We start from the raw sequence: 72,089 nt of genomic DNA, 5'->3' as shown, positions 1-72,089 counted from the left end.
ACCTTGGTGGATATCTATTCTCCTTTCCATCATGAAATAGAGGATACATTGGTCCTCACTAAAGATACTGAGATAGGATTGCCTCATCCTTTCCACATGTGAGTACGGTACGCATGAAGACCAAAGATACCTTGATATCTTAGATCCCAGAGTGAGTGGGGTATGCCCCTATCATACATTGATCTTTTTGGGGGATTTATAGACCGGGGCACATATAGAAGAGCTCTACCCTGCATATCGAATACCATCTGCATTCTTTCTAAGAACTTACAGTGGGGGATTTTCAGACTATATTATTTTATTTACCATATTGATATACACATTGGATGTCATTTTGGTTTTTCCCCTGTATGTTTCTCATCGTGGAGGGACTGTTACAGAAAACTTGAAGAATTGAAGATAAAAAGGACTGCACACCACTTCAGACTTTATAGTGGTATTTGTGTTTCCTTTTTGTGTGTCTATTCCATTTGTTGTACACTTTTAGGCCTGTGTGCAGTGCTCCCCTCCGGGTTCCAATTTTGTTATATTCATTATGAACTGTTGATAGTGACCAAGTCAACATTTATCATGTCTACATGGATCATATGTCGACATAATGAACTGTTGACAAATGGTCCCTGGTGGTCTAGCAGCGAATCCAGCGTCTTCTTCTGGGTCCCGGCGGTGATGACTCAGCAGTGGCAATCTGGTGAGTATTTTGCCCATTATCCCTACCCTTGCTCTTAGTGCCTAACTCTAACCCCTCCCGCAGCCTAACCCTAACCTTCCAGCTAACCCTAACCCTCCTGGCGATGCCTAACCCTAAACGCTAGTATCCTCAGACTGTCAACATGACGACAGTTAAGATGGCGACACTGTAAACATGTCAACATTCCGAGGATGTCGACACTGTGCATGTCGACAGCTTGAACCATGTCAACATGCTAATTGTGGTGCCGACATTATGGATGACAACATGGTTACTGTCAACCTTCTGCCCGGATACCTTTTTTAGCATATTAGATTAAATATCTTTTAGGGGATAGTGTAATGGTACAGTAGGCTTTTTTCCTCTCTTATTTTTTTAACCATGTAAGATGTTTAGGAGCAGGCTCGTAACTAGGGGTGTTCGAGCGGTGCTGCCACTCAGAGCACAGATCCCTGTGGGTGGCAAGGTCGCTGCACCATGGTCCTTGCATCTGGTTAGCAAGGTGCCGTTACCCCAAAAGCCTGATTCTGAGTCACACACAATCTGCACCCATGTTCACGTAATTGAGCAATTTTAAATTGCAAATTGGCATACGTGAACATTTCTGGAAACCCCTGTGATGCATTCACACACTGAGTGGAGATCTTACTTTAGGCGCACTGTCTTTTTCTGGGACACTGGCAGCATTGTCCACCTACATTTTGACCATCCACATGTCCATCACTCCTGGGGCTATCAGCCAAGGATCCCTGGCAGTGGTGGTGGCAGAGCGTGAAAAGAAGGATCGTTGCTGTGGCTGCTGGACGTCCCCTCGTGGCTAGGGAATGTTTATACTACTGCGCATAGGCTACCATACCGACCTGTTACATTATGGGTAATGCAGCTGGAGAGTCACATTTGGATCACTGCTAACAACCTGTGGCACTGATTCGTCTCATTCCATATAATACAGACTGTATTAAAGAGTATAGTAACAGCCTGAGAATGTACAGATACAGGATACATAGGAACACAGTACCTTATTCAGAGGCGGCCGTACGGTCTACGACTGTACGGCCGCCTCGATGTTTGGCCAGTGTGCATGCGCACGAGGGAGCCGGCTCCCTCGTGCGCATGCGTAAGACCCGCTACGACTGACAGCGCTGGTCGTAGCGGGTCTCTTTCCAAAGGGGGCGACCTGTCGATGTTGATTGACAGCTCGCCCCATTTGGAAGGTGGGCCGGGGGGGTGGCAGCCCAAACGGAGGCGTTCCCATGGGAACGCGTTTGGGGGAGGCCCCACTGACATCACTAGTGACAGAGCCAGAAGCTCTCCGGCGCTTACGACAAGTGAGACCCTACCCTAGGGTCCCGTCGTAGGCCCCGATGGTTGCGATGGTCTCTGACCATCGCGACCATCACCCGAGTGGTCGTTAGAGCTGGGGGTGTAAACCCGCAGCCTAACGACCGCAACAGAGGCGGGCAGTCAGGATGCAAGTGGCCGCCCAGTTTCTGAGCGACCGCTTGCATCCTCCGACCGCCTCTGAATGAGGTCCACAGTATCTACTCTGCCAGAGGAGAACAGACTGGGGTGGGAAGACAGTTAAGTATCTAGTCCCAGATCCCTATGATCACCTCCAGCTCAGATCAGCCTCTAAACTTTCCACTTCTATCATAGCTAATTTATGGGCCAATTATTGTAGGGTGTTATTCTTTCTTATTTTCTCATTGCCAACTTGCTATTTAATTAGGCAAATCGTATTTCTCCTCGACTTTTATGCTTACAATGCCCAAATTGTTGTAGACACTATGCATTAGAGTTTGATTATTACTTGAATTTTCCTGATTTAGAAACCCTTGTAAAATAGTTCCCTAGTAGAGTGGTGTCCTTCTTTGTCTAACAGGCAAACAGTTGCATTACCCTCCGAGTACTTTCAGTGAAAGCAACAACTCAGTATCAATTAGTCTCCTATTATGTAATTTTTGCAACTTGTATCTAAATATGGGGTCTATTTACTAAGCAGTGTTAGGAGACAGAGTGAAGAGTGATAAGAAAGTGATAAGGTGCCAGCCAATCAGCGCCCAACTGTCATCTCACAAGCAGTGTTTGAAAAATGACAGTTGGGAGCTGATTGGCTGGCACCTTATCACTTTCTTATCACTTTTCACTTTGTCTCCTAACACTACTTAGTAAATAGACCCCCAAGTATCTGATTGGTCCTCACTACATTACACTTGTGCTGCAGCATTCCCCTATTGTTTTTTAATGAACTTATTCTTTTTCATTTAACAGATATTCAGTAATAATTTTTATATATTATGAGCATAGTGGAGAGTAGCGATTTCAGCACTTTATCACATCTCATAGATGCAGCCATTCTGCTAAGAGAGAACCGATCATTACGTCTCACTACACCGAAGAGTGCAATGCTACTGCTATCGTGCACAGCATACCAGCTCTCTCTCCCCAGTGTATACCAGCTCCCCCAATATATGCCATCTCTTCCCCAATATATACCAACTCTCCCCCCAATGTATACCAGCACCCCCCAATATATGACAGCTCTTCCCCAATATATACCAGCTCTCCCCCAATGTATACCAGTGCCCCAATATATTACAGCTCTTCCCCCCAATGTATATCAGCTCTCCCTCCTCAATGTATACCAGCCCCCCACAATATATACCAGCTCTTCCCCAATATATAGCAGCACCCCCAATATATTACAGCTCTTCCCCCCAATGTATATCAGCTCTCCCTCCTCAATGTATACCAGCCCCCCACAATATATACCAGCTCTTCCCCAATGTATACTAGCACCCCCAATATATTACAGCTCTTCCCCTCAATGTATACCAGCCCTCCACAATATATACCAGCTCTTCCTCCAATGTATATAATCTCTACTTTGCCAATGTATACCAGCTCTCCAAATGTATACCAGCACCCCCAATATATTACAGCTCTTCCCCCCAATGTGTATCAGCTCTCCCCCAATGTGTATCAGCTCTCCCCCAATGTGTATCAGCTCTCCCTCCACAATGTATATCAGCTTTCCCTCCCCAATGTGTATCAGCTTTCCCCCCCAATGTATATCAGCTCTCCCTCCCCAATGTATACCAGCTCCCCCCCGCAATATATACCAGCTCTTCCCCAATGTATATCAACTCTCCATCCCCTGTAATTACCAGCTCTCCTCCCAGTATATATCAGCTCACCCTATTCAATGTATACCAGCTCTTCCCCCCAATGAATATCAGCTCTTCCCCCCAATGTATATCAGCTCTCCCTCCCCAATGTATACCAGCCCCCCACAATATATACTAGCTCTTCCCCAATTTATATCAGCTCTCCCTCCCCAATGTATATCAGCTCTCCCTCCCCAATGTATATCAGCTCTCCCTCCCCAATGTATATCAGCTCTCCCTCCCCAATGTATACCAGCCCCCCCCACAATATATACCAGCTCTTCCCCAATGTATATCAACTCTCCATCCCCTGTAATTACCAGCTCTCCTCCCAGTGTATATCAGCTCACCCTCCTCAATTATTATTATTATTATTAGCATTTATTTATATGGCGCCACAAGTGTTCCGCAGCGCCTTACAAAGTACAAAAACAAATTTTTACAAGTGACTTACAGAACAATACAATACAGGACATGGATAATATATATTGCTACATTAGTGACCATATCACCCAGATAAGCAACAGAGCATAAGCAACCAAGTGTTAGGTGCCCTAGTGGTGAGTAAGAAGTAAATGACACTATAGTAAGGAGAAGCACAAGAGGGTAGATGGCCCTGCTCGTGAGAGCTTACATTCTAAAAAGGTGGGGGAAGACAAACTGGGTTGACACAGATGGGGTTGATGGGGACGAATGAGCATGTAGCAAGGAGTTAGAATGATAGCTGGAAGGCTTTGATGAAGTAGTGGGTCAATGTATACAAGCTCTCTCTTTCCAATTTATACCAGCTCTCCCACCCACAGTTCTCCCTCCTCAGTGTATACCAGCTCTATTCCCCAATGTATACCAGATAAGCTGCCCCTTATGTATAACAGCTCTACCCCCCCCCCCCCCCCACAAGGTCTATTGACCTTTTGTCACTATCAAGCTATTGCATGTCAACCATTTGGTGTCGGCTCATTGACTATTGACCTTTACATTGTCGGTCTTCTATCTGGATATCTCTGAACTTACATGTCCATGGGTATGAAGGCAGCCAAATCTTTTCAGGCAGATTGTACATGTTGCATTACTCCCCAGTGGATTAGCAGAGGTACATGCAGGTAAGATGACCACCTGGGAGGGAATTGTTGCACAGATCTATGTGTGGGAAGTCTTCAAAATCTGAATACAGATGTATGTGTTGTTGTGTGTACTCAAAGTATGGAATTAGGTATTTTACAGACGCATTTTGTCTTGCATATTTTTGTGCTCTGTATGACCAACACAAAAAGCATCCGCAAGTACAGGCAGTACTAAGTCATACCCATTTCCAATTGTGACTACGGAGGTGTACAGATGTGTCCGGCTACATCTTTGCTCATAGCGTGTTATGCAGGCTTCTAAGTCGCGGCATGAGAATAGCACAACAAGGCGCAATACGGTGCAGTGAGACTTGACAACATCCACAGCATGTAATACACAGCTTCACCATTTAATGGCCAGTGCTCCACTGATTAAAACTACAGTTGTGAATAATACAGTAGTGTATGGATACAGGATGGCACTACAGAATACAATATAGCAGTGAGCCCTGACAGGTGGACCAATCACACACTGTAGAGTATTGCAGAGTGTAAATAGTGTCTTCAATACAGTATACAGTACTGTAGTAATTCTGTACGGCTGGCTATTTTCGGCAGTAATGTGTGGCACTCACACAGTGATGGCATGCCTTAGAAATTAGTACAGTACTGTAGTTCGGGTTTTGCTGCACTTCATGAAATTATCAAAGAACCACAAATCTCAGCCCAGAAAGAGGTGTCTTCAGATTGCAACCTGACTGTGCATTTTATGCCGCACACTTGCGGCAATGTCAGCACTGCTGTGCCACAAGGAGCTTATACAACTTGTCTGTATTGACACTTAGCTGTAAGTGCTGGTCGCTGTGGCACTACAGAAAGTGGTGTGCAGCGCTCACATAGTGATGGCATGTTTTAGAAACCAGTAGTGTGGGATAGAGCAATCACTATATGAAAAGTTTAAGCTCAGAAAGAAATGTCTCTAAATTACAAACTGACTGTGCATTTAATGCCGCACAATTGTGGTAATGTCGGCACTACTGTGTCACTTCAAGTTTGTACAACATGTTGCTTATCGGTACACATCAGTAAGTGCTGTGGCACTTTGAAATCTTTGGAGCGGTTGCTGTGATCACATTACAAACTTGATGTGCCCCCTAAGTCCCTTCTCCCAAAGCTAGCAAGAGCCTTTCATTAACTTAATAAAGTATGCTCTGTTCAGTGGTGGGCTGGGCCGGGGGTCAGGGTGCCATGTGCCCCCCGGGCCGCAGCACTGATGACGTCTCTCCCATAATGCAAAGCGGCCGGAGGAGTCGGTAGAAGCGTCGGGACCAGGAGCGGGAGTTTCAGGTAAGTGTTTTTTTTTTTAATTAAGTCTCTCTCTACTGGGGGGGACTACTGGGGGCACTACCAGGGGGGGGATTACTATGGGGGCACTACCAGGGGGGTGGATTACTACTGGGGGCACTACAAGGGGGGGACTACTACTGGGGGAACTACAAGGGGGGGCTACTACTACTGGGGGAACTACAAGGGGGGACGACTACTACTGGGGGCACTACAAAGGGGGGGCTACAACTGGGGGCACTACAAAGGGGGGGACTACTACTACTGGGGGCACTACAATGGGGGGACTACTACTACTGGGGGCACTACAAGGGGGGACTACTACTACTGGGGGCACTACAAGGGGGGGACTACTACTACTGGGGGCACTACAAGGGGGGGCTACTACTGGGGGTACTACTACAACTGGGGGCACTACAAGGGGGGGACTACTACAAGGGGCACTACAAGGGGAGGGGACTACTACTAGGGGCACTGCATAGGGGGGAGTGGACTACTACTAGGGGCACTACATAGGGGGAGGGGACTACCACTGGGGGCACTGCATTGAGAGACAACTGCTGGGGGCTCTATATAAAGGGCAATACTGGGGGTACTGCTTAGGGGGGAGACTGCAACTGGGGCCACTATTTAAGGGGCATTGCATAAGGGTTACCACTATTGGGGGCACTGCATGGGGGGTGGACTGCTACTGGGGGCACTATATAAGGGGCACTGCATAGGGGGTACCACTATTGGGGGCACTATATAAGGGGCTTACTACTGGGGGCACAAGGGGCACTGAACAGGGGGGACCACTACTGGGGGCACTATATAAGGGGCTTACTACTGGGGGCACAAGGGGCACTGCATAGGGGGGGATCACTACTGGGGGCACTACTGGAGGCCTGCATAAGGGTGTTCTCTCCTGTGTGCACACGGGTGCACTGCATATGGGCACTACGACAGGGGGCTGCCCCTAATCTTTATTTTTACCTTACATTAATCCCATATGGACCCGCCTCCTCCCTGAAACACTTGAGGAGGGGCGGCGCCGTAGCACGCATGTTCTTCGGGCACCCTGGATACACGCTGCTCCTCTGCCAAGGCCGCCTGCATGCATTTGCCCCCCAGGCTAAAAGTTGCCAGCCAGCCCCTGGCTCTGTTAGCCATACAAGCAGTCAGCTCAAGGTCTCCCATTGCAATTACAGTACTTGTGTCCTGAAAAGGTGAGGAATGGTGACCATTGTTAGGACACCATCTGCTAGGTGGCTAGGAGAACTGATGTGCCACTAGGAAATAGTCGGTCACTGCGGAATTGTACAAAGTGGTGAGCGGCGCCCACATAGCGATGGCATGTCTTAGGAACTAGTAGTGTGGTATGAACAGTGGTGCATAGAACCATCACTGAACTACAAGTCTCAACCCAGAAAGAGGTGTCTCTGGATTACAAACTGACTGTGCTTTTTATGCTGCACACTTGCAGCAATGTCGGCACTATTATGCCGTTTCGAGTTTGTACAACATGTAGCTAATCAGTACACATCGGTGAAAGGGTCTCCTGGCTGTGGCAGTACATCCAAGCTAGTTTGAGTCCGTTACTGGTTTTAAAAATAGGGGAAACTCCACGCCATTTTTCCCCCTATTTTTAAAACAAGGACTTTTGGGCTTTTGGCTTGTGTTTCACTCATCAGTTGTTTGTTTGTCATTCCAGAGTTGGCAACACAGGTTCCAATAGGCTTCTGCTCTTCTTTTGACGATGTAGACAGCTCAGATGAACTTGCTTAATCCAGTTTGCACAAATACTCTTTACCAGTGCACCCTGCACTTTACCGCACACAGTGGACCTGATTCGTGGATGTACACAATACCGACATTTACGCAGATCGTGCGTCTAGCACTGTGCAACATGCAGCAATTGTTGGGGGAGGTAACGTAGTGGGCGTCCCTATGCTCGGGTAAGTTTTGTAAACATTACCATATTTTCGCAGCTGTTCGCAGCCGATTGCAATAAGGTGCATCCCTGAATCAAGCCCATTGTGCCCTACACTTTACTTCTTTACCATTAAAGGCAAATTGAACTTTCTCTTCTGCAAACTGTTAAATTGCAAAATACAAAACATGGTGTACAACAAACTAATTTATTACAATAAATAAAAAGATTAAACAAAACGCATAGCAAAATCACTATGGGCAATCACCTAAAAGAGCACCAAAATTCAAAGAACTTGCTCTGTGGGGAAAAAAGAAAAAGACACAGTAATACAACACTAATATACAGTACTGTACAGTATTACAACACTAATATACAGTACTGTACAGTATTGTATAACACTAATATACAGTACTGTACAGTATTACAGCACTAATATACAGTACTGTACAGTACAGTATATTGTAAAATATTGACATCCACAAAGTACTGCACTGTAAGTAGTACACGACTGTATACTATAGTAGGAAGCATTGATGTACTTTACCTCGGGTGTAGCCCCCGTGAAAATAAGAATGTGGCCCTCATGACCCGCGTGGGCCCCTTTGGTCCTCATGCCTCCTGTATTCTCGGAGAGTAATTAGCTCTGTTTTTAAAAAAATATATGACGATTGAGTATACCCTTTACTTTATGCAACATTGTAGAGCTTTCACGTAACATTATGTCGAATTGTAGTGGCCCTACTTCACATTGACGAATTGTAGTGCCAACAATTCACATTATGCCACATTGCAGTGCAACTACTTTACATTATGCCACATTGCAGTGCAACTACTTTACATTATGCCACATTATGGAGGATGAGAAGAAGATCACATGTAATTCAGAGCATGCTATACTGTAAATCATATATTAGGGCTGATAGTGTAGGGAGTGTACATAATAGTGCATAATAAGATATAAAAATCACTATGTAAGTGTCGCACACCACATTCTGCATTGCCGCAGCGACCGGCACTTACAGTACGGCTAAGTGCCGAGTAGCAACACATTGTACAAACTCTTTGTGGCACCGTAGTACTGACATTGCTGCAAGCATGCTGCATAAAATGTTTGTAATTTAAAGATACCACTTTCTGGGCTGAGACTTGTAGTTCAGTGATGTTTTCATACAGTGCCCTTCAAACCCAACTGTTCATTTCTAAGGCATGTTATCACTGTGTGAGTGCCGCACATCCTTGCAAAACAATGTAGCACGTCACATGGACTGGCACTGACTTTTCTAAAATGAGGTGTTATCTCTGCTGATGTGTGTATCTAGCACTGTAATAATGATGGCAGAACACGTGTTTAAATTGTTTTTCAAAAGTGTACTCAGCACTCACACACCGAATGATTTAATCCTTTATTACACACTCAATTACAGCTCTCGATCCATGACAACTATAGCGTACCGAATGACAGGTTCAGTCAGCCAATGAGCGGGTGGTAATACAGATATTGCATTGTCTTTTTTTTACGCATGCGCAGTGCAGTTTAGGAAACGCACCATCTGGTGGACAGAAACTTGTACTACACTCTCCAGCTTTTCCAGCGCTTCAGTACATTACGATGCGACACAATACGTCACGGCACTAGAAGGACGCGCTATATGGCGTACGGAGCAAAGATGTAGCAGGACACATCTGTACCTGGGCTGTAACGAAATATTTCTGAGTGCGTGTCAATGCAACTGTGGGCTATGTAGAAGTAGATGGAAGTTTAAATAGGAATGTGTCCGGGCATATCATCTACAACAAAGCTTAGGTTGGTGCAAGATGGCATTGATGGTAATGGTGAGTAGTGAACTAAGCATGTGGATAGTGGGTAGGTGCACCTCACAGGTTCGTAAAACTCTGCATAGACGAATATGCGCATTTATATCCGTCCACAAAATGTGCATTTAACTCTGTATCAGGTACTCAGTGTTTAAAGTGGTAGGAGTCATCTGATACAATTTGTTTTAAAGCGATTTATCAAGTTCACAGTAATTAACCTGATTAATGAACACAAACAGCTTGTGTTTATAATGCTGCATGGTTTGTTTTATGTGTGAGAATGATACAGTCATCAAAACCCTTTGCTGCGTGCTATATGCCGTTAGGAGCTTTTATAAGCTAAACTGCATTTTCCTAAACAACAAAGGCAATCATACAAAGTAGGACACAATTATAGAGGTTTTTCCAGTTCAGGGACAATTCAAATCAGTATCATCAGAACGAGGACCTAGATTTCAGCTCTCAAACAGGATCAGCAACCAAACAGCTACTTGTACTTGAAGAGAAGAAAACAAAATATTTAAATCTGTGAAGTAAAAATGTAATGAAAATATCTTTCCAGCACTGATCAGTGGATAACGATGGTTGTAGAACTAAAAGCCCTTGTGCATCCAGCCAGAGACACAGGCTTCTCAGTTCTACTTTAGACTGTGATTATTATATTTTATCATTATGTTTGACTCCAGGCGTTATATTTACTAAGCATTGGTTTTGAGCTAATTTCAAAACTGACAAACACTAACGGCCGGGATGTAGTAAATATGCCAGCGGACGAGATGCTAGCCGTCAATATACCCACACCGGAATCCCGCCACCTTGCAAAATACAGACGCCGATATCTCCGAATGGGAGCAGGATATTGGCGTCGGAATCCCTACCGCTGGAATCCCGAATGTAGGATCCGTGTAAGTGTTTGTGTTAGCCCGGGGAAGGGGGGGTTAGGTTTAGGGGAATTGGTATGAAATACCGTCGGCCGCATCGTGGATAGGTAAGTATCCACTAACCTAACCTACCCCCCTAACCCTAACCCTCCTTAGGGGTGCCTAACCCTAACTTCCCCCCCAAGTGCCTAACCCTAATCCCCCCTCTAAGTGCCTAACCCTAACCACCCCCTTCCCCGCTGCTTAAACCTAAGTCCCCCGGGGGGTGCCTAACCCTAATTCCCCCCAGGAGGTGCCTAACCCTAACCCTCCCTCCCCCTAGCCTAACCCTAACCCTCCCGGGGGGTGCCTAACCCTAAGTCCCCCCCGGGAGCCCTAAACCTAACCCCCCCCGCAGCTCTCCGCTCGCAGCGCCCTGCATCACTACGATCGTGATGCCGGGCGCAGGTCTCCCGGGGTCAGGGAAATGCGGGCGTCTACATCTAGACGCCCGGCATTTCACCCTTGCCGGGATAAGACAGTCGGGAAGCCGGCTGCCGGTATTTAGGCAGTCGGCTTCCGATTGCCTCCCGGTTTAGGGACCCCTGGGGGGAAATTAGGGTTAGGCTATGGGGAGGGGAGGTTAGGGTTAGGCACATCCGGGGGGAGGTTAGGGTTAGTCAGCCATCTGTATTTCATACCCAACCCCATAACGGCCATTGACAGCATGTTCGTGTCTACAAATTGTGTATTTATTAACCGTCGGTTTTCAGTGTCAATTAAAACCGATTGGTTTTTGCTGCCGTAAAGTCCGTCGATTGAATCCAATGTCATATATAAACGATTGTTGAGAGTTGTTTTATTGTGTGTAGTTTTGTCTTAGTTTCTGCATTTTAATTTCTCTCTTGTCTGTGTTATATATCTCTGTGTTTGTTTGTGTTGTGAGTCTTACTGTATTTGTTATTTGTTAAGATGAAGGGAGGGAGGAGAAGGGGCAGAGAGGAGGATAGGCAGGCTGGAGGAGCATGCACAGAAAGTGGAGCAGGAGTCAGAGGATGATATGGGGTCAGGGAAAACTATGGGGTCCATTTATCAACAAGTTTTATCATACGCACAAAAAGAAGAAATACTAGTGCACAACTCCAAATTAACTGTATTTCACTTTTTTATTTTTATTCTTTATATGCAAGTGCGGCTGCTCTTAACTATGGCCCTGATTCAGAGCCGGACGCTCTGACCAGAACGCTCGCTCTGAATCAGGGCCCACCTCCATAATTATGGAGCGTCCTCCTGGACGCTCGTATAGCTGTGGGTCACCACCCACAGCATATACGAGCATGCAGGATGATGGTCGCGATGGTCTTGACCATCGCGACCATCGCCACTGCGAGCCGAAGCCTGCGGTTGAGTTTCTCAACCGCAAGACCCGAGTGATTTTGGCTCTATCAGAGCCAAAATCACTCCCACTGACATCACTAATGATGTCAGTGGGGCCGGCTTCTGACGGTAGGCGTTCCCTTTGGAACGCCCCCGTCTGGGAGGCACGCCCCCAGCACGCCCACCAAAGGGGGCATGCTGTCAATCAACATCGACAGCACGCCCCCTTTGATCAGACACAACGAGCGAAGGAAAGTCCTTCGCTCGTCGCGTCTCGCGCATGCGCACCATCGACCCACTTGCGAGCAGACAGCCGCTCACGAGTGGGTCTGAATCAGGCCCTATATCCTTTACACTTCACTTTGCTTATTACAGCGCTGCCTTGGGGTGGCTTAGGGTAGGGTCTCACTTGTCGTAAGCCCCGGAGAGCTTCTAGCTCTGTCAGAGCCGGAAGCTCTCCACTGACATCACTAGTGATGTCAGTGGGGCCTCCCCCAAACGGCAGGTGTTCCCATGGGAACGCCTCCGTTTGGGATGACACCCCCCCGGCCCGCCATCCAAACGGGGCGAGCTGTCAATCAACATCGACAGCTCGCCCCCTTTGGAAAGAGACCCGCTACGACCGGCGCTGTCGGTCGTAGCGGGTCTCACGCATGCGCACTGGACAAACATCGAGGCGGCCGTGCGGTCGTAGACCGTACGGCCGCCTCTGAATAAAGCCCTTTGTGTGAGGCAAGGAAATTCCATACACCTATCAATCAAGCCCTGTGCCTCATGTGCAGCAACAAATGGATGTGAGATTAGGTTCTGTTCCTGCTCAGCCTTCAGGTAAGGGTCAAGTTTCATTAAAATAAAGATGTGAAATTAATGTTTGTGAATTTATGAAGGTTTTTTTCCCCAAACAACCTTTTACAAATGTACGTTAACAAGCAGAATCCATTGTTTGTAGCATCGGACCAACTTTGGCCAAGTTTTAACCTATGATAACACCTATATCTGGGCCAAGCAGTACCTTACAAAATAGGCATGTACCTTTAATGTACAGTTTTCAGTATACATTAATGTGCTTAAATTTGTACCCCAATACTTTGCAATCACACACATTCATACCTGTTGATTGATTCCACGGAGATGGACATAACTGCCTGGAAGAGTCTGACACGCATGTTCAAAGTCCTGATGAGGCTGAAGAAGAGGAAGAGATGATGAATCTCCATTTGATGTACCACCACCAACACCTGGAATGTAGGAAGCAGCTGAAATTCTGCAAGGCATAACATTCATAATAATGCAGGAAGCACAATTAAGTGTCTCCCATAGTATGCAGGATACACAATTAAATGCTCCACGCACTATGCATTAAGCACATACAGATGTGTCCACACACATCTATACTCTGTGCTCTAGAAGTCACATTATACATAATGTGTGAGCGCCGGTCGACTTAGCAACGATGAGCGTCTTTTTGTGCAACATTTTCCCTTCAAATTCAGCAGTAATTCACATGCAGAGGTGCCTGCAGTCGCACACAAAACATAGGGCCTGATTCAGAGCCGGACGCTATTTGCGCTCGCTCGTTCAGAAAAAGGGTCCGGATATTTAAATAGAGCGCTCGCTCAATGCGGTCTGTTGACGCCTCTATGTCTGAACGAGCGAACAAAACATGCGCTCGCTATTTTGTAAAAAACGCCCCCTGGCCGCTCGCATCCTACGTCATCTCCGCTATTTATTAGATTAATCGAGTACATCGAAAGGCGTATGAACTGCTCGTAGTGCTTGTGGTAGCATTTTCCTACCGCAATCATGCGAGCAGTTCAGGCTAAGAAACAACCAAGTGACGTGGTCGATGACGCTGCTTTGTTAATTATGCACACCCTTAAAATGCCCGTTTTGACCGTTTGGCACGCCTGCGTTCGGATCACCACTCCCCGTTTTCAAGCACCTTCCCCTGTTACCACCCACAAGCGCCTCATTCTGTCACTCAAATTAGCAGGCATTAGCTATTTTGCGAGCACACAATTTCCGACCGCCATGACTGGTTCGCGCATGCGCATTACAACCCATACGCATGCGCAGTTGTGCGAACATCGCTCGGAGCGAACGAGCGGCCGCTTACGAGCGGCTCTGAATCAGGCCCATAGGCATGCCGCATATCATTTTCATCAGCAGAAACTGCTTGTGCATCCTAGGCACATCACTTTGAAGTGTCACAAAAAGATGCTCGCCACTAGCAAGTCAAGTCACGGAGCGACTAGAAGGGCTGTTTGACTCGTAAGGAGGCACCTCTGTATGTGAATTACTGTAAGTAATAATATAGCATCCTCAGGTGCTTAAATTGTTGGTCGCTTACCAGACAGCGGACTGTCAACTTAAGTGAGCAGCAACCCACCTCACAGTTTTTCAACACCAACACCACGCAGGTTTGGCCTCCATACAAGTTGTGGTCCCACAGGGAGAAACCCTGAGGACCATGGGCGTAACTATCATAGGGGTGCAGTTACTATGGGGTCCAGAGCTGAGGGGGGCCCATCTTCCTTGTCAACGTTACATGTGTTATATCCATTTTTCACCACTGGGTGGTACTGTACATAGGGGCCCTTATAAACTTTTACTATGGGGCTTTCAAACCCATAGTTATGCCCCTGCTGAGGACCCATCCCTAGCACCACTTGCTAAAAGGAAAAGATAATGTGCAATTGTTACCTTACATTAAGGTTTCATTTCAGCATACTGCCCAGTAAAATGTTGATTTCTTTAGTGATTCTGTGAATAAAATGGTTACAGCACAAACAAAATATTTTGTTAAGCTGCACCGAATGTGTTATAGCCGTAATGTTTTCTACAATATGTTTAAACCGGCAAAGTAAAGATGATTTGTACAAACATTTAAGTTATTATTTTTCTAAACAATTGTTGGTGAGATGAAGTTCATCAAATACCTATCCTATATGATATATATTATTTATATATTTTTATATTATTTATATTATTTTTGCAGTAACAAACCACAAAAGAAAGGTATCCTTACCTGTGTAAAAGTTGTTAATAGCTGTTTGCCTAACCTGCCTTCCACTGTCTGTGCTCAGTGAGTTGCTTGATGGTAACAAGACCCCTTATCGGCTCACTGACTACTGCATAATTTGGGGTAGGAGATGGATGTAATGCCAGATTTATGTAATAGACATCAGCACAATATCAGACACTTGGCACAATTTATATAACACAATTCCACCAGATTTATCCTAACACGCCCATGAAATGGACCCTTTTTTGCGATCACTTTAGGTCACGCCCCAGTCTCCACCCTGAAACTCTCAGGGATCACAAACCCCTTGTCATGTGTTAGCGATTCCGTATGCAGTTGCGAACGGCATAGGACACTTTGGGTTCGAGCATGCGCAGGACTCCTGGACTTTTCACGTATGTGCACTAGCAAAACATCGCTCAACTGAGGAAAAATCGGAAGAGCGTCCATCTCTGGCTCAGGGCCAACATTAGCGCTTGTAAATGATCTGGTACTTTTATTACAGTGTATCTGTTTATCATCAGAAGAGACATCAACCAAGTATCCATGGGTCCAGGCTCAGAACGCAGTGTGTGAGATACATCAAAGTAAATGGCAGAATCCTTTACTTCACTCAAGGTGTCACCGTTTGTTATGACATCTCAGTGTGAGTCACATGGAGCATCAATTACCAGCACTGTTCATCTATGCAAGCTATAGCTAATATAGTGACAGTTTAAGTGATGTGTCATCTTTATTAATGGGCTCTACGATGCAAAGTTTCAGTTGGAGTGAGACTAAAAATACCTGTCATGCTTTTTATTTAATTGGATAAAAAGTAAGGCTATAGGGATGGGTGATATAAGTATATAATATGGGTGATAGGGTATACAATATGGAAAGATCTTTTATATATTTTATCTATTGGGGACCCCATTTATCAAGGAGGTTTATCACTCAAAACGAGTGATAAAACTTGTTGGGTATGATAATGGTGCTCCAGCCAATCAGCTCCCAGCTGTCATCTGTTTGAAAAATGACAATTGGGAGCTGATTGGCTGGAGCACCATTTATCATACACATCGCAGTGGCAAACACAGGATTTCTAGAATGGGGTTTCCAAATGCTTGATTTTAGAGTGAGTGTGGCCTGTCCATGAAGAGGGTATAATTAGCACTTATCCAACATTAATATGTTACATACAAAGTGTATTGTGTGTCATAGTTCCAGCATATACAGGACCAGCAATCACAGTAACCCATTAGATGCGGCAGTAGGACCATCCTGTCTGAGCAGAATGTTTTTTATTCAGATGTGGGCACCATTCCTGAGCACTGGAGAAAGTCTGGGAGTCTGAGGGAGCAGCAGAAGAACTTAGCACTGCCCTGGATATATAGAATATGTACATATCGGTCTCCTTATGCACTGGATAGTGTATTATTATACAGTATTAATTATTAACCCTATAGATGGTCTATAGCAGTGCACCCCTAACAGTGCATGTTTTCCACATCTCCTAGTTGGTGCACAGGTATATTTATTACTGGCTGACACATTTTAAAAGATCCACAGGTGGTGCTAATCATTTCATTTGTGATACTGAGAAGAACATGCAGCACTAGTAACATTCTATTGTATTACTTTTTCTATTGTGGTCAATGTGTGTGCTGGGAAGGGGGGTTTCCAGGCAGACGGAAACCCCCCTGCGTTTGCCTATGCAGCGAGTTTTATCACTCGTTTTGAGTGATAAAACTCGTTGATAGATAAGGCCCTATATCTTTTATATATATATATATATGTAAACTTTATTGCAGTGCTAGCTCAAGAGCCAAAAATCATGTTCTAAATTTCCAGAGACCTTGGGGTAAATTTACTAAAGTGAGAGTTTTTAGAAGTGGAGATGTTGCCCATAGCAACCAATCAGAATCTAGCTATCATCTTCTAGAAGGTGCTAGTTAAATGTTAAGTAGAATCTGATTGTTTGCTATGGGCAACATCTCTACTTCTAAAAACTCTCACTTTAGTAAATATACCCCCTTGTGTATATGATTTTCTGGAATTTATATTTACATATCAATTTCCAAATATGTTACATTGGATTGTGCTGTGCATGTGTGTTTGATTTCAAGTGAGACAGAGCACATAGGGGCATATGTATCAATCTGATTTTTACATACATTTATGCAGAAACTGCAGTTTCTGAATAATTGTATATTTTATACCTATGTACTTATAGCACAATGCAGGAGATTTTACAGAAATCTCCGGCAATCTGCTAATTAGCACTTCAGATCGCAGTCCCCATTATTGTCAATGGGGAAAACAATCTGACCCCGATGTACTAAACTCCAAAAAGCAAAACTGTGAGGTGCTGAATGTGTGGTTTGAAGAAGAGGGAGGAGTCCAGGATAACTCCAAGACAGCGCACTTTGGGGCTAGAGGAGTTAGTTGTGCCGTCAATTGATAAATAAATTGTGGGAATGAGGCTATGTGGGTGGGTGGGAAGATGATCAGCTCAGTCTTAGACATATTAAATTTAAGAAAGTGCTGGGACAGCCAGAAAGAGATAGCAGAGAGACAATTGGATATACGAGTGAGGAGAGAGGGGGAGAGGTAGATTGAGTATTATCCACATAGCGATGATATTGGAGCTCAAAAGAGCTGATGAGTTCACCTAGAGAGGACATCTAGAGGGAGAATAGAAGGGTTCCAAGAACAGAACCTTGAGGGGGGATGGGTAAGAGGAAACATGAGAGGGGACAGAGAATGAACGGTCTAAAGGTGCCTACACACTTGGCGATGTGCTCATGATCTGACATTGTGTCCGATTTCCCCTTAACTCTCCCCAGCAGCTCCCCGGCAGTCGTGGGCACGATTTGGTGTTAAAAACTGTCTAATGTGACAAACTATCTCTCGTGCCTCCTAATTATTCCAGTGCATTGTGACTGAGATTGTCAGATCTGCCCTACAGCACGGCAGATCTGAAGATGCGATGTACGACCTGCAGGGACGCGCATCATGATCGTGTGGGGACACTCACGATTTGGGCATATTTTACATGATTTGTCATCACGATGCATCGGAATTGGGCAAATCATGTAAAATATCGCTAAGTGTGTAGGCACCTTTAGAGGTAGGAGGACAGCCAGGAGAGGGCAGTGTCACGTAGACCAAGGGAGTGAAAGATTTGTAGGAGGCGAGGGTGGTCCTCAGGGTCAAAATCAGCAGAGAGGAGATGAGTAGAGAGCAGTGGCCCTTGGAATTGGCAGCAAGAAGGTCATTGCTGACTTTCATGAGGGAAGTATCAGTGAAGTGGAGAGAACGGAAGCCAGACTGAAATTGGTCAAGGATGGATTGGGAGGAAAGAAAGGTGGGAAAGCAATTGTATACAATGCCCGCAAGAAGTTTGGCGATAAAAGGGAGGTCTATACCAGGTTTATATCAATTTATACTAGGTTTATACCAGGCATATCTAACATAAACATGTAAACATGATAGTAAGTGTATGTTAGATATGCCTGGTGTAAACCGGGTACATATCTGCCAATCGGCATGGATCTTGCCATAGTTGCAGATTTCCAGATATGCAATATTGCAGCTTTCTTGGTGGAGGCGAATTGTATCTGTGTTTTGAGGCATATTTGAGGCCAACTCCCCCTTTCTAGATGACACTGTTATCTATATATAGCAAATGCATATTGGAATGGATATTACCAGATAATGGACCTGATTTTGAGTGAGACACGGCGGCGATGTCGGGCGCAATGATGGATTTTGTCTGCGACATGCATCTGAGTCGCACCACACTTCTGTCCTGATTTTGTTCATACAGAGTCACAGAACCGATTTAGATGCACAGTAGCAGAAATGTATATGAAATGTATGAGACATTCCTGGGCAATGGCTGGGAGGTAACGGTGGGCTAATCAGATGCACAGAGATATGTCGCTAACAGTGGTTGGGTAAAGAGATGCAGAATCCTTCACATAGGTGGCTAATCTCCACCTGCTTATAGGGCTGGTGCAAGTTTCCATGGTGCACCCAATGGTGGCGTCTAAAGATGCACCAAGCACCATTGCCACATCTGAAGATGGTGAAAGTGGGCGTGTCAGTCTTTGCACATTAGGATGCACCAGAAAAGGGTTTTTGTATAAAGTTGCAGACGCTACTGCCGCGAAAGCCACATTCACGGGTGCGTCTAACTCAGAAACAGGCCCAATGCCTCATTAGTATTTTCTCCCTATATTATATGTCACATCACTTTCTGAATACTATAAGATGGTGTTAATAATTATATTACCTGATTTGTCCTAATCTTTCTGTAGCAATCACTTCTGCAGGCCTGATCTATAGAGCTGTGAACGCAGTCACACATATATTAAATCATTTTTTTTCTTTTGACCTCTGGGTTACTACAAACCACTCATTTAATGATGGATTTGTAGCAAGTACTGTACTTTTCCCATAAAGTAATTCTGGGATATGATCTCCTTTAGTGCATTGCCGAGGAAATTCATTAAATGAAAGCTAACAGCATATAGTGCAGTACGCTGTGCAAGATTTAATGGATTGACCCAAGACTTCAAGGTTACATGCTAACAGTGTTTGGACACGTTTTATACCAAGGTGTCTGTAATAATTTGTCTTGTTTTGCTTCTTCCCATTGTTTTTGTGTTACGTATGTTTCATTATCCATTTTGAAAGGAATACCGTACAAGATAAAGACCAATCCCAGCATAGTTGAACCCTGGTGATACTCTTGTACTTTGACCCATTAATCTGTTCTCTCTGTTCCAGCTCTATAGTTTTCAATTGTTTGATTTTCTATTGTGAATAACCCTTTGTGTGTCTAAGATCTTATATGTATCCCCTTACTCTCTGCTTTCAATTTATGTTTTATAATGCTAGTCTATTTCCTTGCCTATAAATCATCTTCCCATCTATTCCAGTACCTCCCAGAATCTAACTGGTTGGCCTCTGGTCCATCCCTATTGTTCCTTTGTTACTTCAACTGCTAATCTGCATTATTCACTATCTGGGAGCATTACTAATGCATGTTAAGAGCAAAGGCAATTCCGTTATAAGGAAAGATTGATGCATTTTGTATTATGATCAGTTGTGATTTATCGAATAATCGATGAATCGGTAATCAAATTCCATTTGTAGTTTGATTTGGTTCTTAGTGTAATACATCACTGTATATCTACGTCTGTCTACAATAAATACCCTAGCTGCCTCCCTTGTCTGAGGCAATCCGACCTGGATGGGTCATGGGTAAGATCCGCCTACAGCTGTCAGTCTGACGGCGCTGCAGATCATCCAATCTGCTGTGCACCGTGGAGTAGGGATGCATGTCATATCCTGGCGAGGGTGAAATGACTGGCGTCTAGTTGTAGATGACACTCATTTTACCGATGCCGGGAGACCGGCGCCCGGCATCCCGATTGAAGGGATGCCGGGCGCCGCAAGGGGACAGCCGCCGGGGGGGAGGGTTAGGTTTAAGGCTCCCGGGGGGACTTAGGGTTAGGCATCCCCCTGGGAGGTTAGGGTCAGGCTAGGGGGAGGGAGGGTTAGGGTTAGGCACCCCCCCGGGGGACTTAGGTTTAGGCAGCAGGGAAGGGGGGGTTAGGTTTAGGCACTTAGAGGGGGGATTAGGGTTAGACACTTGGGGGGGAGGGTAGGGTTAGGCACCCCTAAGGGAGGGTTAGGGGGGTAGTTAAGTTAGTTAGTACTTACCTGGGGATGATCGGGATTTCCAGCGCTGTTGGGCTGCCGCTGCCGGGATCTCTTCCTCTGTCGGCCTGACGCTGCCGGGATTCGAACTGCCGACCATGCGGCCGGCGGTATTACATACCGATTCCATGGAGTATGGTGGGCCCCTTACTCCCCAGAGTTTGCACCGCCGTGTGCAGCCTCCATGTGAGCTTTGTGCCAGAGTCTACTGCACATGTGCAGGTCTCCAGGGGATGTAGTCACAATGCCAGCACATGGTATGCTGGTGCTTAGAATATCGGCGCTGGAATTGCGACACCTGTCAGAATCCCGGCATGGCATCCCAACTGCCAGCATCCCGAAGGTACATAGAAGGGGGAATGTTAGGGTTAGGGGTTAGGGTAAGGCACTAGGGGGAGGGTAAGGGTTAGGTTTAGGCTGTGGGGAGTAAAGGTTAGGTTTAGGCTGCGGGGAGGGAGGGGTAGGGGAAGGGTTAGGATATAGACCGACAAGTGATGGTATCCTAACCCTGTCAGCCGGTCTCCAGGAACATGGCACCCACACTATGCTCCTGGATACTTCTCTACAACGCATGCACAAATCTCTGGTAATATGGCTGCTGTGCCAATTTCCTGGTAATTTCTGTCTGCAGTGCCGGCTGATGCGGGACTCCGGAGTGGGGAGTTTAATGGGTGCATGGTGCGGGGCCCCCTCGGCCCAGATGCCTGTGCACACCGGACACCCTAAACACATTATAGATATGCCAGTGATTCTGCCCCTGCATCCCATACACCATCCACAGTGGCAAGGAAAGGCTCAGACCATGGCCACTTTTTGCTAGCAATGGTTCTGCTACTGATCTTACATGTAATAGGATGCACAGTGCAAAAGCTATCGCCCAACACAGACATTCATCTTCTGTAACACCCCATTCATCTCCTTCTCATTCACTTTACCTATGCTGAATGATCTAATGTTAATCAAAGACACCAACCGCCTTTCTCAAACCATCTTATTTCTGGTATTTACCTAGACAGCTTGTTGCAATATTTATTTTTTTCAAAGGAGCAATCAGGCACTACCACCAATAACCCCATCTGGTGACAGGTCACTCATCCTCTTTTTTTTTCAAGAAAAGTTGTACATTTATCACAGATGGCAAAAAATGCGATATGAGATCACCATTTAATACATATAGTCACTTTGTATATCACTTTCATGTTTGTTTATTATTTATGTATTTTTTCACACATATTCTACCCTTATTATTATTATAACACTTGTTAATTACTTTACACACTTGATACTTTAACACTTCACTGTCATGTCACCCTTTTTTTCGTGTGATGCCCTGGGGAGGTCTTTGGCTGGGCTGACTTTTGGGGTGCCCTGCGTCCCAGATGTGAACCCCATAGTGTTAGGGACCTGCTCAATGAGGTGACCTTGACGCTGGTGGGCAGGCCCGTATCAGTGGCCATTGATATGCAAACTACCTCTGAAATTCTATATAATAAATTTAAATGTATACAGTAATGATCGCATAGTGCATCTGCAACTCTGTTTTTTGTATATGTCACTTTAAAATCTCAGCAATATGGCATCTTTCATTACTATTAGGTTGTGCAGTCTAGAGCCCCTCCTTATAGGTCATGATATATATTTATTTATGTTAAGTATCTACTAAAGTGTAAATAAAAAGCTTTTTTTACATAAAATATGTAGAAACTACAGTTTCTGCATAAATGTATTGTTCCTGTGTACTAATAGCACAATGCAGGAGATTTCACAGAAATCTCCGGCAAAGTGCTAATTAGCGCTGCAGATCGCAGTCCCCATTGTTATCAATGGGGACTACAATCTGACCCCTATGTACTAAACGCCAAAAAGCAAAGCTTTTCTGAGATTAGCCCCAGTAGTTTACACTGTCATCAGATGGTGAAAGCTACTGTAAGCTTATGGGGGCTCCAGGAGCAGGAGAACCCCCCGCAGCCTCCGACCGGCAGTGGAAGCTGACATTGGGCCTGATTCAGAGCCGGACGCAAGTGGCTGCTCGTTCGCTCCGAGCGATGTTTGCCCAACTGCGCATGCGTACGGATCATAATACGCATGCGCGAACCAGTCAGTGCGGCCGAAAATAGTTTGTTCGCTAAATTGCGAATGCCTGCTATTTTGAGTGACAGAATGAGGCGTTTGTGGGTGGTAACAGGGGAAGGTGCTTGAAAATGGGGAGTGGGGATCCGAACGCAGGCGTGCTTAAAGGTCAAAACGGGCGTTTTATGGGTGTGCATAATTAATACAGCAGCATCATTGACCACGTCACTGGGTTATTTTATAGCCAGAACTGCTCGCAAAATTGTGGTAGCAAAAACCAACCCCAAGAATAGCGAGCAGTTCATACCCTGGTCGATGTACTCGATTAATCTAATAAATAGCGGACATGACGTAGGATGCGAGCGGCCAGGGGGCGTAGTTTCCCAAAAAACGACCGCAAGTTTTGTACGCTCATTCAGACCTAGAGGCGTGAACAGACCGCAAACAGCGAACGGTTCATTTGAATAGCCACCCCTATTTTCTTGACGAGCGAGCGCAAATAGCGTCCGGCTCTGAATCAGGCCCATTGTGCGCATGGAAATACTGGAGAATTGTTTCCACTAAATGCCAGGGATATAACTCACAGGGGGGCAGATGTACTAAGCCTTGAAAAGTGATAAAGTGGAGAGTGATAAAGTACCAACCAATCAGTACCTAACTATAACTTTATAGGCTGTTTTAAAAATTACAGTTAGGAGCTGCTTGGTTGGTACTTTATCATTCTCTACTTTATCACTTTTCAAGGCTTAGTACATCTCCCCCAGGGACAGTGGCTACTGCAACCACTATCCATGCAAGTTCCCTTTAGTACATAGCGGGCATATTTTCATTAAGAATGAAAATATCCCTGCGATATGGATACATAATAATTGAGGTAGTTCCACGATTATTAGTTCATAGACCCCGTAGTGTTTAAATGGTACAAGTACCTGAATATTAGTAGTTAAAGTGTGACTTGACTAGCAGCCTTTAAGAGAGTCTATAAATACAATAGATAATGTTTGTAAGCAATAATATCACAGAAGCACAATTATTAACCCTTATAAAATATATGTAACCGGTATATATGGGTTTACTTAATTATTACTAACTACTGTAGGTAGATCTATTTGCGGCTACTCCCATATGCAGATACATTATATAAGTGGTCTGTATTATTGAAGTGATAAACCAGCAATAATCTAATAGACTGAGCAGTGTTATATTGATAGAGTGGGTCAGCTATGTACAGTATTGGCATGGAAATGCCATATACTCAGTATTAAGATATTATTATAAACAGTTGCTCAGTGATATACTGGCATGGAAGTTTGATTATAAAGGGCACATCCATTACTAATTGTTCAGGCTCCTTGCCTTTATTTCACCTGCTTCTATTAGAGATATAAATGATTACAATTATATATAAATCATTTGATTGAGGGGGGATATCCCAATGTCTTCCCAGCTCCAAAGAGTGCTAATAAAGAAATGTAATTTAAAAAGTTATCCAGGCAGAACCAAACTCACCCCCTCCGTACTGCACTATAAATCACTGCACATAATCCTGACACACTGTTTGTACGGACTGTCTGTAATCACACTGCTTGACACAAAGGGGGTCATTCAGACCCACTCGCGAGCGGCAGTATGCTCGCAAGTGGGTCGATGTTCCCCACTGCGCATGCGCATGACGGAGGGAGCTCCGTCGTGCGCATGCGCGAGACCCGGCGAGCGAAGGACTTTCCATCTCTCCGGGTCTCGCACCAAAGGGGGCGTGCTGTCGATGTTGATTGGCAGCACGCCCCCTTTGGTGGGCGTGCCGGGGGCGTGCCTGCCAGACGGAGGCGTTCCTATGGGAACGCCTACCGTCTGAAGCCGGCCCCACTGACATCACTAGTGATGTCAGTGGGAGTGATTTTGGCTCTGATAGAGCCAAAATCACTCCTGGCCTTGCGGTTGAGAAACCCGACCACAGGGTTTCACTCGCAAGTCCGATGGTCGTGATGGTCAAGACCATCGCGACCATCTTGTTGGACGCTCGTATATGCTGTAGGTGGTGACCCACAGCTATACGAGCGTCCAGGAGGACGCTCCATTTTAATGGAGGTGGGCCCTGATTCAGAGCGAGCGCTCTGGTCAGAGCGTCCGGCTCTGAATCAGGGCCAAAGTTCACACTGCTGACATGTGGACTCACCTCTCCCAAGATCTGGACTGCGTCAGCTGTCAGTTTCTGTGCCAGACGAAGAGCCTGGATCCGCAACCAGTGTCATAATAACACTGAGCCTGGGCAGCTTGTCTCTCCTGCCGGGGATGCAGTGTCTCCAGCCTGCTCAGAGATTGCCTCCACCTGGGTCTGGGAGAGGGGCTGATCAGGCTCACGCAGCCACCACTGGGACATACAATGCCCGGCAAGCAGGTGCTGCACACAGGGCCGTAGCTATGGTAGTGCGGACGGTGCCATGGCACAGGGCAGGGGGCGCTGTTTGGGCCTGTCAAATGTCTGTTTATTATCATTCTTACTTGTAGCTTCATCTTATTTAATCCCCAGCACCTCCTGGCCTTTCCTCTCTCTTCCCTGGCCCTTCCCCATGCGGCCATTCCCCTTTTTTGGGTGCATTATGTCCCTTTGAAAAATGAGGGGGGCGCCAATGCTCTTTCTGGCACAGGGCACCAAAAAGTGTAGTTACGGCACTGGCTACATACACACTAAAAACTAGATTCGGTGACAAGCTCTAGGCCACTCCCACCCGTGAATGAGGACATGGCTACCAAGCAATGGGGCCCTCCGGGGAATCCCCCGAATCCCCAGCGGCCCAGTTCGAGCCTGATGTTACCTTCTTAGAGTTTAAATTATGACATCTGTGATACCAGACAGGGTCTGTTATTACCTCAGCATAGTCATTTATGTTATTGGCCCCATCTAGTGGTCAGTAGGGATGGGCAGAATGATTCAATGTACTAAGTTGAGCCACATGGCTTAACTCAGTGGTGTGTCTCGACACGACAGTGTCTCTGGACACAGCTCTTTAGAGATGTAAGGAGCCCCCTGCCGGCGACTGAGTGAGTCGCTGACAGCTCCGCCCCCCGAAGCCCAGCACTACAGCTCAAAGGTCGGCACTGACTCTCCTCAGTACACTCCCCCGAGCCCTGGCAGTAGCAGCGCAACTCAAACTGAGTCGCTGACAACTCCACACTGTTGATCTGACACAGTGAGGAAGTATGATCAGGTCGGACCAGCAGTTTAAGGGGTGGAGCTGCCACTCACTCTAGTTTCCACTGACGCAAAGGCTAGAGAGGTGAGTGTCTTGACCATACTTGCCTACCCTTCCGATTTGGCCGGGAGCCTCCAGAAAATCGGGTGCCTCTCCTGGCCCCGGAAAGGCAGGCGAGCCTCCCGGTCCCTGGCGATCCATCTGCCCCCCCCCCCCTGCGAATACAGTATAATCCCCGGCAGCAGGGGGAAGGGGGGGCGGTGACGTGATTCACGCTGAAGAGGGGGCGGGGCCACATTGACACGATCGCACTGCCACTCCCCCATTGATGCGTAATTTTCCGGGCCATGCCCCCTTTTGATGTGACACGCCCCCTGCTGAGGACGTCCGACAGCTCCCTCCCAGAAGGAGGGAGCTAGAAGTCAGCAACTCTGGTCTCGACACACCAAGCACTGAGTGACTCGAATCATTCGAACATCTGAATGATTCAAGTCAGTGTATTGAGACACTCAGTAGCCATCTCTAGTGGTCAGCATCTAGTGGTAGCCATCTCACAGGCCACCTTAGCTGAGTTCTCAGGGTATTCTCGGTAATTACTGGAGGCAGCCATTTCACTTCTCACATGATCAGCCAGACATTCACACAAATGTGCTCCTCTCAGCCAGCATCCGATAGTGAGTTTCTTATCCCTAAATTTGCCATTATAGATCTGCTGATTGGGAGTATGTATTCCAGCATACTCTGGATATGTAACTCATTTATGTCTGCATACAGTGATCATGTTTCTGCATCCTGCATGTGTGTATGTTTGCATTCCAGTATCTCATCTGTGTTGCATGTAGTAATTGTATTGCATTATTTATTTCACAGTTTTACCAATTTCCTCTATTGTATAATGAAAACACTGGCCCTCATTCAGAGCCGCTCGTTAGCGGCAGTACGCTCGTTCCGAGCGATGTTTGCACATCTGCGCATGCGTACGGTTTTTAGTACGCATGCGCGAACCAGTCAGTGCGGCCGAAAATCGTTGGTACGCAATATAGCGAGGGCCTGCTATTTTGAGTGACAGAATGAGGCGTATGTGGGTGGTAACAGGGGAAGGTGCTTGAAAATGGGGAGTGGAGATCCGAACGCAGGCGTGCTTAAAGGTCAAAACGGGCGTTTTATGGGTGTGCATATTTAAAACAGCAGCGTCATTGACCACGTCACTGGGTTATTTTATAGCCAGAACTGCTCGCAAATTTGTGGTAGCAAACACCAACCACAAGAATAGCGAGCAGTTCATACGCTGGTCGATGTACTCGATTAATCTAATAAATAGCGGACATGACGTAGGATGCGAGCGGCCAGGGGGCGTTTTTAACAAATAAACGAGCGTATGTTTTGCTCGCTCGTTCAGACTTAGAGGTGTGAACAGACTGCAATGTGCGTACGGATCATTTGAATAGCCACCCCTTGTTTTTAAACGAGCGACCACAAATAGCGAACGGCTCTGAATGAGGGCCACTGTTCTTCAGATCATCACATCTGACTGGGATTATTGAAAAGTAGAGATGGTTATGCCGTATGCTTTGAATTTGTCAAGAAACTTAGTAAAAAGCCATTTTCCCGGTGACCTGCGCATGCGCTATAGAATCAGGGCAGACTCTAGTGCTCAGAGTTTACAAGTGCGGCGCTTGCCGCGCAGCCACCGGACTGAAAGGAGGCCTGTGATGGAGACTGCACACGGGCTCCCTCCTCTCTTGAAATGCCGCTGTGTGTGTATATATATATATATATATATATATATACACATTGTGTGTATATATATTATAAGGTTGTGCCCTTATATTAAGGCTGAATAGAAAAAAATGGAAATCTCCATAGAGAATTCCGAAGGGGGGGATGGTGTTTAAGGGGATACACCTCAAAAGCTATTGGAGGTACTGGGCTGAAATTTGGCACAGACAGGTAGAACTGTCGCTTGATGCTAAATTTCAGGGCAAAAACATAAAAAATGAGGACATGGGAGTAATCTAAAGCTCCAACTGTCACTTTTTTTGACCTTCTTAATTAGGACCACTTTTCTGCTGTTCTCTATGGGGGACTTTTGGGAAGGCATAACTCAGGGTAGGGGGCAAATTTAGACTTGGGGTCTGTTTTATTAGGTAGCTATTGTTCCAGAATAGGGCGTTTTGGGGTTCAGGTAATTGAGAAAGTTACAGGTTTTAAACTATTACCTCACAAATCCGCCATTATACAGATAGGAAGTTTGAATTGCTTGCGCAGCCGCAGTAGGAGCCTTCAGCAGGTGTATTCACTGTGGCTTCACTTGGGTGCAGCCTTTTGTGGGCGAAAGCAGGGGCTGAGTCCGGGAGGAAGGAAGCCGGCGTTTGCTACGACCGGGATGCGGGGGAGAGGGGGCAGGGGTTAGCAGGCATTAGATGTGGCCGGGAACCAGGTATGGTAGCAAGCATTAGTGGCTGCGGTGCAGCGGCAATCCGGGTGGTGGTGTAGCAGGCGTTAGGACCCGGGAGAGTTAGCAGCACACAGATGCAGGCTCGGATCTGGAATATCCGTAATACCTGCATCTGTGTTTTTTTAATATTGCTGTTGTAGTGGAACTACAGGTACCAGCAGGCCCGTAATGCTCTGCATGCTGATACTTGTGGTTCTCCAAGTACCAGCATGCGGGGGAGGCTTGCTGGGAACTGTAGTTCCACAGCAAAAGCCAATATTTTAACTTTACTTGCACCACACTTTACACAATCAACCTGGCACCCACCACCCAGGGGTGCCGGGGATAAAGCCCGGGCTATCAACCTGGGCCTGGGGTGCCCTGTAGAGGTGGACCTCTTTATTGGGGGGGGTCCCCAGCTTCCCAGGGATCCCCAGCCTGGGCTGACTAGCAGTCAGGGGTGATGCTTCGGCTGGGGGACCTGGTGACAGGGCTCCCCTGGCTGTGGCATCAGCCCCCCACTACAAAGAGTCCGTGCTGGTTCTGGTAAATACAGGGGGACCCTATGCATTTTTTCCCCCTATATTTCCAGAAACAGGGCCAGCTCAGAGCCCAGTGCTGGATGCGCTGAATACGGGGGACCCCTACATGATTTTTGCCCCGTATTTTGGCAACCAGGACTGGTTCTGAAAAGCCTAGTGCTGGTTGTGCTTCCTACGTCATTTGTCCCCTGTATTTAGCACAACCAGTACTGGCTTTCCAAAGCCCGGTGCTGGTTGTTGTTTTTGGGGAGGGGCAATGCCATATTTTTTTTTTGTACACAGGGTGTAATTAAACAGAAGCACAGATGGGTCTCACTGACCCATCCCTGCTTCTGTGTTTATTTAAATACAGGTATCACGGATCATTCAGATCCGAGCCTGCATCAGTCTGCTGCTACCTCCCCAAGGTCCTGCAGCCTGCACCACCGCAGCAGCTAACACCCATGGGTCCCAGCCGCAGCTAACGCCTGCTATCCCCCAGGTCCGGCCACGGCTTACGGCTGCTTCCTTCCCCTGAGCCCACTGCCAGTACCACCCACACTGACCTGCCATCTTGCCCAAGTGAATCTTTGCAAATATTTATTAAAAGTTGCGTTTTAGACAATTTTTGTCAAATAATGAGTGCACCTAAAAGGGTTAATTCTTTGCCTTGGAATCACCTTATGATTCCACACACAATATACCTTCTGTGTGCTGTCTGCTCTCCACCCGTGTTAGTGTACCTATTTGTTGTCCTTCTGACCTGCCGATGGCCCGGTTTGCTCGTCAAAACCCTGGTGGTTAATAAATTATAAAAAAGCAATGAAATTCCATAGAGAAAAAACCTTACAGTTTTACATGTCCCATTAAGGCTTCTTAGATATGATCTGAAATTTCACAAAACCTACTGAATTTGTGCCACTCAAACTAAAAAAAGCAATGAAATTATGATCATTAAGGATGATGCCTTAATGGACGTGTTTCTTGTGCAATACAGATATGGTTTGCCATCACACCCTGCGGTTAACTGCAGATTCAGCACTCTCACAGAATGAGATTGCTGTCACTCATAAAATGGTGGAGCTGCTAATTCACAGAATTGTGTGTTCATTGGAATACACACAGTCTATGCAACTGAGGTTTGAGCAGTTATGTGGCTCCCACAACCCACTCAGTGCCCACAATCTTCCCATTTGATCACTACAACAATCTCACTGGCTTCCCACACATTCAGCTCCCTGATTTTTAAAACTATCACACTCTGTCTATGCATGTACACTTTCTTCCCCTATATGCCTCCATGCTGCTATATATTCCCCAATCCCTACTGCTGTGTGGTCTCCCAACTATGCTAGTCTGTGTTCCCTCAACATCACAATCTGTTTTTCCCAAGCCGCACTGCCCTGCATCTGTGCTTTCTCCACAACCACGTTGCTGTCTTTCTCTTATATGTGGCAATCTTTTTTCCTTCATCTGCACCACTCTGGTCCCCCCAACCGTGCAACTCTGTCTCCCCCCCATTGGTGCCACTCTGTCTTCCTCCCTATCCACACCAATCTGTCTTCCCCAATCCCAACTGCTGTGTGGTCTCCGAACTGTGCTAGTCTGTGTTCTCTCATCTGCACCAATCTGTCTTTCTCCATCCACACTGCGCAGCATCTGTGCCACTCTGTTTCCTTCTGCACCACTGCCTTCCCCTAAGCCACGCCGCTCTGTCTTCCTTTCCTCTGTGGCACTCATTCTTCGCAGGTGGATCTGACACAGCACAGCAGCCATCATATGGAGCCCAGCTGTGACTGGAGGATTCAGCAAGACAGAGGAGCAAAGTAACTAGGGCAGGAAGGAGAAGGTAAGTGTCCAGTGTGTGTGTGTGTGTCTGGCGGCAGTCACCAGCATAGCGCCTCTGCCACCTTAACTGCAGCCAGTCATCCTCTGCTAGCCCCTAATAGTGGGTGTAAGTGCCCTGTAGTACATTTTATGGACTCTCCTTACCTGGCTCCATCTGTCATACCCCCAGGTTATTGGCCATCTGCTGGGCACTGTCATTTCTATTTAATGGGCTTATTGCCTCTCTGACTGACCCTGTAACATATGTGATCTTCTTTTACTTTCACTGATCTCTGTATGCATGCTGCAGACCCTTACTCCAGCAATGCTGAGGTTGGCCTGTATTAATCATTTACTCAGTAGGAGTCATACAGGATTAGAGATATTTCTCCTGTTTTAAAAAATGCCCCTGCCTATGTCCATCCTGTATACAGTGCTCATTAATATCTGCTTTCTGCTCAAGCTGTCTCATCATCATCACTGAAGAGACACCCACACACACACCCTATGCAGCATGCTGCACTAAAAACTTTAGTGTTCACCTGCCACTGCAGGACACTCTCCTGAGTAAATAAATATGCCAGTAGGTGGTGCTTGATATGCCATATGGGCGGAGCATAACAACATCCCTGAACGACACACCGTGATTCATGCAGTGCATTGTACTACCAACTATAATCTCCCTGAAACCAGATTTCAGAAGTAGGCAAGTATGACCAAGAGTTTACCGTCATGGCCGCCTATTACATGGTACCTCTTCCTGGCACCTGAGAAGCCACCATACACTAGTGGAGAGCTCTGTGTCAGACTATCAGCTGCCACCTCCATCTATCTATAGCCTGTCCCTACTCATTGGTGTTGCTGTTCCTCAGCAGCTTCTTATGTCAGTGTGACATGTCTGGCAACCCCCCACCCACAACTCTGTCTCGTTCCTAGCCGCTCGGACCCATGCAGCAGTCCCGGCACACCCCCTCACCAAAAACTCCCCATCCCACTCCTCCCTGGTGGCAGCGCTAGCCGTGGATCCGTGCAGCGGTCCTGGCTCACCCCCTCACCAAAAACTCCCCGCCCCACTCCTTCCTGGTGGCAGCCCGAGCCGCGGACTTGTGCAGCAGTCCCAGGCCCCCCCTCACCCACAACTCCCTGTCCAACTCCCACCTGGCGGAAGCTCTAACCATGGAGCCAAGCAGCAGAGTCCAGAGTGGCTGGCCCAGCATAAGTGCAGCTACGGATCTTCTTCCTGGAGCCGGATGTCAACAAGTATGCACCTGACGGAGCTGCTGGTATGAGAGCATGGGAGGCAGAGGCCTGGGGCACCAGCAACTGAGTCTAGGAGGCAGATCTTTGGTGAAGCAACTTCCAGGCATGAGATGCAGTCGGCAGTAGACTGGGCATTTTGTGATTGGTCGTCCCACCACAGTGGCAATCTTACAGTATCTTGACTTTATAAATTGAAACAAATTCGATCCCGCACCAGAGAAAGTGGAATATTCTGTGAGCTCTATTCATGTATATTTATAACAATCGTTGTTTATTTTTAGTTATCCTACTTCCAGGAATTAGTAAATGTATTAAATTGTTGTTGGTATTCAAGCAACAATTATAAATATTATATATTCCTGTACTAGGGCGGTGCTACCAATCGCTCTACATGTTACACATATTTATAAACAAGAATAAGAGAAAGAAAGGTAGAGTATTTCCATATGGTGCACTCTTAGTCACTCAGATGGTCCACAAATGGTCATGATAATTCAATAACTATTAAAATATTCAGGGGTCTATTTACTAAGCAGTGTTAGGAGACAGAGTGAAAAGTGATAAGGTGCCAGCCAATCAGCTCCCAACTGTCATCTCACAGGCTGTGTTTGAAAAACGACAGTTGGGAGCTGATTGGCTGGCACATTATCACTTTCTGATCACTTTTCACTCTGTCTCCTAACACTGCTTAGTAAATAGACCCCTAAATCTTTATTTGTATCATATTAAAACAAATTTATAAGGTACACCAATACGGCGAAATATAAAAACAGTAGAAATATTCCTACACAGGAATATAGATAGTAGTATTGTGAATGATATCAATGAATTATGTGAATTAAAAAATTGTCCAGTTACCGCTGTTGCATGTTATCTTTATTATATATTATTAAATTGTTAGATCTCTCAGTTTGTGTATCTCTATTTATAAAGACCTTGTGTTGTATAATCAGAACACTTTCTAAAATGTCAATTATTCTCTAAACACCATATTTATAATAACTTATACAGATAAGGTCTATTCTTCCCTACTAGTTGATATCTACAGTATCGTGCTTGATAGTGCTTCTACGTAAACTATATCCACCTGTATCTCAAATAAGTTACTGTTGTAACAGGGGGATAACGACAGATAGGTTATGTAGTATTATTGCAACATTTGTTGCCTGCATCCAGATACTCCTGCTCAAAGGGGAGCTGTTAATATTATCTGCCAATCATTCATATGTAATTGCACATTGCACAACCAGTTCTCAGCTTTGATTGTACACCGGGGGGAGAGAGAGAGATAATGTGAAGTGCAATTCTGCTTCACATAATATATGCTATGAATCACATATCTGTTTATAATATATTCAGTCAATCGTGTTCACATTTTTTACAGAATGCAATCATTCACCCATCTATAAGATATAGATGATTGTCTTTTTGTGCGACTTTTACCTTCAAATGTGTAATAGGACAACACAGAACATAGGCATGCTGCATATCATTTTAATCAGCATAAGCTGCTTGTGCTACCTATTGTGCATATGAAGGTAAAGAGGTGCTACTGAGTCACATGGAGCTCCCGCATTATGTGTAACGTAACTTCTAGCGCACGGAGGATAGATGTATGTGGACAAATCTGTAAGTACCCAGAGTTTTTAATTTAACAACAAAACAAAACATTACATTACACAATAGCAATCTAACACCATACATTAATGTGTGCCACCCACACGTATGACACTTTAAACCAATCATGCACGGTCTCTTTTGGACATGCGAAATCGGCTGATTTAGAGTGATTGCGTACGCATTGGCACAACATGAACGGATGCAAAATCCTACCATGTTCGGCCAAGATGATCAAGATCAAACGCAAAATACGAATTAAAATTACAAATGGTTACGAATGAATGCACCATCGATCAACACGAATTACAACAAATCAGCAGCTTAGTAAATGCAGTAACCTGTTCGAAAAATGAAACACATGAATACGGACAATGTCATCCAGGATTGATCTTGGATGATATAGAATAGAAATCGGCACCTTAGTAAATTTACCCCTTAGAGAGGATTGACGCATACACTGGTACCAGGGGCAGAACTACTGGCGATGCAGACTGCACAGCAACGGGGCCTGCAGTGATGAAGGCGCCCTACAGGTTTGATCTGACAGAAACTGTGGCTACACAGCTGTGTAGAGTGCTGAGCAACTGAGCATGCTTTATGTAGCTGTCAGAGACAGGGCAGAGACCTCAGCCGGCCAGTCTACCTACTGCACACCCCGCACACCAACCTTACAGCCAGAGGCAGATATCTGCACTGTGCAGCGCCATGACACTGATGGCCAGTGTGCGGTCCCACAGAACCAGTGACTGCAGAATAGCCAATCAGGAGGTAAGTCTGTGTAATGGGCAGGGCTGAGGAGTCAGTGGATACACTGGAGCTGGAGTGAGACCGGACTTGGAGTACAGACTGGAGCCAGAGTGGGTCCGAAATTAGAGTATACACAGGAGTTGGAGTGGGATTGGAATGTGGTATACACTGGGACCAGAATAGGAACAAACTTGGAGCACAGACTGGAGCCGGAGTGGGACTGGACTTACAATATACACTGGAGCTGAAGTAGGACTGAACTTGGAGCACAGGCTAGAGCCGGAGTGGGACCAGACTTGAAATACACACTGGAGACGGAGTCTGCAATGAGTCTAAGACAACAAGCCAGGAGGAGAGCCTAGGACATGTATCAGCTATGAAGCTCAGACACAGAATGCTGTCAGGGCAGGATACTTATACTCTGTGTCTCGCAGGGATTGGCTGGTGCAGTCAGGTGGACACCGGCCCGACAGTCACTGGAGACTAGCAGTCAGCTGACCAGGACCAATATGGCGGTGCCCAGTGTCCAGAGCCACATGAATGCTGCCAGACTCCCAGCCCCCTGAGACCACCACCACACTGGGAGCCCATCAGCAACACTGTCAGCTGGCTAGGCCCATCGTAGCAAGCAGCCATGTGTCCAGAGCTGGCGGGAATGCCGCCAGAGTTCCGGGCTCCTGCTGAGGACCCATCAAAAGCACATCAGGCCAGGCCCCCCCACCAAGACAGAGCAGCACGACCCTGAGGGTAAGAACAGTTCTTGACATACCTGGACATTGATAGGGAATACTAGCCACCATGCCTGAAGCATAGCAAGCGGTGTGAGCACGCGAGGGTACAAATTTCTACTGTTGGTGACCTTTAAGGGCATAGAACCACACTTCTGCCCTCAATCAACATCACTTCCAGGTACATTAGCTGAAGGTGATCTATATACAACTGTGTGTGGAGCTGACAGAGGACAGGAAAGTGAATGAGCTGCTGTCTTTATCATCTATTCTTCAGCTGTACTACAAGTTTCAGCATGACTGACTGGTATTTAGAGATTCCTAGTCTCACAAACACCTCTGTAAAGTCATAAGCTGTCTATTAATATATAATAGCTGCAGTGTAAGGTAGTGAGTAACCCAGGTGCTGGCACTCTCTGAAGCTGAGACTTCTTTGGTATTATCAGGGTAGCACCTATGAGTTATTGTACTTTTCATCAATGTTAGAAGATAAGCCGTAACCAGCAACAAATTACCACAGTAAATAGCGTATTCCAAAATCCATTTTAGCCTTTTAATAAAATTCCACTGTCAAGGACAGCTATTTACACTTCAAATATCTAACAATGACAGTGGCATAATATAAAGGAATAAAATTAATTTTGCATTGGGGGGGTTATTTTGTACATTTGCCCATCACTCGCTAGTTCGGCCACTGACTGGTAGATGGTACATACATAACACTTCAAATAAATAAAGGATATATTTGTCTAACTCTAATTCTACTACTATTGATTAATTTTAAGGCACAATAAGTACATAGAGAGCCTCCTTCTTGTTTCCATGGTGTTCTCTATGGAAATGTTCAGCACGATGAACTTACCTTTCACCTCTGTTTTCCATCTATTTTCCAATAGACAACCTTTATTTCATCTTCTGTTCTTATGTTTCATTGTTAGGGATGTTTGTTTGATTCATTGTTACCAATGGAAACTGTTACTGTTTATATCATTTTGCACATGTTTTTACTGATAATCCTCCTATACTACTGTATATAATATATACATATATATTGTCAAAGCCGGATAATTGGCTGAGACAGGATCGGTTTAAATTCAGATCTGCGCAACGCCATTTTGCGAGTGGCAACGAGACGCCATTTTGTGACTGGCCGATCAGCGCCATTTTAGTGAAACTCGCCACTATAAGTACATACTGTACGGCGATGTTATTATTTAGCGTTGTGCGATTCCCACGCAATAGAAAGAAGTTAAAAGTCCTCACCACATAATTACAGACAGTTGCTAAAACATATAAACTAATTATTCCTGCAAGGCACGCACCATAGTGTACTCCACAAAACACATAGTCGCACAATGCTAACTAGCGTCTTTTCCCAATTCCCCAATACTTACACACTGCACACTTACATGAAAGGTTCCCTAGTATTAAAGTGTAATATTCAAGGTTTTTTCAGTGATTACTAATGTTGTGTAATAAAGGTTATTTGATATCTAAGGTTTAGTACATGGTAAGCAGACCGTGTCTGGTGTTGTACTGATCCACTGTGTCTCCACAGATTTCCATTATTATCGGTGAGAAGATCGGAACATGCGTCTGCAAACTATGGACTATAGAGAGTTAAAACATTAAAATGTACTCTGTAATGTTAGCAGCTTAGATTAGCATGCAGTGTGAAGAAGTACACAAGGGGCGGTTGGAGGCTGTTTGTGTCCATTTGAAATTGTCCAATAAACTATCCTGTAACAGAAACACCTTTAAGAAGAACCAATGGAATCATGCCAAACTTGCCTATTGTATTGCCAATTCCTGAAAGAGTATATATGTGCGCTCTATGACCCCAGTCTGGAGTCTTCTTGCTGTGCTGTTGACGGAGGTTTCTATTGCTTATGCCGGTATCTGGGCCCAGAGCACGTGCGTATGTAACAACTGTACCTTGGGTCTGTATGATTTATTTGCGCTAATTGTCTTTAGATCACAGCGTGTAACCATCTGTTTTTATGTTGAATAATAACTTTTTGTGCTTTGGAAACACATTCAAGGTCTGAAGGCATTTATTTACTGTGCGACTCATTATGCTAAATTGCGACAATTTTAGAAGGTATAGGCAGGATTTTAGAAGGTATAGGTAGGATTGCATAGAGGTTTAAATGAGGTATCAATAATATATATGTATATATCCTTTTATACCTTATGGGTTTTAAGTCCTTTGGAAATAAAGAATATTTTCAACTATACATCACTGGTATGTAATCTGGCATGTAAGTTTATTTATGTACCAATGGTACTATTCTAGTGTTCTAGTGATTCAAGTATCAGGAGTGACCAAATTAAAATAAAAAGGCTGCACATCTACCACATAGGGGCTATTTATCATTAGTGGCAGTGGAGAACCCAAAACGCATAATTTGAAGCAGAGGCAATAAGAAATGAACTTTATTTATCAGCCTTCTATTGCCAATACAGTGACTCCAGTAAGAGCCCATCCTGGTGAGGGGACCACAGTAAAGTAATAGTTTACCCAAGGGCTTGACAAATCCTGGGGGCCAGGTCGCCATGGCGACCATATTTTGCTGCCTGGCTACCATATTTTGCAGGGAGGGTGGAAGCAGACCCTCGTCAGCCCCAGTGCAGATTAGTGTCTATAGTATTGCAGTGGTCATTTCATGCACAGGAGGGCATGTGCTGAGAGTCACCTGCGGTGACTGCGGTGTCTGTCCATCCTGGTCTGCGCTGGCTTTTCCTGTATGTCCCATCCTGCACTGACTCATCCTCTCCATCCTGGGCCTGGTGTGACTCCTGCTGTCTGTCCCAGTCTGTGCTTATCCTCCTGTACGTCCCGGCTGTCTGCTGTATCCTAACTCCTGCTGCATAGAGCTCTCTGGAAAGAGGGTCTATGTTTGGCCAGTGATTGCGGAGATGCTTCAGAGGGATAGTGGTGTGACCACGAGGGGGGAGGCATGGCTGCGGAGGAGTGGTTCCCTAGTTGTGTGGCTATTGGGGGGTCTAGCTGCTCAGTAATGTGACCACGGGGGGGGGTTGTTTGCCCTGGGGGAAGCTGCACAGCAATGTCGCTGCAGAGCAGAGGCTTGCCTGGGGGTACCCCCTCAGTAGTTTGGCTGTTGAGGTTGGTTGCCTGGGGGGTAGGTGCTTAGAAATGTGGCCCTGGGGGAGCTGTGCAGAGCAGTGAGGGGGCCTCCATGTTACTATATCCATTCAACTGCATACATTTTGTGGACTAGTATTAGGGGTGAGCGGGTTCGGATTTCTGAAATCCGAACCCCCCCGAGCCCCCCCGATCCGAGGCAGATCCGAGTCAGGCTCGACTTTTCCCGCCTGACTCGGATCTGAAATCGAGGCAAAACGTCATCATCCCGCCTTCCGAGTCTCGCGGGTTTTGGATCCTATATAAGGTACCCGCGTCGGTGCCATTTTCTCACTCGGCTGTGGACAGTGAAGAGGGAGGGTGGGAGTTAGGGCTGGCTGGGCTGTGTAGTGTAGTGTAGTGTAGTGTAGTGCAGAGTAGTGTTGTGCTGTGCTGTGCTGCGCTGTGCTGCTGTTGTCCACTACTTCAAAGTCCATAGGGGCTGGCTGTGTTGTGCTGTGCTGCTGTTGTTAATAGGGGCTGTGTCCACTCCAAAGTCCTGTGCAGTGTCCCAGTCCTAAAGGGGTGCTGTACTGTTGTCCAGGGGGTGCTCTGTCCATCAGGGGTGCTCCCCCCAAGTGCTAAAAAAATAATATTTTTTCTGTGTTTGTGAATTGTGTGCGCAGTAGCCGCACGTGCATCAACAAAGTAGTGCCAAGCGTGCGCCTGTGTCATAAGTAAAGGGCCGGCTGGCTTGACGGTTAAAGGGTGCTGTAACCCCCAAAGTACACTCCAGTCCAAACCAAAAAAAAATTATTTTCTGTGTTTGTGAATTGTGTGCGCAGTAGCCGCACGTGCATCAACAAAGGAGCAGCGCCAAGTAAAGAGCCGGCTGGCTCATTTCTTAAAGGCTGGTGTAACCCACAAAGTGCACTACTCTCCAGCAAAAATAAAAAAATATTTTCTGTGTTTAGCCGCACGTATATATCAAATCGATATAACATAAATGGAGGACCAAACTTTCTCCGATAAAAATAAAATAGAGAAAGATCAAAAACCACTTCCTCCTAGTGCTGAAGCTGCTGCCACTAGTCATGACATAGACGATAACATGCCATCAACGTCGTTTGCCAAGGCCGATGCCCAATGTCATAATAGAGGGCACATACAATCCCAAATGACAAAGTTCAGGAAAATGACCTTGAAAAAAACATTTAAATCAGCTGAAGAGAAACGTAAACTTGCCAATATGCCATTTACGACACGGAGTGGCAAGGAACGGCTAAGGTCGATCCCTAGTATGTTCATGACTAGTGGTTCAGCTTCACATGACGATGGAAGCCCTCCTCCCACTAAAAAAATCAAAAGAGTTAAACTGGCAAAAGCACAGCGAAGAACTGTGCTTTCTAAGAAGATATCACAAATCCCCAAGGAGAGTCCAAGTGTGGTGGTGGTTGCGATGCCTGACCTTCCCAGCACTGGACGGCAAGAGGTGGCTCTTTCCACCATTTGCACGCCCCCTGCAAGTGCTGAAAGGAGCACCCACAGTCCACTTGCTGATATGCAAATTGAAGATGTCACTGTTGAAGTACAACAGGATGAGGATACTGGTGTAGCTGGCGCTGAGGAGGAAGTTGGCGAGGAGGATTCTGATGGTGATGTGGTTTGTTTAAATCAGGCTCCGGGGGAGACAGTTGTTGTCCGTGGGATGAAAAAGCCCATCACGGTCATGCCTGGGCAGAAGACCAAACATTCCACCTCTTTGGTCTGGCAATATTTCTATCCAAATCCGGACAACAACTGTCTTGCCATATGTACCTTATGTAAAGGTGGAATAAGTAGGGGTAGGGACGTTAACCACCTAGGAACATCCTCCCTTATACGGCACCTGCAGCGCGTTCATAATAAGTTACTGTCAAGTTCAGAAACTTTGGCTAAGACCGTAAGCAGACCAGGGACACCTAAATCCCGTTGTCCTGTTGTATCCAAGCGCCTGCAAACCACACCGTCAACTCCCTCCTCGTCAATTTCCTCCTTAGTCAGGATCGGAAGTAGTCCTGCAGGCCATGTCACTGGCATGACTGACTCTCCTATCCCGGATTCCTCCGGAGGATCCTGCATTGCTACGCCTCCTGCTGCCGCTGCTACTGTTGCTGCTGCTGGGAGTCGTTCATCATCCCAGAGAGGAAGTAGGAACACCACTACTTTTACTAAACAATTGACCCTCCAACAGTCCTTAGCGAGGAGGATGAAGTACGACAGCAGTCATCCTGCAGCAAAACGTATAACTGAGGCCTTGACTGCTATGTTGGTGTTAGGCGTGCGTCCGGTATCCGCCATTAGTGCAGTGGGATTTAGACAATTGATGGAGGTAGTGTGTCCCCGATTCCAAATCCCGTCTAGATTCCACTTCACTAGGCAGGCGATACCGAGACTGTACAGAAACGTCAGAAAAAGTGTCCTCAGTGTCCTGAAAAATGCCGTTGTACCCAATGTCCACTTAACCACGGACATGTGGACAAGTGGAACAGGGCAGACTAAGGACTATATGACTGTGACAGCCCACTGGGTAGATGTATCACCTTACGCAGCAACAGCAGCAGCGTCACCAGTCGCAGCATCTCAGAAACGCCAGCTCGTTCCAAGGCAGGCTACGCTGTGTATCACCGGTTTCAGTAAGAGGCACACCGCCGACAACCTCTTAGAGAAACTGAGGGAAATCATTGCCCAGTGGCTTACCCCACTTAGACTCTCCTGGGGATTTGTGATATCTGACAATGCCACCAATATTGTGCGGGCATTACATCTGGGCAAATTCCAGCACGTCCCATGTTTTGCTCACACAATAAACTTGGTGGTGCAGAATTTTCTGAAAAGCGACAGGGGCGTGCAGGAGACGCTTTGGGTGGCCCGAAAAATTTCTGGCCACTTTCGCCATTCAACGACTGCGTGCTGAAGACTGGAGCACCAGCAAACACTCTTGAACCTGCCCCGCCATCACCTGAAGCAAGAGGTTGTGACGCGGTGGAACTCAACCCTCTATATGCTTCAGAGGATGGAGGAGCAGCAAAAGGCCATTCAAGCCTATACATCCACCTATGACATAGGCAAAGGAGGGAGTATGCACCTGACTCAAGCATGGAATGATTTCCATGTTGTGCAAGGTTCTCCAGCCCTTCGAACTAGCCACACGTGAAGTCAGTTCAGACACTGCCAGCTTGAGTCAGGTCATTCCCCTCATCAGGCTTTTGCAGAAGCAGCTGGAGAAAGTGAAGGAGGAGCTAAGATGGAGCGATTCCGCTCGGCATGTGGGACTTGTGGATGAAGCCCTTCATTCGCTTTGCCAGGATTCCAGGGTGGTCAATCTGTTGAAATCAGACCACTACATTTTGGCCACCGTGCTCGATCCTAGGTTTAAAGCCTATGTGGTGTCTCTCTTTCCGGCCGACACAAGCCTGCAGAGGTGCAAAGACCTGCTGGTGAACACACTGTCAGCTGAAGCGGAACGTGACACGTCAACAGCTCCTTCTTCATTTTCTCCCGCAACTGGGGCTGCCAGGAAAAAACTTAGGTATCCTAAGCAACCCGCTGGCGGTGATGCAGGGCAGGCAGGACCAAGTTTGGACATCTGGTCCGGACTGAAGGACCTGGCAACAATTTCTGACATGTCTACTGTCACTGCATATGATACTGTCACCATTGACAGAATGGTGGAGGATTACATCGGTGACAGCATCCAAGTAGGCATGTCAGACAGTCCATACCTGTACTGGCAGGAAAAAGAGGCAATTTGGAGGCCCCTGTACAAACTGGCTCTATTTTACCTGAGTTGCCCCCCCTCCAGTGTGTACTCCGAAAGAGTGTTTAGTGCAGCCGGGAACCTTGTCAGCGAAAGGCGTAGGAGGTTGCTTCCACAGAATGTGGAGAAGATGATGTTCATCAAAATGAATTATCAGCTCTTCCACGGAGACCAGCCTCCAGAACGTACAGAGGGACCTGTGGTGGTGGATTCAAGTGGGGACGAGTTAATACTTTGTGAGGATGAGGATGTACACATTGAAGAGGGTGAGTAATCGGTGGATGAGGAGGATGAGGATGACATCTTGCCTCCGTAGAGCCAGTTTGTGCAGGGACAGATTAATTGCCAGCTTGTTTTGTGGGGGCCCAAAACGAACCAATCATTTCAGCCACAGTTGTGTGGCAGACCCTGGCGCTGAAATGATTGGTTTGTTAAAGTGTGCATGTCCTGTTTATACAACATAAGGGTAGGTGGGAGGGCCCAAGGACAATTCCATCTTGCACCTCTTTTTTTTCTTTGCATTATGTACAGTTTGGGGCCTAGTTTTTCAAACTGCCATCTTGTCTGCCACTGCAGTATCACGCCTAGATGGGTCACGTGTTTCTGCCGCCCACTCGTGTCGCTTAGCATAGTCATCCAGCTACCTCGGTGCAACCTTTTGGACATAAAAACACTATTGTGAGGTGTGAGGTGTTCAGAATAGACTGGAAATGAGTGGAAATTAAGGTTATTGAGGTTAATAATAGCAGATCCAAAACACAAAACCCAGAACCCAAAACACGGAAGGGTGGTTTTGGCAAAACCAATCCAGATCCAAAACACGAAGAAAGATCCAGATCCAAAACCAAAACACAAAACACGAAAAGTGGCCGGTGCACACCCCTAACTAGTATAGTGTGTATAACAGTTGCATAACACACAGAGCAGTGCACCTCACTCACTCCTGTAAATTGTTTTTGGGGGGGCGGTGGTCTGGCTCCTACACTTTCATCCTGGCCCCTAGATTTTAGAAAAATTTGTCAAGCCCTGGTTTACCCTATAGCTTTACTGTCGGGTTTGGATCCAGCTTAACTATTACGCAATCCAAAGATCCCTCTTAAGCAGAAGAACTTTGAAAATGTGTGACTATGGGGTCTATTTACTAAGCAGTGTTAGGAGACAGAGTGAAAAGTGATAAGAAAGTGATAAGGTGCCAGCCAATCAGCTCCCAACTGTCATTTTTCAAACACAGCCTGTGAGATGACAGTTAGGAGCTGATTGGCTGGCACCTTATCACTTTTCACTCTATCTCTTAACACTGCTTAGTAAATAGACCCCTAAATCTTAGACTCCGACAAACGTGCTCCTCAGCTGCTGCTTTCTCCACGCCAAGAAAGCAAATCAACCTAATGCTTTGAACAACTGTAATGAAACCTTTTGTTTCGGAATATGAATGCGCTGCTGTTTTTATGTTCAGCTGAAGCACTTTCTGTTTGTGAAAATACACTCCTTTATAGAAAACACTATTCTTCCATTCTGCATATGCCGCTGCAAGTAATCATTCTCTGTCTCTAATCTTTTATTGCAATCTTCTCATACTATTCTGAAATTTCAAAGTCACTCATCCGGAATAGAAACAAAAGTGTCTGTCTATCAGTATATAGGGAAGATAAAATTTTAGCTGTGCTCTTAATAAGCCGAAGTTCTGCTGTTACAAAATAAAAATGAATATCCTCATGTACAATCACAAAAACAAAGTCATTCTCTTTATTCCATTAAAAATAGTATCACAAAAAACACATTCCTGAGGCCACTTCAAATTCCCTTTTGTCCCATGTAGATAGTCACATAAAAGATGCATAAACAAAGGGAGCTCACCGGACCCGTGGAGGCCAAAATGCTGCGGTATTCCCGGGACTGTTGTACTTATCCACCGCTACCTCTTCTGGGGATAGGGACTCCTTCCACTTGCATGCACTTATGTGTACTTGCCGGGTGATGTTATCCGGACTCTCCCGCTAATTAACCATATGCGGTGAATCCGGGCACTGTCATGTGCCGCCGGCTAGTATTCTGCAGGGACATCCACTATAACCCACTACATGGAGACCTCCAGCGTTACTATGTACCACCGGCAGCAGCAAACGCAGGTTTTTTCCAGGGGAGTTTCCCCACACACATATATATACATACACATACATACATGTATACACACACATATATATATATGTACACACATACATATGTCACACATACCTTACACACAAATACATATGTCACACATACATTACACTTACCTTACAGCAGCTGCGGGGATGGGACCTGGCAGGCTGGCACCATATCATTAGGCTCCTCCCCCTAGCGACAAAATGCTGCAATTCTAATAGAATCGTGTCCTATTGGCTCTGCCATCTCCTTATTAACCTGCGTATCATGGCATTTTGCAGCAAAGGGGGTGGGGCTTAATAACATGGTGTCTGATCTCGAGGCTGTCAGGGAGGGTTTCTGGGTACTCAGAAACCCCCCTGCGTGCGCTACTGGCCGGCTGATGAAATTCTTCCATCAGGGTTCAGCGGATCCCGGCACTTACATGTGCCACTGTCTGCTTCCTATGCTGCTCGTTCCGGGACACAGGGACACAGTATTTTTTTAAAATATAGGCCGGCTCCACCTGCTGCCATATTGATCTTTCTGCTTTTCACACTTGTTCCAAGAAATCTGAGATAAAACCAATGCAAGCCGGCGACTCTCCACACAGGCATAGTCCTTTGCCTACTTCGACTGTAAAATACAATCCTGATGCTTAGAAATAGATTTAACTAAAAATTAAATTTCCAATTACAATTTTCCAGTTGATAGAGGATACACTGCCCAACAAGCAAAGATTTATCACATCTGCTAAGCAAATCCATAAATCAAACATCCCAGAGAGTAAAATACTAGGCTGCCTCTGTTTACTTATTACCAGCAAGTAGCCGCTGGGCACTAGGACCCCAGCGGCTCCCCACAGAAGCACAACCTCCGACATGAGTCTTCTATTGTAGTGATGTGTAGATTAAACAGGACTGAAGAGGCTGACGTGGAATATTTGAAGACAAAAATTCAAGGCTTCTATATTGTAGCACTTTGAATATTGGATATGATGGGGGGGGGGGGGGGGGGTGTGGATGGATTCTTCCAATATTGAGCCAGCACCTATATGGTAACAATAAGATTGTGGCTCGTTATGCATTTGTTATGGGAATGGAATTGTGAAGAAGAAAGGCCACTTCATATAAAAGAGGAAGTCTTGAATTTGTGACTTGTCTGTGAGGATATTGGGTTTATGAGTGCGTTACTCTCGCCAATCGCCCTTCACCGCCTTGCACAATACCCTGGTACCTTTTATGAGTCCCTTTTGATCGCACAGGAATGACACAATAGCAAAGGTACAATGTTGCCTTTATTTTACACACACACACTATAGTCATGTAAAAGCAGCAACTACAAATTATTATACAGTATATATACAGAAATTGCCAATACTATTAGCTAAACTTTGAGGACCCCACACATGTCCCTAAGGCAGAAGGCCCTTTAGTGTTAGAAATGTGAATAGTTACTCCGTCTCGCTTACCCGCCTTGGCTGGGGAAAACTACGTTTGAGAGAGGCTGCTGTGTGATTCCACGCTTCTCATGGAAATGGCTTCTCCATAAAGCAAGGTCCATGGACAGCAGGCTAGCAGGATCTCCCAACTCCTGTACCCAGCTCTGCCTAATTCCTGCCACTCCAGCTAGGGACTCCACACAGCTCTAAGGTCAGATCTCTCTGAAAACCCTCAGTTTGCTATTTTAAAACCTCTGATTTTCCCACCTTGAGGTGACACCCCTGAGCCCTGCTATTGGGTGATTTGAATGCTATGTACAGTTAGTGGTTATGCCTTCCCTCACTCCAGAGGTGAGGATTCTGGTGCCCAGGAGTCTGGCACAGACCCCTTTGGAACAAAGACCATTCCATCACATTAACAAGGGGATTTAGCATATCAGGGCAATAAAACCAGTCGCTGTTAACCCCTCATAGTCATTTGTGATGTCACATGCCATTCAGCTGACTATGGTATCCTGTGTGTGGTGGGGGATATTAGCAGGAATACAGATTTACCTGGCTTCATAAACATTCCAGTGGGAGGGGGGATGTCTCCCTCTTCATTCTTAACACACATTACAACTAGGGATGTGCACCGAACCATTTTTGCCGGATTTGGATTTGGATTTGGTACTAATTCGTCGACCGGCTTTGGATTTGGATTTGCCAAACTGCGGTGATTGGCTTTGGATTTGGATTTGGATTTGGATTTTTTTTTCAAAAAATTGACAAAAAAGCTAAAGTCACATAATTTGGTCTTTTTTTTCTTCCTAGAGTATTATTAACCTCAATAACATTAATTTCCAGTCAATTTAGAACACCTCACAGCTTATAATATTGTTTTCAACATTATTTGCCAAAGGTTACAGTGAGCTGACTGGTTACTAAGCGACAGAGCAGCGGCACAATGACACAGACACCACAGTATAAAGCACATCTATGAAACATTGCCACACAGCAGTGGCAGAAATGAAAAGTAGCCGCACCCAGTGGGGTGCGGCCAGCAGAATCAGAGTACTTGTTTACAAAGTAGGCTACGGCCCAAGGAGTCACAGTGCACAATCTTATTCACATTACACCACACATAGTGCCCCTGATTCACATTACACCATAAAGTAGTGTCTCTTATTTATGTTACGACACACAGTAGTGCCCCTTTTACACAATGCCCACAGTAGTGCCGCTTTTACACAATGCCCACAGTAGTATGCCCCCCAGTAGTATGCCCCCCCAGTAGCTGCCCCCCCAGTAGTATGGCCCCCCAAGAAGTATGGCCCCCCAGTAGTATGGCCCCCAGGAGTATGGCCCCCAGTAGTAGGTCCCCCAGTAGCAGGCCCCCCCAGTAGCAGGCCCCCAGTATTATGCCCCCCAGTAGCAGGCCCCCCCAGTAGTATGCCCCCCCAAGTAGCAGACCCCCCAGTAGCAGGCCCCCCAGTAGTATACCCCCCCAGTAGCAGCCCCTCAGTAGTATGGCCCCCTCAGTAGTATGCCCCCCCAGTAGCAGGCCTCCCAGCAGTATGGCCCCCAGTATTATGCCCCCCAGTAGCAGCCCCCCCAGTAGTAGGCCCCCCAGCAGTATGGTCCCCCCAGTAGTATGCCCCCCCAAGTAGCAGGCCCCCAAGAAGAATGGCCCCCCAGTAGTATGCCCCCCAAGTAGCAGACCCCCCCAGTAGTATGCCCCCCAGTAGTTGTGCCCCCCAGTAGCTGTGCCCCCAGTAGCACCCCCGGCCCTTACACACATAAAAAAAATAAAAAACTTTCCTGAATCCCCACTTCAGCGCCGTCCGTTCTGCATCCACGCGAGGAGGAGTGAGCTGGAGCAGCAGCCAATGAGAGTCTGTGTGACTCTCATTGGCTGCTGTAACAAACACACAGCTGCCGCTGGCGGCTGTGTGTTTGTTCTGTGGAGGGCAGACCGCTATCACAGCAGTCTGCCCTACACTCGAGGAGCCCTGATGTCGGATTCTCTAGTGAGGATCCGAGTCAGGCGGGGAACCCCCGACTCGAATCCCCTATGTTCGGAGTGGTTCGGATTCCACAGAATCCGAACCACTCATCTCTACTTACAACATCATTGCATATGTCATCTGCATCCTGTAAGTAACATATCAGGCATTAGAGATATTAAACACTGATAGGCACTTGTATATACAATGGGGACTATTTCCTACTACCTATTACACACAGTAATACACACACACTCCATCTGCATTATAATGGACCAAGTTCCAATCTCACAAAGAGTGAGCTGCCTCATATGGGCCCTCTCCTGATTATTTTGGGACGAGCTAAGCTGCAGGGTTAGTAACAAGCTGGGGGGGGGAGCACTTTGGTCGTCACATACCTCCCCCACTTTTTCCTGTTGCTGCATATAAGTGTCCCAAAAATTACTCTACCCAATTGGCTCGAGTAGAGATCACACCTTGTCCACCTGGGTCAAACAATTTCTGGATCAATTTGCCATCTGGGCCCACCGGCCCTTTTTCTGGGTCTTGAGGGTCTGGACTCAGCAGTTCACAGTTATTATTGCAACTCCCTCCCGAGTTTTATGCACTGGATTCAATCACCATCCTAAGTGGTGGGCAACCCACATCTTCAGATATTGGTCTCTTCTCCCCCTCCTCTTTAGGGGATCTCACTCCCTTTGCCTCTGGTGCATCAGGGAGGAGTGTAATCTGTGGCCCTAGGCCAACATCAGGGAACCTTTCAGGGGTAGCCCATGGCTGGGGGTCTCTCTCTGCAATTAATAACAGGGCTGAAGTTGGCTGCAGGGGAACAGGGAGTTTCTCCACTTCTTCTCCCCATGCTCCCCCCTCAAAAGCCTCTACACATTCATTGATTAATTACTGGGCCTCTTGAGGGGTGTTTTCCATCTTGTACTCTGTTGTCCTCTCCTCCCCCAGTCCAGCCGGCGGAGGGACTGGTGAGATATAATCACGGTGCTAGACTGCTGGCATCTCCATCACGGCCCCTGATGCTTCATCCCTTTCACTCAGATGCACAGAGCTGGAAAGCAATGAGTTCCTGGGCTTCCTGTGGCTGGCTCTGGGCATACTCCTCATTCATCATACCGCCTGTGGAATTCTCCCGATCCTCCAGCGGGTCAGAGTCTACTTTAATCCCCACTCCAATTCCATTTTCCTCTGAGCCTGCCTCACTTAACTGTCCAGGGCCCTTACCAGAGCTGAGGGGATAAGGGCGACATTGTACTTCCTTCTCCTCTGCCTCTTGCATTGGAACTTCAGCAATAATAGTTACAGTTTGTGAGCTATGGCCTGCTATGGGGGTATTTTCTGATGCAGCACTTACCCCCTTCTCTGGCTCTGCTTGATCTGCTACATGCTCAGGCTGCGTCTGCCCATCAGAATGGCACGGAATCCCAGCATCAGTATCCAACATAGTCACAGGCACATTGCAGTGGGAATAGATATCCTCTTCCAGGTTCTGCTCTGCCAGAATTACAGTCTCTGATGTTAGGGGGCTTTGTGAGTCACACAGCCCTGGTGCCATATTGTACTGACACTCCACCGCAAACTCCTCATTTTCCAATTCAGTAAATGGCAACAGTTCTGATAATTCTTCTGGGGTCAGTGGGGTGGCTGGTTCTGCAACTTTTTCCGTGAACATAAACTGCTGCCGGCGGTGCACTTCAGCCTCCACTCTGTGACACTGGTCCAGCCACCTTGGGGAATTCAGCTGTCCCTGCACTGCCGCTTCATCCTCCACATCCTCAAAACATTGTAGGAGACACAGCAGCTGCTCCCAGACTCTATTCAGCTCTCCTGGACTAAGGACCCATTTCCTATACACACTGAATGCATTGATTGGGTTGTCCTGGTGATCATGCACCCATTGGATAAGAGTGCGGTGTGTGCAGTCTTGGGCAGGGATGCAGCTGCAGAGCTGCCATTCTGCAATTAGGTCCTCCAGACTAATTTTTGCTGATGGATTTCTGTATTCGGATAGCAGCATTCCTTCTGTCTCTCCACCTTGTAACCCTGCAGTGGACCCCTCGGTCATCCACCCGGGTGGCACCATCATCTCCTCTTCCCTCTGTGTTCTCTTAACCACCTCTTTCCCAGGAACCCCTCTAGCCAGTGCTGGTGCTCTGGCCTCAGCGACTAGGCTTCTCTGCCATATCTGGCACGTGGAGCTACTTACTTCTGCCATGAACTGTTTCCACTCCAACGTAGCCAGCAGATTTTCTTCTACAGCATAACTTTTACACTGCATGAACGCATCTATCAGATTTGCCATTCTCTCCTCTGTAGTAGCTCCCGTCCACAAGCGAGTCCACTGACACACTTCATCCCAATACTCCCGAATGGGCTGCATCTTTGTGGATGGACTTCTCAGGTCCCATTCCACAGCCAGCTAACCCCACAATGATTCCTCAATCAGATTCATTGATATAAGGTCCTATTAATGTCCAATACACAGTTCTGTCCACAGCAATAGGTGATGCACACACACTCCATCTGCATTATTTATAATGGGCCAAGTTCCACTCAAACAAAGAGTGAGCTGCCTCAGCTGGGCCTTCTCCTGATTATCTGTCCTTCTTGCCTTTATACACTGGAAAGCAGAAAATAGGCTGTAAAAAGTACCCAATTTTGGGACGAGCCAAGCTGCAGGGTTAGTAACAAGCTGGGGGGGGGCACTTGGGTCGTCACATTGTCTGATTAATTTAAAGACTTTCAACTATATATTTTAAATCAAAGGGCAACACCAGAAAACATACTTATGCTCCCAGCCTGTCCACAGTTCCCCCAATATTTAGAGGAATTAGGCCATATTTTTTATATCATACCTGGATTGAAATATACTCAGTGCACCAGTTTATCCTGCATTTCAGAGTGACTGTGGGGCCTATTCATCATTACTTAAAACTCGATGGAGGTAATTAGGTTTAGAACTCGCATGGAGTTCTACCTAATTCCCAGAGGAATTCATCATTCCTCCTCTCCATAAGTATACAGATACTTTTCCCTGCTTATACATATCTTATCGCAGCTGTAATCAGTGCTGAGCATGCGCTGTTACATCCGTAAAAGCAGCACATGCACAGCACTGCTTACAACTGTGGTAAAAGTGGTACTCTCTACTGGCCTATGGGCAGGGTCGTACTGGCCGGCCACCTGGCACTTCTGCAAATGCCAGATGGGCCAATGGTCTGATGGGCCAGCCCGGTTAGCAGTCAGAGACTGAACTGTTTGGTGGCCTAGCCGAGCAGCTCTGCCTCCTGGTGCTCTGCTCAGAGGGCTTTCTGGGCTGGCTCCATCAGGTGGTCAGAGGCTGAGCTGTTTGGAAGTTTGCCTGAGCAACTTCACCTCCACGTGCTCTGCTCAGCAGAACTGATGTAAGGTGCGACGTGACTTCACAATATCACGTTGCACATCTTGGGGAGGCTGGAAGCCACTCCAGGAGCCAGGAATAGGATGCCAGGAGCCAGATACCATTGCCAAGGTGGGCCTGTGTGCTTTATATTCCAGGGTTAACTTTTAATGCCAGTCTGGCCCTGTCTCTGGGTAGGGGGAAGCCATAGAATATTGTCTAGAGGAGAAATTCTGAACAATGGTCTCTCAATATCTACCTTATGGTATTGAAGGGAAGGGATCCAACTAGTCTTTAAGTTGATCCAAAAGGTAAAAGCCCCCTTTCTGTAAACATATATTCCCTGGCTAGCCTAGGGCCTTTCCCTTTACCAACAAAATTAGTTGCAACAGCATAGAAGTGGATCTAAAGCTTTAACTGGATAGCATAAGAGAGGGAATGAAAGACATATCAAATTAACATTTTAACAGCAGATTTCCTCCCCGGACATGAGACCTCATAGTTGGCTCACAATTTGGTGAATGAGTTATTGAGTTAAATTGTTGTGAAAGCACTAAGTAGTTACAGTCAATCGTGTGCGTTAGATCAGAAGGGATCTGTATTGCTTAATACTTTAGGGAAGCATCTTGCAAACTGAATTTATATTTAGTTTTGAGCTGCTGTATTGACTCAGGGGAAAGAGGAAAGTGCTGTTAGAGTTTCTGTTTTATGTGTACAATTTATAATAGGAAGCTTCTGAGTATTCTTCCAGGATAATATATATTACATAATATGTAGGACCCGTAAGGAGGGCTCAGAGCTGGTAACAAATAACTATTTAATTATTTTCTTATTCAATTCACAAATATATAAATTCTTCTATTCCTTCTGTTTTGCTTTATGGCAGCTTCTGGTCCATTTTTATGTGTTGGATATCAGATTCCCATTCATTTTGATTATCTCCATTTCTGTAGGGATGTAGTCATTATGTCGACATTTACATTGTCGATACCACAATGTTGACAGTTATGATGTCAATATTGTTGAAATGGGAGGTTAGGGTTAGGCACTATGGGGAGAGTTAGGGTTAGGCTATGGGAGGGGAGGTTAGGGTTAGGAACTAGGGGGAGGGTTAGGGTTAGGCTATGGGAGGGGAGGTTAGGGTTAGGAACTAGGGGGAGGGTTAGGGTTAGGCTATGGGAGGGGAGGTTAGGGTTAGGAACTAGGGGGAGGGTTAGGGTTAGGCTATGGGAGGGGTAGTTAGGCTTAGGCACTGGGGGGAGAGTTAGGCTATGGGAGGGGAAGTTAAGGTTAGGCACTAGGAGGAGGGTTAGGCTATAGGAGGGGTGGTTAGGGTTAGGCATTAGGGGGAGAGTTAATGTTAGGCTATTGGAGGGGAGGTTAGGAACTAGTGGGAGAGTTAGGTTAGGCTATTGGATGGGAGGTTAGGAACTAGTGGGAGAGTTAGGGTTAGACTAAGGGAGGGAAGGTTAGGAACCAGTGGAAGAGTTAGGGTTAGGCTATGGGAGGGGAGGTTATGACACACTACAGAAGTGTCCTCCTACATCTTTGCTCCATATGCCATGTAGCACGCTCTGCTAGTCGCACTAAGCTGTGGCGTATGGAGTCGCATCGTAATGTACTGAAGTGCTGGAAAAGCCGGAGAGTGTAATAGAACTTTCTATCCACCAGATGTTGCCTTTCCTAAACTGCAGTGCGCATGCATAAAAAAAGACAATGCACTGTCTGTAGCACTGCTCGCTGATTGGCTGACTGAACCTGTCATTCTGTATGCTACAGAACAGTGTGTTCATCATGGATTGAGAGCTGTAATTGAGTGTGTAATAATAAAAAGGATTAAATAATTCAGTTTGTGAGTCCGGAGCACACTTTTGAAAAATAATTTATAATTGTGTACAATATTACAGTATATTATGCTAAATGCAGGTATCAGCACAATAACACCTCATTTTAGAAATGTCAGTGCCAGTCTGTGCGACTTGTGATGGTTTTTATACACCGCTGCTCAAACCCCACTGCTAATTTCTATGGCATGTCATCACTGTGTGAGTGACGCACAGCACTGAGGAAATTGCAGCAAATTTGCTGTAGAAGACGCACAGTCAACGTGTAATCCAGTGGTTCACAACATTTTTTGACACAGGACGCCCTAGAGTATCAGCATTATTTTCACTGCACCCCTAGGCCAAAAGTTGGAGAAATTCAGAGAAAATTGTAGTAAAGTGAAGTAAATTGTGCTGACCTGTCATCCTTAGGGTCAGTTATGTGGTTGTGGACAGGTTTGCGCTTCAGTATGTCTACATTTTTACATTACATTGACCACAAATAATTTGATTTGGTGCTGGACCATCAACCTGAAGCACCCCTGCAAGTGTCCCAAGGCATCCCAGGGTGTCATGGCGCAGTTTGGGAACCACTGGTGTAAACCAAATAGACCTCTTTCTGGGCTGAGATTTGCAGTTCAGTGATGATTTCATATAGCGCCCTTCAAATTACATTGATCATAAAAGTCTTTCATAAAATAGCCCGCCATGCAGTATTACTACAGTACTGTATTAAAGACAGTGTTTACAGTACACTGGACAGTACTGTATGCGATTGGCCCTCCTGTCAGGGCTTACTGTGCTAGTGTATTCTGTAGTGCCATATCCATCCACTGCTGTAATTTTCAACACTGAAGTTTTAATAAGTGGAGCACTGGCAAAACCAGTGGTGAATCTGTGTATTGCATGCCATGGATACTGTCAAGTCTCACTGTGCCTCACCACGCTGTTTTCATGCCGTGACTTAGTAGCCTGTATGGCGCGACTTGAGCAACAACAAAAGAGAACACATCTGTATCTCGGACAATATTTATTTCTATACAATCTGGTACAATACTTATATGTATGTATTCAGAGGCATTACTTATATATAAATTATATCTATACTACTTGGGGGGAATCCATTCTATCAGGGACAATGATTATTTAATCTATATGTGGCACTACAAGTTAAAGTACCACTGCCATCTATGTGCATGCTGGTGTCTATAGTTATACAGTTGCAGTGTTGTAATCTTGAAATGATTTCTGACAATATACTAGCTGTAAAACAAGATTTGTTACTGTCTCTATAGATTTTAATGGACGTATGAAAACCTGAAAAAGAACTATGAAGGCATGGAGTTATTATTCCATATGGTGAAGAGGAACAACTCATTGGGGTATTAAATATTCATTATAGCAAAGGGACAATTGGGACATTCCCTATTTCAGGTTTCATATATGTATCATTTGCATTCTCAAATTCATTTTTATGTTAATATCTTCAATTTGCCCTAAAGGTCATGTACTACATTGCAAAGCGCCAGGCTTTTTTATATGTGTGAATGAATATAATTATCACATAACATATTTGTAGATGCGTGCACACACCCAACTGCGAGGGACTGTCCTAGGATAATTAATCTGCACCTACTGTTTTGGGATTATAGGTCTGGCTGGAAATGTACATTGTGGCAGGGACGTGCAGTCAGGGTAGGCATGTGAGGCAGAGCCTCCCCTGTCATTAATGATTAAAATAGCACAAAGAAGATACTTATGACACATATTCTGAGTCAAAAGTATCTGCTTTATTTTATTCTAATCACTTTTACAGTGGAAATTGAGTCAATTGTTTGGGAGACACCGCTTCCACTGAGAACAGTAAAGAAGATGAAGCCGCGGGCAGTAAAAGCCCATTGAAAAAAGCAGGAGAAGCGGCACCTATACAAGTGCCTCATTAACAGGGAAGTGCTTTCAGCCCACATCAAAGCCACACCCCTGTCAGTGAGGCAGATGTGATTGGGCATTAGACCCAGCACTGACAGTGACTGTATCCGGCTGTCAATGTCAGTGCTGTTGTCTGTGACTGGGAGAGTGTTAGGGGTAAATTTACTAAAGTGAGAATTTTTAGAAGTGGAGATGTTGCCCATAGCAACCAATCAGATTCTAGCTAATATCTTCAAGAAGGTGCTATGGGCAACATCTCCACTTCTAAAAACTCTCACTTTAGTAAATTTTCCCCTTAGTGTCAGTCTACAGGGTCCAGGCAGGCAGCATGTGAGTATTTAGTTTAATACATTCAATACACTCAATATCATTACTCACTAAAGGGTATAATTACTAAAGTGCGGGTTTTTGAAAGTGGAGATGTTGCCCACAGCAACTAATTTCTACTTAATATTTATCTAGCACCTTCTCGAACACAGGTTCTCAAATTCGGTCCTTAGGACCCCAAACAGTGCATGTTTTCCAGGTCTCCTCACAGAATCGCAAGTGAAATAACTAGCTCCACCTGTGGATCTTTTAAAATGTGTCAGTGAGTGATGAATACACCTGTGCCCCTGCTGGGTGACCTGGAAAATGTGAACTGTGTGGGGTCCTGAGGACCGAGTTTGAGAACAAGTGTTCTAGAAGATAATAGCTAGAATCTGATTGGTTGCTATGGGTGACATCTCCACTTCTAAAAACTCTAAGTGGCTACTTTGTTGTCCAGGTCTTCCATTAACTTAATAGCTCAGCACCCGCTATTAGTTAAATTGAAGCCCTGGATAACATATTTAAATATGTTTTAGTGTTAGGTCTTAACTGGAATAAATGAGATTCTTTACATGAGTATAACCACCGATTACAAAAATCAATAAATCCTGAGTTGTTCAGATACAGGAGAATGTGTTTCTAGTCATTGTGCTGTTGGCTCTTCCTTGTCAAAGTTACATGTGTTATTATATACATGTACTGTACCACCACTGGGTGGTACATAGGGGCCCGTACAAACTTTTGCTATGGGGCCTTCAAACACCTAGTTACGCCCCTGGTTAGGAGCTGATAGGTTGGTACTTTATCTCTCTCCAAGGCTTAATACATCTACCCAGTACAATAGATTGCATTGGCAAAACCACTGTAACAGCGGAAAAACTCAATAAAAAATGTGCTCAGATTTCATCATCAATACAAGTCATATCAATTTTATACATTTTTACACATTTTCCCACCATATATATGAAAGAAGAAAGAAAATCACTGACTTTCTGTGGTTTATTCTCCCGCCATTTATACCAGAACCCGTCACTGGATTTCTGCTTTTCCCATGACAACAGAGGAAACAGTTATTGCCCTACTGTACATCTCCCACTATGGTTTGTGGAAAGGATATTGGCCTAGGGCTCCTATACATTCAATTTAATTACAAAAGGAGAATTCATGTAATGTGACAATACAGAAACAGATGTTTTCCCGAATCAGCGCTGTATTCCCTTAGTAAATGGCCTGTGAAGACATTACATCTAATTAGGCCAACAATGCAAATAAAATAACATGACATTACTCCAATAGCTATAACTGATAATAAACATTTATTATAGTACCATTTATTGTAAATGTCATAAAATAAAATCTGCCAGCTTGTTACTGACCAGTGATTGTCATAGCAAGCGATTTAGAGATGGAAGCACAATGTATTACCGGAGTGTAAATATATGATTTGCGTAAAATCTGTTGCACTGTGGACCTGATTCAGACCTGCTCGCTACATGTGGCTGCTCGCCCCCAGCATATGGAAATTCAGCTAAGTGACGTCAAGGTAGCCGCTCGCACGACAAGGCATAAGCACGCCCACTATGTCTTGGCGAGCGATCACTTTGTGTTTACAGACGCCCACCAGCCTGTCTTTAGCCGTCCACTAGCGTACGTCATCTCCTGGAAGTATATACAACCATCGGTATATTGGGATTATGAATACCTTATGATCTATACACCCTAAAAGTCGCTATTTAGCGTTGTAAGTCACACAAGAAATAATTGCTTTCCAGACTTTGATTGTGGTTCAAAAGCACAAAAAGATATTATTCAACAAAAAGCATATAGGTACACGCTGTGATCTAAATACAATTAGCGCAAACCAGTGGCGTAACTAGGGTATTTTGAGCCCAGGGCAAATTTGAAAAGGAACACCCCCCCCCCCCCTTGTGCGCGCGCAGCAAAAAAAATGGGCGTGGTCACTTAAAAATGGGGCGTGTCAACATGACACACCCCTTTATTTTCAAACTGAACATTCCTATCCATATGCACCTTAACCCCAGTAGTACCCCCAGTATGCAGTTGTGGTCCCTCTCATGCAGGCCCATAGTAGTGCCCCTTATACAGTATCCCAGTAGTGGTCCCTCTTATACAGCCCCCAATTAGTTCCCCTTACTCAGTACCCCTAGTAGTGGCCCCCCAAATGCAGTGCCCCACGTAGTGTTCCCCCTTATGCAGTGCCCCCGGTAGCAGTCCCCACAATGCAGTGCGCCCAGTAGCAGTATCCCCTTATGCAGTGCCCTTTTATATAGTGCCCCCAACAGTAGTCCCCCCCATGCAGTTTTCCCAGTAGTGGTCCCCTTATGCAGGCACCCTGTAGTGATCCCCCCTATCTAGTGCCCCCTGTAGTGGTCCCCGCAGTGCCCCTAGCAGTAAGCCCCTTATATAGTGCCCCAAGCAGTAGTGTCCCCCCCTCCCATGCAGTGCCCCCAGTAGTGGTCCCCCTGATGCAGGCTCCCAGTAGTGACCCCCCCATCCAGTGGTCCCTGTAGTATCCCTTCCTATTATTGCCCCCATTAGTGGTCCCCCGAGTGCAGTGCCTCTAGTAATACTAGGCCCCTTTTAGAATGCCCCCAGTGGTAGTCCCCCCCAAGTAGTAGTCCCCAGTAGAGTAGCCCCCCCAGTAGAGGTCATCCCAATGGCACCCCCAGTAGATGTCCCCCCCAGTAGATGTCCCCCCCAGTAGTAGCCAACCCCTCCCCCGTTGTGCAGATAGGTTTAAAAATAAATAAATATAAAAATATACTTACCTGATTCCACGCTGCTCCTGTCCGCGGTGCCGATGCCGCTCCCGCCCTCCAGTCCGCCAGGGCTGGCGCGCTCAGCATTATGGGACTGACGTCATGACGTCCGGAAGTCCGGCTCTTGCAGTGGGTGCTGCAGCAGTCAATGAGAGTCTATCTGACTCTCATTGGCTGCTTTTTAACACATGCATCGCCGCCAGCGCTGGCGGCGATGCGTGTGTTATGCACAGCCTGAGCCCGCCTCCTGGCGCTATTGGGCAAGTGCTCAGGGGGAGGGAATGGGCTCAGGCATGCAGCACAGGACCGGCGCTGGTAGCCTAGCGCCGGTCCTGTGCAAATGTGTAGCGTTGACCGCACTACACTGGCTATCTAGGGAGGGCGGGCACGAACCCCGCTCGCCCGGCCCTAGTTACGCCACTGGCGCAAACAAATTATACAATCACAAGGTACAGTCGATACATACGCATGCTCTCTGGATCCAGATTTCCCGGCATCAAAGGTGAAGCCTCCGTCAAAAGAAAGACTATGATGACTAACTAACAGATCCAGGGTGCCTGCTTATGTACCCTTGCAGAGATAGGCAATACAATAGAACAAGTTGGCATAATCCCAATGGTTCTTCCTCCTGGTTCTCCTGTTACGATGCAGTTCATAGGTCAGTTTGTATTGTAATAGTTCAGCCTCCAACAGCTCTTTGTATTTGTTTTCCCACTGAAGTACAAGTCTAAACTGGCTAATAAACATTACATTACAGAGTACATTTCAATGCCTATCTCTCTATGATCCATAATTCACAGACGCATGTTGCGATTTCCTTGCCGATGGAACCGAAAGTCTGCAAATAAACAGTGGTTTAGAATAGCACCAAACACGGTGTGCTTACCATGTACTAAACCTTAAATCTTAAATACAGTCACTTCATAACTAATAATTAATAACGAATTTAACCTTGAATATTAACCTTAATGCTAGGGAAGCTTTCTATGCAAGTATGCAATGTGTAAGTGTAGGGATATTAAGAAAAGACGCTAGTTAGCGTTGTGCGTCTACGTGCTTGTGGAGTGCACCGTGATACGTGTTTTGCAGGGTTGTTCATATTATATGTTTTAGTAAATGTATGTATTTATATAATGAGGACTTTTAATAGTGTTCTATTGCGTAGGAGTCGCACGACGCTAAATAATAACATCGCCGTTTGTACTGATATTATGTGAGATTTGCTAAAATGGCGTTGGGCGGCCATTTGCAAAATGGCATCTTGCATATTTTGATTTTAACAGATTCTGTCTCAGCCAATCATCCGGCTTCAACAGGATCCATCCGCTGACCACAGCGCTTGCGGTTGACTGTACTCTACCGCAAGCACTGCGAGTACTTCAGTGTATTTTTCAACCAGGTGACGTGTACTATGACACTGCCTGTTAATTATGCATGCCCCAGAAACAGCGTGAAAACACTCTGACACGTCTGCGTCCGCAACTCCACTCCCCTGTTACTACTGGCCTGCCCCTGTTACCACCCACAAACGGCCTCTCCGGTCACTCATTCCACTGGGCTGTCTTTGCAGGGCGAGCAAGCACATTCCGATCGCTTATACTAGTTTGCACGCACGCAGTGCGAACTACATGCATGCGCACATTAGCGAATATCGTCTGCAGCGAGCGGCCACTTGCTAGCGACCGGGTCTGAATCAGGTCCTGTTTTTGCTCTCAGCTTGCAACAGTGTTTTGATGTGCAAGTGTGGGACACAGGCAGGCGAAAGCTCCTCGCGCTTGGAGAGGGAGATGGAGGACAGTCATGTACAAGTGCAGTACAACTAGGCATGAAGACAATCATTAAGCTTGCCCCCTGTATCTTATTTTGGTTTACACATGCCTGCAAAATAGGGGGCTGTTTCTAACATTTCTGCTAATGCAATCGCAACTGTGATCTCATTGCTAAAATATGCTAATGCCTTCCAAAGCTTCTTCGTGCATATGGACGCCCACTGCTGCCTTCTCATATCCATCCGATGACGTGCTTCTGAGTCAAGTCTGTCCTGTCTCAAACAAGCATCTCTCCTGACACACTGAGAGCTCTCATGCTGCATAGGAGATCGCAATGGCTAATTTACGCACGCCCATGAAACAGTTTAAACGGTCCCGAAACACCTGCGTTTGCCTAGCCAAACACTGAGTACCTGTCAGTCACTTTGCAAATGAATCTCCTGTGCGAAAGCAATCACAATCCAATCGCTGCCCATGCAGAGTACGGCTTTCACGTGGTATGCGGTTAGGAAGCCAGTGGTCGACATGCCGACCGCCGGCTTCCCAACAGCGTAATCCTGACAAGGGATTTAACATAGGAGTCGAAATACCAACGCCTATGTAAATCCCGACGCCAGAACACCGACCCCTGCCATCCCGATCGCCCGCAACAGTTAAGTAGAAAACAGCCCGGGAATGGGGGGGATTAGGTCTAGGAACCACCGGGGGGACTTTGGGATAGGCACCCCCCCTGGGGAAGGTTAGGGTTAGGCACTAGGGGGGGAGGTTAGGGTTAGGCATCCCCCCGGGAGGTTTAGGGTGCGGGAAGGGATGTTAGGTTTAGGCACCCCTGGGGGGGAGGTTAGGGTTAGGCACCTCTAAAGGAGGGTTAGGGTTAGGGGGGAAAGGGTTAGGAATAGTTAAAATACTCACCCTGTCGGGATCTTCACTGTTCTGTCTTCCAGCGTCGGTATTACATCCGCCGGGCTTAGGTCTGCCGGTATGACATACCGATTCCCTTTCACGCATGTGTAGTGGCTAACAATCGCTAGATATGCGTTAATCTAGGCATTGCATAAATCTCTTACCAAGAGTATAATCGTCACATACTGTATCTGCTGATAGGATAGAGGTTGTTTCCAGGGTAAGCTGGGTGCACACTGTGTAATTTGTATTTATGATGCGATAAACTCAAGATTTGTCCTTTGTACTTTCCCTCTATTTATCTGTCCTAGTGATTGGAAGGAAAGATTGTCAGGGGTCTATTTACTAAGCCTTGGATGGAGATAAAGTGGACGGAGATAAGGTACCAGCCATCCAGCTCCTAACTGTCATTTTTCAAACACAGCCTGTGACATGACAGTTAGGAGATGATTGGCTGGTACTTTAGCTCTGTTCACTTGATCTCCATCCAAGGCTTAGTAAATAGGCCCCTGTGTCTCTGGGCCTGATTCAGGGCAGGCGCTGGTTTTTTTAGAAGCGTCCTCCTGGCCGTTCGCATAGCTGTGGGTGACCACCCACAGCTATAGCGAGTGGCCATGATGATGGTTGCGATGGTCAAGACCATCGCGACCATCGGGCTTGCGATGAGACCCTTGTGGTAGGGTCTCGTGGCCGCAAGCCCCAGAGAGCTTCTGGCTCAAATAGAGACGGAAGCTCACCCCACTGACATAACTGGTGATGTCAGTGGGGCCACCCACAAATGGCAGGCGTTCGCATGGGAACGCCTCCATTTGTAATGCCACCCCCCGCCACGCCTACAAAATGGGGTGAGCTGTCGATCAACATCGACAGCAACCCCTTTTGTAGTGAGTCCCGGAGTGAGAGCTTTTTGTGCCGGAATCGGTATGAAATACCGCCGGCAGCATGGTTCGATTCCCAGAAGCGCCTGGCCGACAAAAGCAGAGTTCCCAGCAGCGGAAGCCCGACAGCACTGGAAATCCCGATCGTCGCTAAGGTAAGTATAAACTAACCTAACCCCCTAACCCTAACCCTCCTTAGGGGTGCCTAACCCTAACCTCCCCCACAAGTGCCTAACCCTAATCCCCCCTCTAAGTGCCTAACCCTATCCCCTCCCTTCCCCACTGCCTAAACCTAAGTCCCCCGGGGGGGTGCCTAACCCTAAGTCCCCCTCCTCCTAGCCTAACCCTAAGTCCCCCCGGGTGCCCTAAACCTAACCCTCCCCCCCCCCCGCGGCTATCCGCCCAGCATTTCACCCTCACCGGGATATGACAGTCGGGAATCCGGCTGTTGGTATTAAGGCAGCCGGTTTCCCGATTGTATACCCTCCCCCCTTATGAACATCCTTAAAATTTTTTATCATGCGATCAGACCGATTTATCTGAGATAAATGAAGAATCTACGTGTGTCCACATTATACTAACCTCTGTCAGGTCATACAATTCTCCTATGATCTGACAGACACAGTGATTGTACTATGTGTACCCAGGAAACATGAGGGAACCCGGCATCCTCCCTGCTCTCTCCTGCTGTTAATCACCTCACTGTAGCTGCTTTGCATTCAGCACCTTCTCATGGCACCATGATGTCACATACAGATGAAGTAGGGGTCATGTTGGGGCACACAGACTGGCTAGGAAGGGGTGGGCATTTTGAAGATAAAGGTAAAGGTAAGACTGAGCATAATTTTATTGTAGCAGTAATGGAAATTTTTTATCTTTAACTTATCTGCAACTGAATCCAACATAGGATGGCTAATTGCAGTATATTATTTGTAATGTTAATACAGAATTTCAAGTAAGTGTGCTCGGTTTGTCAGCGCTGTTCAATAAAATGGCGAGCTGCGGGCATTTTACATCCTCATCTACAATAAATGTCATCTTATAAAGGTCAGGAAAGGAGAAGAGATGATTACACCTTACATTCCAAAACCAGAAGCAAAGAAACTTTGGCCCTCATTCAGAGCCGTACGCTCTGAGCAGAGCGCACGCTCTGAATGAGGGCCGTCCTCCATAACTATGGAGCGTCCCCCTGGACGCTCGTATAGCTGTGGGTCACCACCCACAGCATATACGAGCGTGCAGTTTGATGGCCGCGAGGGTCTTGACCATCACGACCATCGAAACTGCGAGCCGGAGCCTGCGGTTGAGGTTTTCAACCGCAAGGCCCGGAGTGATTTTGGCTCTATCAGAGCCAAAATCACTCCCACTGACATCACTAGTGATGTCAGTGGGCCGGCTTCTGACGGTAGGCGTTCCCTTGGGAACGCCCCCGTCAGGGAGGCACGCCCCCGGCACACCCACCAAAGGGGGCATGCTGTCAATCAACATCGACAGCACGCCCCCTTTGATCAGACACAACGAGCGAAGGACTTTCCTTCGCTCGTCGCGTCTGGCGCATGCGCACGACGGAGCTCCCGCCGTCGTGCGCATGTGCAGTGCACAACATCGACCCACTTGCGAGCGGACAGCCACTTGCGAGTGGGTCTGAATCAGGGCCTTTATTGTGTAAATTTGCAAGTCTGAAAAACAGGGAGATTTTCCAGGGGCAAACTACTAAAACCTAGGACTGTTTATTGGAAATTAGAGACGTTTGGCAACCTTAGTTTAGAAGGTTAATAATCTTTATCTTATCTTTTTTGCAACTTAACTACTTGCTTCCTTCTCCCAACATGGTATAAGGACGTGCAGTACTCTAGTACCTGCTGCCGATTCTCTCTCCTCACACAGGTACTACAGTATACTACAATGATGACTTTATCCTCCTGCCATCCGTGTCCAGGGATATATATGTGACTGCAGTCCAGCTGCAGAGCGGAGCAGTAGCATGTGAGCTGTGTGGAATATATACAACAAATTGTTAAAGCAGCAATATTGTACATACAGTATGTTGGAATGTTTTCTTGTGTCTATATTAAACAGATAGGGGTCAATTCAATTAGCCGCGAGGGGTGCGAGTTGCCATTGCAACGGCATTAAAATGCCCGCAACAGACCGGCACCTCGTATCCTTCGCAGGCCTGTTCTGAGCCTGAAGTCGCAGAAATTTGCTCGCAGCACAATGGGGCTGCGAACAAAATTCCGCTAATCAAGGCTGCCATAAAGTTCAGCCATTGCTGCGATGACTCGTGCCGACGAGATCATCACGGCTAATAGGATCGACCCCATAAGATGGTTAGGGTCACACAGGCTACAATAATACCCCAGCCTTGCAACAGCTCTGTTGGTGAAAGTTGATTTTTTTTTATTATTATTATTATTATTATTATTAATGGAGCGTACACACGGTCAGATTTGTCAGACTTGTCAGATTTGTCAGATGAACGACTGAACGATTGAACGATTTGAACGATTTTACCAAAGTTTTGAACGATTTGAACGATTGAACGATTTTTGACTGCATTAAAATGAATGGAATCGTCCAAGTCTGACTGCAAACCCATCAGATGTCAGATATCGTTATCTGACAAACGGGACCGCGCATCGTTCATCGTCCATCGTTCAGGCATGTCAGATATGAACGATTTTCCTTCAGATATGAACGACTGAACGATTTTAAAATCGTTATCGTTCATATCTGAAGGAAAAATCTGATTGTGTGTATGCACCATAATGGAGCGTACACACGGTCAGATTTGTCAGACTTGTCAGATTTGTCAGATGAACGACTGAACGACTAAACGATTTGAACGATTTGAACGATTTGACCAAAGTTTTGAACGATTTGAACGATTGAACGATTTTTGACTGCATTAAAATGAATGGAATCGTCCAAGTCTGACTGCAAACCCATCAGATGTCAGATATCGTTATCTGACAAACGGGAACGCGCATCGTTGATCGTCCATCGTTCAGGCATGTCAGATATGAACGATTTTCCTTCAGATATGAACGACTGAACGATTTTTAAATCGTTATCGTCCATATCTGAAGAAAAAATCTGATCGTGTGTATGCACCATTAGGCAGCAACATGTTAACTATAGGTTTTACCATTTTTCATTATTTGGTCACTCTGTGATATAGTTTTAACTCTAAAGGTGCATACACACACAACGATTTTTTGAACGATTATCGTTAAACGATATCGTTTAACGATAATCATTTGTAAAAATCATTCACTTTCTGAGTCAAACGATGAACGATTTTCGTTCATGCGCGTTCACGTTTGTAGTTTGTAGTTTGTAGTTGTAGTTCAGTCAGACTTGTCAACTCAACGATTTTCAGTAAGGGAATATGCAAAAATCGTTTGTATTTCTAAAAAATCGTTCATTACATTTAAATGAACATAGTAATTTAACAACTTTAGTAAACGATTTTAGTTCATTTTTTCAAGGGAGAAAATCGTTTACCAAAATCATTCATTATCTAAATCGTTGTGTGTGTATGCAGCTTCAAGCTGCATACACACACAACGATTTAGTAAATGAACGATTTTAGTAAACGATTTTCGTTCCTTTTTTCAAGGGAAAAATTAACGAAAATCATTTACTAAAATAGTTCATTTACTAAATGTAATGAATAATTTATTTGAACTACAAACGATTTTTGCATATTCCCTTACTGAAAATCGTTGAGTTGGTCAGTGTGACTGAACTACAAGCTACATACTATAAACTATAAACGTGAACGCGCATTAACGATAATCGTTCATCATTTTAACTCAGAAAGTGAACGATTTATTCAACGATTGAATGATAAACTATATCATTATCGATAATCGCTCAAAAAATCGTTGTGTGTATGCACCTTAACAATTTTTCAATATGGCTTCCAATTATGTTAATACATAGAAATGTACATCTCAGTGGAAGTTATTTAATATATAATAACACTGGAATCAGTGGTGTCCCTCCCCATAGTGACACCTGGTGCAGGGAGGGTTGTAGTGCGCCAGTGTGATACTCAAGTAAGCAGTATCGAGTCGTGAAGTTTCTTCCATATCAAAACATATTATTTTGTTCTGCTGCTTCAGCGCAGGTTCCACTGTTACTCAACAGAGAAGTTAAGCAGGATCGTTGCACACAGAAAATATTACAATATTTAATAACCTTCACCACAATAATGTTTTATACAATTTATTTAAATGGAAACTTGACTGGGTAGACTTGTTTTACTTTGTAATATTACACTTATGCGGTTGTATTATCCCGATAATAAAACACTTCTATAGCAAAACAAACTTCTTATACTTGCAACCAATTTAAAGCATTACAGATCACAGTGTCAACAATATTTTACATAGAACAAGGCAGTTAATATATTAACTTTAACCTTGGGGTCCCATAAAGTGAGATAAATCAGTTCAGTATAATGGAGCTCGATAGTGCACTCGCCAGAACGTAGACTCTTTATCAGAGTTATGGAGCCTGCAATTTATATATGTTATACAGCACATACTGGGCCTGATTCAGACCCGTTCGCGAGCGCTGAGCGCTCGCAAGCAGGTTGATGTTGCCCACAGCTATGCGAGTGGCCAGGAGGCCGCTCCAAAAAGGAGCAGGGACGGCCCTGATTCAGAGCGAGCGCTCTGACAGAGCATCCGGCTCTGAATCAGGACCACTGTGTTTGCTAAACTGTGCTGAATTAAGGACTAAAGTGTTTTAGTTGTGCATAGAAATAGTTGCAACACACTGATGTCATCTCAGTTGTTACTTTGTAAACATCCCAGCATTAGCAACAAAGTTTCATTAGTACTGTGCTCCAGAAAGTCTCTGAGAATATTACTACTGGAAAGTTTGCTGGCTCAAAAGATGTTAATAAGATTCTGGTGCTGTTCCTTGGTCAGGGCTGAACACTATGGCCCTCATTCAGAGGCGGTCGCTCTGAATGAGGACGGCCTCTTGTATTTTGAAGTGCGGCCTCCTGGTCGCTAGCTAAGCTGTGGGTTACCACCCACAGCTTTAGCGATCGACCAGGTTGATGGTCGCGATGGTCAAGACCATCGCGACCATCGGGGCTTGCGACGAGACCCTTCAGGTTGGGTCTTGGCAACCGTAAGCCCCAGGGAGCTTCCTGCTCTGATCGAGCAGGAAGCTCCCCACTGACATCACTGCTGATGTCAGTGCGGCCGCCCACAAAACGGCATGCGTTCCTTAAGGGATGCCTCCATTTGTAAAACCACCCCCTGGCTCCTCCTATAAGACAGAGCTATTAGCTCTGTTCGATCTTCTGACTGACTCTCTATAGTCTTTTCTGACCCTCTCAGAGGAACTGCCTGTTACATTATGGCAGTAACTCCTCACTCGGTGGCATTAACAAGACTGTTATGGGAAGCGGCACATAGTTGGGACTATGCTGTGTTCAGCTAAAGGGTTATACTGTCTCTGGCGTTGTCCCTCTCTAATATGGACTTGGGCTGTGTGTGGACAGTAATGCAGGACTACCGCCCTGTACCATACACTAACGCTGGCTCCAGCTGATAACTGAGGCCTGACAAGATGTCCTCTTTATCTGTAGCCATTGCTCTCCCCAACTGACTGGATACCTTCTTCTGTCAAGGGAGAAGCCCTCCAGTCACTGGGAAATACCACTTGGAAACCGGTGAAACAAACACAACGTGCAGCTCTGCTCCCACTGCCAGTGACCTCACCGCAGCGCAGCCACCAACTGCCATTTTTCTCTAGTTCAAATCCTTGAGCCAGCCACAGTACTCACTGGTCCCCTAACGTCCACCACCGCTGAGGGGGCAGTGCAAAAAGTCCCTGAACCATAATGAAACCATTTAAATCATGCCCTATATTAGACAATGGCAGGAGTCACATTAATACTTTACATTTTCATAGGGGCACATCAGCGTGGGTAGGAACACAAGGTGTTGGTGGGGTGCCACACCAGTAAAAAAAGTGGTGTGGCCTTGCGGCCCGGACTCCTGTTTCTGTTTTAGTCACTCCGGGGACCACTCTGTGTGCAGTACTGGCTCCCTCACTGTGTCAGGGGTCGAGTGCTGCACATAATGCTACAGTGCACTCGGCTATTGTCACTGAGGGGGGGTTGGCACATTGGTGTCACCCTTCGGCAGGTGACACCCGGGTGCAATCCACAACCCCCGCACCCCCCCTTGTGACACCACTGACTGGAACTGAACAGATGTGCTTTCCCATACCAACCAATCAGATATCCGATTTCTTCTTTTAAAAAAAAATGACAGAATCTGGTAAGCTGCGCTCTAACAACACACAGCGCAACATGGTTTTGCCAAAGTGTAAAAGTGCACATTATAGCTGGATTTACAAATGTTAAATAAATGAGGTCCTAAGTGACTATACCAGGGGTGGACAAAAAACGGTGGGTAGTCTGTGAGGGGTAGAGGTCTAAACTCTGATACCATGAAATAAGGAGGTTATTCAGCAGTTTATGTACATACATACATAGAGGTGGGGGAATGTAACCCTTGAGGCCTTCAGGTCTGGCACATCACTCGCAGCCCTTGACAGTTTGGCAAAAGCTGCCAAGTGGGACCCCAGATTAAACAACTGCCCACCCCTGGACTATACTCTATTTCCCTGTATATCATACTTGCCTTATCTCCTGGAATGTCTGGAAGACTCACACATTTTGTGAAGCTCTCCCGGCTGGCATGTAGACGGCATTCAATGCCGGCTCTCAGAATACCGACAGGAGTACAGGATACATGGAGAGTATTACGGTACGGGTTAGGTCTAGGGTTAGGCAGTAGGGGGAGGTGAAAGTGAGGAGGGGATGGTTAGGAATAGGCTACAGGAGGGTTGGGTTAGACTGCAGGAAAGGTGGGTTAGGGTAAGGGTTAGATTACTTGCCAGCATTCATCGAGATTTCCACCATCGGGATTCCAGCATCGGGATTCTGACCTCCAGCACTGTGTGCCCCGGGTTCGCATACCCAAACCCTCCCAGCCGCCCTATGGATCAATTCAGCTTCCTGGATCTTGCTCACTTTCTCAGTGGAGTCGGTAGTCCAGGTGCTTCATGACGCAATTTGCCATGAATTGCATCATCATGGCTCCACCTCCCTGCTCACTGGCACTGATGCTGGCATTGAGCAGTAGGGTGCAGGGCTGTGGTGACGTGGCACCAGACATCTTCCCACACACACACACCTCATCCCCAAGCTCCCACCTGTACCCACTGTGAACTCCCAGATGGAGAAAATCACATATCGGCAAGTATGCATAGGATAGCTTATCTCATGACAGGTAGTAGTGTTGTAAGATGAGATCTATTTCAAAGCAAGGAGAGAACACAGGTCCGAGTGCTGTTGAACTGGAGCTGTCCTATGCATACAGCCTTCTGTGGAAGGAAATGTAGGACAGTGCAGCTCAGGATTGGTTGGTTGTGGATTCTGGCCCTGATTCAGAGCCGGACGCTCTGACAGAGTGCTCGCTCTGAATAAGGGCCGTCCCTGCTTCTTTTTGGAGCGGCCTCCTGGCCGCTCGCATAGCTGTGGGTGACCACCCACAGCTATAGTGAGCGGCCACAATGATGGTCGCGATGGTCAAGACCATCGCGACCATCAGGCTTGCGACGAGACCCTGCGGTAGGGTCTCGCTGCCGCAAGCCCAGGAGTGCTTTTGGCTCTATTAGAGCCAAAAGCACTCCCACTGACATCACTAGTGATGTCAGTGGGGCCGGACCCAGACGGTAGGCGTTCCCATGGGAACGCCTCTGTCTGGCCAGCCACGCCCCCGGCACGCCCACCAAAGGGGGCGTGCTGTCAATCACCATCGACAGCACGCCCCCTTTGGAGCGAGACCCATAACGACGGCTTGGCCGTCGTTATTCGGGTCTCGCGCATGCGCACGACGGAGCCGGCTCCCTCGAGCGCATGCGCATTTGGGCACCATCGACCCACTTGCGAGCACTCAGCGCTCGTGAGCAGGTCTGAATCAGGCCCTCTGTCCAAAGAGCTATCCCTTTTAACATACTTTCCAGCCAAAGAAGATTTCATTTGCCATTGGCATTCCAAGAACCCCTCATCTCGGGACCCCACACACACTGTAGTTCCACCAATGAAATCCAATAATGGCGGGATCACAGTAGATTTACCAAGTAATGGCCCTCATTCAGAGCCGGACGCTATTTGCGGTCGTTCGTTTAAAAACAAGGGGTGGCTATTTAAATGATCCGTACGCACATTGCAGTGTGTTCACACCTCTAAGTCTGAACGAACGAGCAAAACATACGCTCGTTTATTTGTTAAAAACGCCCCCTGGCCGCACGCATCCTACGTCATGTCCGCTATTTATTAGATTAATCTAGTACATCGACCAGCGTATGAACTGCTCGCTATTCTTGTGGTTGGTGTTTGCTACCACAAATTTGCGTGCAGTTCTGGCTATAAAATAACCCAGTGACGTGGTCAATGACGCTGCTGTTTTAAATATACACACCCATAAAACGCCCGTTTTGACCTTTAAGCACGCCTGCGTTCGGATCTCCACTCCCCATTTTCAAGCACCTTCCCCTGTTACCACCCACATACGCCTCATTCTGTCACTCAAAATAGCAGGCACTCGCTATATAGCGTACAAAGGATTTTCGGCCGCACTGACTGGTTCGCGCATGCGTACTAAAAAGCGTACGCATGCGCAGATGTGCAAACATCGCTCGGAACGAGCGTACTGCCGCTAACGAGCGGCTCTGAATGAGGGCCAATATACTGTGAGGGTGTTATTACAGAATAAGTTCCATCCCTTTAGCTGCATACACACACAACTATTTTGGTACCAACGATTTTCTGTCAGATTTTTTAAAGTGTAAGGAACGATTTTTTTGAACTACAAACGAGTTTTGCATATTCCCTTAATGAAAATCGTTCAGTTGGTCAGTCTGACTGAACTACAAACTACACACTATAAACTACAAACGTGAATGCATGAACGATAATCGTTCATTGTTTTAACTCAGAAAGTGAACGATAAACGATATCGTTATCGATAATCATTCAAAAAATTGTTGTGTGTGTATGCACCTTTTGAGTACATTTTACCCAGAACTTAAGGTGCGTACACACGTAACGATTTTTTGAATTATTTAACTATAACGACGTCGTTATCATTCAATCGTTGAAAAAAACGTGCAATTTCTGAGTTATAACGATGAACGATCATCGTTCATGCACGTTCCCGTTTGTAGTTTGTAGTTCATTCTGACTGACCAACTGAACGATTTTCATTAAGGGAAGTTACAAAAATCGTTTGTAGTTCAAAAAATTAATTACACTTTAAAATATCTGAAGATAATCTGACAGAAAATCGTTCATAAAATCGTTGGTAACAAAATCGTTGTTTGTGTATGCACCATTAGTATTATAATACATGCAACTATACAGTTAGAACGGATCCATTTTGCATTTGGTTTGCAAAATAGAGTGTAGGGGTAAGCTAAAGGACAAAAAAATGTTTGTGTTATAAATGTATCCTGGCCAATACAGCTGCCCAATCCATGTCGCCCCATGTCACTCATCAGTGACACATATTTATGCTGTGTGTTGAACCCAATATGAACCCGAATTTGCATAGTTCTATTTAGAAGGAGCATGGTAAATGAGAAACCCTTATCTGTCATTTTTGCTTCAGGGAGGGATAAGAGTTTTGCAGAGCCTTAAATAATGCTGAAAAAGAATCTGAATCTTCGGTTTGATAGAACTGTGTTAAAATATCCTAATTTATAATATACACCATACAATACAGTATCTAATCTGTTAATTTGTTCCTTTAACACTAGTTTCTCCAGATGTGTTCAAAATGTATATACAACGTCTTCTGTCTGGCAAGTTGCTGTCAAATGTCCATAAAAGAGCAGAAAATGTATTTAAAAGAATACAAAATCTAATTGTTTTATGACAAATTGCAACACTCATCATAATGTTAGAATTGTGCTGTACACATCCTGTAGCGCTGTAATATTTGTGTAGGCGGCACATTAATAAGCTAAACTATTCACTTTTAAGAAGAAAATCCAGGGCTTCCCCATCTGGGATTTTTGAAATTATTATTATTATTTTTTTATAACAGAAAGTTAAAGATTTTCGCAGGTGCGAAAAGTCTTTGTAAAAAATCAGGGATAAGTTTTCACCACTGCTTAGGTGGCGAAAAAAACTGCAGAATTGGGGTTTTGGGGTGCAGATTAAAAAAAATAGCCTGCACCCTTTAGAATGTCCCCTTAAAGTAATCTGTGTCAAAAAATGTAAAAAAAATTAGCATAAGACACCCCCCAAAAAAGTGGTTTTATTTTGGGGCCGAAAAAAAATAATTACAGAACAAACTTTAAAACTAGCGAAATTAACTCAGGGGAGGTCCCCATGTATGCGGCAGGTGTTTTCTAGAATGCGGGTGGTTGCGGCAGGTGGATATTTGAAGAATTTTTAA

At 46.0% G+C, this 72,089-nt stretch overlaps 1 protein-coding gene across 1 annotated transcript; it reads right to left on the bottom strand.

Moving 5' to 3' along the window:
* Positions 1–48,850: 48,850 nt before the first annotated feature.
* On the bottom strand, positions 48,851–50,236 carry LOC148506211 (uncharacterized; the record flags this gene model as incomplete). The annotated part of the gene is made up of 1 exon (XM_088447125.1): positions 48,851–50,236. A coding segment is annotated over one exon (1,386 nt), but the record flags the coding sequence as incomplete, so codon positions are not given.
* Between the last annotated feature and the right edge of the window lie 21,853 nt (positions 50,237–72,089).

This window comes from Taudactylus pleione, unplaced genomic scaffold, assembly GCF_031769625.1.
Source record: "Taudactylus pleione unplaced genomic scaffold, aTauple2 ptg000419l, whole genome shotgun sequence".
NCBI classification, from domain to species: Eukaryota; Metazoa; Chordata; class Amphibia; order Anura; family Myobatrachidae; genus Taudactylus; species Taudactylus pleione.
The sequence above is the reverse complement of the archived record's forward strand: the minus strand, read 5'-3'. Positions and strand labels throughout refer to the sequence as shown.